We start from the raw sequence: 72,089 nt of genomic DNA on the forward strand, positions 1-72,089 counted from the left end.
CTTGTTTATTAGTAAATGAAGCAGATTGAGGCTGAATCCTGACAAGACAGAAGTACTGTTTTTGAGGGACAGGAGACGGGCGGGTGTGGAGGACTCCCTGGTCCTGAACGGGGTAACTGTGCTCCTGAAGCACCAGGTGCGCAGCCTGGGAGTCATTTTGGACTCACAGCTGTCCATGGAGGCGCAGGTCAAATCTGTGCCCAGGGCAGCCGGTTACCAGCTCCATCTGGTACGCAGGCTGAGACCCTGTCTGCCTGTGGACTGCCTCGCCAGAGTGGTGCATGCTCTAGTTATCTCCCACTTGGACTACTGCAATGCGCTCTATGTGGGGCTACCTTTGAAGGTGACCCAGAAACTACAACTAATCCAGAATGCGGCAGCTAGACTCTTGACTGGGAGCGGCCGCCGAGACCATATAACACTGGTCTTGAAAGACCTACACTGGCTCCCAGTACGTTTCCGAGCACAATTCAAAGTGTTGGTGCTGACCTTTAAAGCCCTAGATGGCCTCGGTCCAGTATACCTGAAGGAGTATCTCCACCTCCATCGTTCTTCCCGGACACTGAGGGCCGGCGCCGAGGGCCTTCTGGTGGTTCCCTCGCTACGAGAAGCCAAGTTACAGGGAACCAGGCAGAGGGCCTTCTCGGTAGTGGCACCCGCCCTGTGGAACACCCTCCCACCAGATGTCAAAGAGAAAAATAACTACCAAACTTTTAGAAGACATCTGAAGGCAGCCCTGTTTAGGGAAGCTTTTAATGTTTAATAGGTTATTGTATTTTAGTGTTTTGTTGGAAGCCGCCCAGAGTGGCTGGGGAAACCCACCCAGATGGGAGGGGTATTATTATTAATAATAATAATAATAATAATAATAATAATAATAATAATAATAATTTATATTTATTTCAGTGACACAGGAGCCTCCAGTGCTCTGTTGGCCAAAGGAAACAAACCCCCTCTTCCTCCCCCAAGAACTTCTTTTTGCTCAGAGAAGTGGAGAACATGTAGCAACCTGAGAATGGGCAATATTAGTTCCCCCCCCCCCCGGGAAGAAATGATGTCTAAACCCTCCATGCATCATCATCCCATTGCAGTGCAGAATCATCCATCCTAGGCATTTATACCCTTTAAATGTTTTTACTCTGTTATCACATCCCATTTGCTTGTGATCAGACTTTAAGCCTAGGATTTGAGTATTTATATTGATGACAGCTGAAATGAGCTTTTCATCTTTTTTAATAGATCGTATCCCTGAAGCCTCTTAGTCATTTTTGGTTGCTTTTCTGCCAATGGGCATGATGTATCTTCACCGTTCCATGTAATGAGGTGGCCAGAAATGATGGTTGTGGCAGCAATACAGGTTTTTTCTTCTGACTTTGATCAACTAAAATCAGGTCCAGATGATGTGGACTACAGTTTGAAAACATCTCAACCTGCCCTTCTGAGAATGCAGTCCTTGTTGGTGGCTAATTTCCTCCGATTTCTGAACCTGCCATAATTAAGGCCTTTTAACAATCTGTCCCCACGGGTTTGAACTGGTTTTCAATTAGCCTCGTATAAGGAATTTCTAATGTGAGTGTTGCCACATCTAATTGTGCTTTGGATAGAATTACTGCGATAGCAAAATGCTTATATTGAAGGTTAATGTACATAGGGGGTCCTTTTAGACCAGTGTTTCCCAAACTTGGGTCTCCAGCTGTTTTTGGACTACAATTCTCTTCATCTCTGACCACTGGTCCTACTAGCTGTGGTTGGATGGCCAGCTGTCATGTAGTACCTAGTTGACATTCCTGCATCGCAGGGGGCTGGACTAGATGACCCTCAGGGTCTCTTCCAACTCTACAATGATATGGTTCTTTTGATGTTGTTTTTATTCTTATATCTCACCATACAGCTTTCACACAGGAGGGTGTGGAGCAAGAAAGCTCCCCTTTTCTCACTTATTAGGTTTTCTGTCATACGGAACAAAGTAGTTCAAAGTGATTAGCCTGGAAAAAAATCTGAAACAACTGCAAATGGAGGATGATGTCGTTTGGAAGCCCTGAAGAATTTGAATGAAAAGGACATGGCAATTATTCAGTAAGGGATGGGTCTGGAAGCTCCCATTTGCATTGCCTTCCATGAACACATGTGCTTGATTCTATACATTAATGTTGCATTTGAAATAAACAGCAATGGATGGTGTTATGTACTGAAGTTCTCACCCTGGGCCAGCAGGGGGATACTGTAGATAGTTTTCACTCAGGTCCACATATGCAAATAAGGGATTGAAAGTGACGTTCAGTGATTGGATAGTTACAGAAAATGGTTACTGTTGTGTTCTAGTGGAGCTCTATATAAGCAGGCTGGCTGAACCCTTCAGCCCAGTTCTGTTCTGGCCTGTGAATAAACAAGAGCTGTTTGAAGAATCGCTGTGTCGTCTGATATGTTCACCCACAACTTAACAGATATAAAGTCTTTCTGCTGGGTAATATTAAAGGGAAGCAAGAATGCCTGTTGGGTTTATTTATAGGAACCTTACAAATCCCAGAGATGTTGGTGCTTCTATGCTTTCCCTTCTATTCCTTAAATGAGAGATGTGAGCCTTAATGCATTTGACGCATTTCCCTGCAGAAGGTTAACATTTTAAATACATTATTGCAATACGATGTAGAGAGTTCTGTTTCGTAATGAATGGGATTATTCTCATGGTTTCACTAATTCTCTGTCTTCTTAAAAAATAATAATTCCATAGCCTTCTGTGCTGCTGTAAGCTGACAGTTGTTGCTTGGCAGAGCTCTCAAGGGAGACTGGTAGGCCTTGAACCCTCACTGTTAAAAAGGGTTTGCTTATGTATGACTTGAATTAACATTAGTCTTAGTTGACAAGAAGGAATGTGATTTTTTTTTTTTTACTATGGTATCGGCATGTTTTCTGAGAATCCTCTTAATATTAGAGACGTAGGTTGTGAGGATTTTTGGGAATCTTACTATTCTGTACAGCTCTTACACACAACTACGCATTTCATTGCACTTAATATAATTCCACGGGAAACCTCTTTGCAAAATGACATAATATTCCAGGCTGCCTTTATCACCCTGCTTTGTCCCACAAGTCTATCTGCATCTGATCGAACATCCTGCATAAAAGGAAGAGGGGCATATTGTGTTGCCGTTTTTCATTTGCTTGTCATCTGTTTCCTTGCAATGTTTTCCTGTATTGTCTTGAGACAAGGTACACCAGATGCATAGTTTAAACCAGGTAAAGCAGTTGCTTTGGCCAGTACCCAAATCTGCTTGGAGACATAGTATTCTGATGTCATGCCCCTCACGAGTTGATCCTAATTGGCTGGGATTCCTATGTGAGTGATTCAGGCAGCAATACCCAAAAGTACAGCAACACCAAAATACAGCAGCGCATATCTAATCTGGTTATCAGCCATTGTGATCCCTGAGTGGGAAAAGAAAGAAACACAAAAATGGCATCACAGCAGGTAGCGGAAACACATTTAGCAAACAGGATTGAAAAAAGGTGAAGATTCTCACAATTAATTTATTTCTGCAGCCCCCCCCATTTTATTTAGAAATTGTTGATTTCTAAGAATGAGTCATCACAATGATTTTGTTTGATTCCCACATTTTGGAAAGAGAGAGAAGGGAATAAGCAACAAAAGAACCAAACAAGACAGTCCTGAGATGGACTTAAATAAAAAGATTTAAATACTTTTTTTTTAAAATACAACTCTTTGGAGAGCCTATAGATGTGGGATTCCAGCCCACTCTACAACTCTGCCCAGACATGACTGGAAAACCAAGCCCTATTGTGTGATGCTTCTGTTGTGACACTAGAGTCAGCTTTGGACATTTCAAAGGAGTGATCACAGAACTGACCGTAGGTAGCTTTGCATAGGAACCAGAACGTGGAACTTACAAGCCAGTGAAACAAGGGTCAGAGACACTGAAGACTGCTATTGCCGAGACAGAACAGGAAGTTTTATATAGTACGTCAATGGCTGCCTTGGTGGGTGGAGTTAATCCAAGCAAGAGACTACATGGAGAAATTGGCCAAGAGGCTGGTGGCCAGAAATTGGCCAGAGCACCAGACCAAAAAATGGGACATTCCAGGATTGAAGCTGGGATTGGCTTCTGTGATCTGGGATGTCCCGCTTAAACCGGGACAGTTGGCAGGTCTGTAGTTAGCTTCGTCCCCAAATTTTCCAGATCAGAACTTCCCAGGGTTCTTCCCACCCCAGTCACTTACTTATTTCTGCCCATCACAAAGTTAGGACGGCAATGCAATTTTGGGCTGAGGGTAGTTTGTATTGTGTAGCACAGGACTGAGGGAGCTCTGGCCTTTCAGGAGTTGCTGGACTATAATTCCCATCATCACTGATCATTGGCCATGCTGACTGGGACTCAGAAACCCCAGGTGGGATACATGATCCCCATTCCTTGTGTAAGAGTACCTAAGTTATTATTTTTCTTCAAAGGATCTTAATAATCCACATTTGAAAGTGCACTGAATCTGAGCTAAATGTAGAACATAGAACAAAGCACTGGATATAAACTGCAATATAGTCTGGTGGAGTGAGTTGAAATAAATACAATTAGTATAGATCCTCTTTATTCATCTTGTGTTGAACATTATGAAGTGCTCTTAAATGCCCGTGTAAGCCGCAAGTGACCAATAAAGTAGAATTAATTTATCCCTCTGCAAACCACAGATAGATGCTATGCTTATGAGTGAGAAGAGCATTAATAAATCAATGAAGACAAAACAAGGATTATAAGCACAAGGTGCAGAAGGTTATAAAGGGATTGCGGGCTTCCCAAGAGCAACTGCTTCAAGCCAGAAACTCAAAGATATCCATATTCCTTGCAGTTTCTGCTAAGTATAACTAATTTAAACAAGTGTCATTTCAGAAAAGATAAATGACAGATGACAATTGCCAACCCAAGAGAGTTAAAAATGAACTTCTTAATATAATGGTGCACTGGGTTAAAAAAAAGGCTAAAACTAAAAGTACTTTTTTATTTCGGAGTCTTTAATTGCACTTGGCATTCACATGCAGATGCATATTTCACAACCATGTTGACGGTTGATCCTCAGAGAGCTCGATGGAATCAGCTCCTGGCGCCAACCTTTTAAATGTTTGTGTGTGTGCTTAAAATCAAGCTTCTTAATATTTTGATCATATCCTCAATTGGGGCTTTTCATAAGATTTGTGGCAAACATTTGTAATATTTGGCAACTATGAAACTGTGAACTGCCCTGAGACCTGTGGATATAGGGCAGTATACAATATTATTATTATTATTATTATTATTATTATTATTATTATTATTGCTATAAATTATTCCCTTGCAATTGTTACTCAGAGAAACTGAATGATTTTTCTTCAATGTGGAAGATGAAGGCTAGATCTCTGTGGAAAAAAAACTTCCCCAGGAAGGGTACCTTAGAGACTGAAGCAAATCATGGCAACAAGAGATGAATTTGTTTGTACTTATAGCTTGCGTTTCAAACGATGTGAGAATGGGTCACAATTAAAACAAGTACAGTGTACATTAAAATAATAAAATAAAACCAGAAAAACAACCACTATAAAAATAACTACACAGCACAGCAGTACAGGAGGAGGACATATATACACCCAACCAAAGGCCTGGGTAAAGAAGCGTGTTATAGGAGGAGATCATTCCACAATCTGGGGCCACCACAATAAAGGCCCTCTTACACACAGCTGCCCCTTAAGACAGAGAGAGTGGTGACACTATCAGCAGGGCCTCCCATGCTGATCTTAACACCTAGAAATGTCAACATGGGAGAATGTACTTTTTGATATTTTGGGCCTAAGCCATTTAGGTTTGATATGTCACTGTTAACATCATGAATTGGAATTGGTAGCAAACTGGGATCAAATGCAGATCTTCAAGAACAGTATAATATGTGTCCAGCCAGTCACACATTTATTGTCATATCTGTCATTATTTTGGGGTCAGGAACAGATTTTGAGGGTTTGTGGGTGGGGGCTGCAAGGGAGAGGACAGGAGGAGGAAGGTCTGTTCCGCAAGCAGAAGTTTCTTGCACCGGTGGAATGGCAAGATGTAACATCTATTGAGCTGTAGGCCATACATGGCAAAGGTGTAGGCTGATAGGCATGGCTGGTGACCCACATGAACCATGTGCCTTATAGCATGTCTCAGAATCCTCTGCATCTCACATGGAAGGCACAGTGTTGCTAGGCAGAGGAGTCAATTTTGAGAGTATTCTCTGAGGGCAGAAAACTTGAAAACCGCTGAAGAAGCCACCCGTATATTAGCCGATAAAGTCTGCATTATTTCTCCCTTTAACCTGTTCAATGAAGGTCAGTTACTCAGCGATCTAAAGGAAGTGAATTATCTATGTTGCCGAATGAAGTGTGGCTAATTGAAAATTCACGTTTACGGCGCGCTAAGTGAAGGCAATATGCTTTCAGCAAGTGATCACTGGGCATTTGGTGCTCTGAAACTAATAGAAAGTGGCACCTTGAGGAAAAGGTTGGCTTGCAGATAATATGACTCGATGGGTCAAATATGCAGGACCCCCCCTTTGGGTAGTAAGTCGTTCTTCACGGTCCTATTGATCTCATAAGGTGTATAAATCTACTGAACAGGAGTGGGCACCTTGCAAAGCCCTAGCAAATCTTCGGATGCTGTATGCTGACGAGTTAGATTTATTTTCCTGATGTGTTCAGTTCGGTGTAGCATATCTATTATCTAGTTAGCACATCTTCACAGCTGGAGGATTTCAGGCCGATCAGAAATAAGACCTTTTAAATCTACAGTGACACCTGAGTAGTTCTGAGGCACGTCTTTAGGATAATTGATATTATTGAATGCTTTCCCAAGTGTAATTAAATAGCTTGAATTTCTGCATTATTTTAAACAGTTAGAGACTGAGTGGGGAAAAAAAATAAGGAGATGGCTTTGGAAGCAGCTCTCTTAACAGGGTCATTTGGCTTTTGATTTTGCTTGATGAAACATATGGCAAATGGGAAGCCTCCCCCTAATTCCACAGCACCACACATAGCAAAATTCAACACAATGCAGATCGTAATATATTTAGAATAAATCCCGTTTCATTTTCAGCCCACTGGCTCCTCACTGGAGGAGTATACATGAAACAAACTAAGTAGTAAGATCAATCACATCAAATATATAGCAAAGCATCACACACACTCTTGTTACTGACCCTCCCCCCAAAACCAAGGTTGGCTTTAGAAAATACAGTATTTATAACTACCACTAGCATTTATAACAACAACAACCTAACCCAACTTTTTCCTCAACACAACACCTGTCTTAAACATAACATTCCCCAAATGAGACCTTTTTTCTATTATTAATTTCGTTTGTAATCCCACAGAGCCCAGGGCCTTGTACATGCCCCCTTTACCTTAACACCAGTTCTGTATCATAGGCTAGGCAGAGAGAACAATAGGGAGCCTATTCAAAGTCAGCCTGAATTGAAGGGCATAGCAATGCCTTCCTCAAATACCCAGTTTTCAGGGAGGAAGAGAGGGAGGAAGAGAAAGAAGTGCCTCTCTGTCCCAGGGGTAGCCAAATAAGCAGTTCCAGACTGGCACATGTTTTGGATGGGATTCAATCATATTGGCAAATTCAGATTATACTGCAGTTATAATTGATAGGGCGATCTTGCGCAACACATCCTCTTCCTTAAAAGACTGGACTATTTGCTGAAAGGAAAGTGATGGGAAAATGCATTGGACAATATGGGAGAACTCTTCCTTTGATGCAACACCATCCAGCTTCCCCGCCAACAAATCATAATGAATGCCCATGAAATGGCCAATGCCTCCCTGAAAACAGATCAGGATGAATGCTCAACAAAGAGGTTGAATGGAAGCACCTGGCTGGGTGCCCTCCACAAGTTGTTGGGCTCCAGTTCCCATCAGCCCTAGCTTGCTGCAATCCAATGGTCAGGTGTGACGGAGGTTGTCATCCAAGAACATCCATAGGGTGTCATGTTGACTAATTCTGTTCTAGGTTATCTACTTATCCACAGCCAATATTTATACTTTGTAACAAGGAGGCTGCTCCATTCCTGTATTCTGGCAGTCAGTGCTAATGCACTCATTGAATTGCATAAGGCACTGCGATGATTGGGAGGTCGGTACATACTAATTATCATGCATTTGCATTTTTCCTTACAGTGATATTAATAAAGCTATTTTAGCCTATATCAACCTATGTGCTCTTTTGTGTTGATTTACAGTGGCTCCTTCATTTTTACCCTTGCCACCACTACCTCAGTCCGTTCAGTTGCAAACTTTCTGGTTGGAGCAGACGGTTTTCTTTTTCATGCAAAAGAAAGAACAGCAGCAGCCCTATTTCCATCAATCAAACGAGTGCAGTCCTGCGATCAAAACAATTATACTCAAGGATAATGGCAAAGAAAAGGCAAAGAAAACATTACCATCGAAAACACTGCCACTCTGCAGCACAATGATTGTTCTGGTGAACGATTATTTGATTTTGCTTGAGTACTGAAATAATTAAAGCCCAAAAGACGCAGACAAAATATTTGATGCCACTAATGAAATCCACAAATGCATTCCTAATAAAAGAGGGGTGGGGATCAGGGCTGCTACCAGTACTTTATTACCTTTTCTTTTTCTTTTTAATACGTAAAAAAAATATCCTTAAAATACATATAGCTCACGTACAGCTTTCATTGGTATTCAGGAAAGAATCTCTAGCCCCGCGCTTTTGACAGCCTATTTAAAATGTGTGAGAGAAGGAGTCTTCCATAATAAGGTTATGCTGTATTGATTTGCCTTTCAAGTATTTATGTATTATATGTGCTATTCCCAGAAAGAGGAGGTGGGAAAGTGCCATCGTGGAGAGCCCCATTACTTCAGGGCTAAAAGGGAATCTCATAAGTGAAATAAAGGAAACATGTAGAGATTTCATTTATTCAGGATCACACTTTTGGCAAACCTCCATTAAATTATAGGGATGTTGCACATTACACATCAGCGGTGGGGAGCCTCTACAACCCTCCCATTGTCATAACATCTAACTACTCCCATCCAGTAGATGCGAATTGGCAGCCCATCAACATCTGGAAGATGGCAGGTTTCTCACTCCTGCAATACTCAGTTCCTTTGGAGGAAACCTCATTTCAGTGGGATCTGCTTTTGAGTCCACATACATAGCATAGGGTGGGATTTGTGTTTCCTTAAATTGGTATGTCAATTGTTTTTACAGTGCACTCCTGTGCATGTCTACTCAGAAGTAAATCTTATCAAGTCAGTGGGACTTACTCCCAGGGAAATGTGGATAAGATTGCCGTGTTTGTTTGTTTGTTTTCTTAGGAAAATTAAAGAACTGCTACAGAGCAAACAATAAAAGGTGATTCACAACACCAAGAAAAATACATGAAGATGAACACTGTCTCGGAACTTATTATTCCAAAACATTACAAAGTGTATTCATTTCTCTATCCAGTTGTTCTTCAGCATGGTTCCTCATACAGTGAGTCAGCTTTGACATTTTAACAATATCCCTTTTTCTTAAAAATCAGCCTGAAACCCAAAGTGCCACTGCTTCCCACCTGATCTGTCTCCTCTACATTTCTTTGTGTTCATTCATTAATTCATCATCAGCTTTAAGTCCATTTCGTTAACGCAGGGATTCAAATGACACAAGAGAACTCATTTGAGAGTCTCAAGGTAAGAAATACTATTTTCATCAAAATGTGGTAATACGGTGTGTGTGTGTGTGTGTGTGTGTGTGAGAGAGAGAGAGAGAGAGAGAGAGAGAGAGAGTCTGGCAATACAGGCAATCTGTATGTATTGCAATTCATATACACTGCTTATTTACGTTACAGTGCTGTTTCATACTGTTCTCATGTAATTTTGTTATTGCGAGTTGCTCTAGGCTCCCTTTGGAGAGGAAGGGGTAGGTTATAAATGGGAAATAATAAATAATGATCACCATAATACAACCACCTATTAAGAAATCATCAATTGAAGTATGGCATGATCAGGTTTGCCAGATCAGAGTGGCAATCTGAAAAGAGGCCAAGACGTGACCCTGAATCCTTCCTTCTGCTTTTCTTTGTGCTTCTTCCTTTTCTCCCACCCCCAGTGTATACCAAGGGATACAACTGACATAAGGAGATGATAGCATCCTTTTGGTTCTATTGATCATTCTCATTATTAGCCCTTCCAGAAAGCACAGCTACTGCATTTTGCTGCTTGGTCAAAAACCGAGTCCTAAAATAACTTGAATCAGATCAAATTATGCTTAAATCACCTTAATCTCCACTGATTTTTGGTGACACTAAACCAACAATAGAATTATGTTGTTTTATTGTTGTTTGTGGAACACATTGCTCATACAACAAAGTATGTATTTTAAATAAAGGACTTTTTACAAAGGATATGTTCTGTTTTGTTTCTTTGTTTTAAAGTTTAACATGTACATTAAATATACAGGCAAGTTCTAGTGTCGGCTTCACTTATTATATGCAAACATATGAAACGTTTGCAGTTTTGGTTGATGCAAATTGCTCAGTCCCAGCTCCTGCCAACCTAGCAGTTTGAAAGCACGTCAAAGTGCAAGTAGATAAATGGGTACCACTCCAGTGAGAAGGTAAACAGTGTTCCCGTGCGCTGCTCTGGTTCGCCAGAAGCGGCTTAGTCATGCTGGCCACATGACCCAGAAGCTGTACGCCGGCTCCCTCGGCCAATAAAGCAAGATGAGCGCCGCAACCCCAGAGTCGGCCATGACTGGACCTAACGGTCAGGGGTCCCTTTACCTTTACCTAATATACATTCACATCATCATTATCCACTTTACTACCCTGGCTCTTTAGAGTCTATCGATTTCCTTCCCTTCCGCCTCGTAGTTTTTAAAATTTATATCATTGCATTTTGTACATTTTCCAATTCTAATTACACTCATTACAAAATGACTCAAAATTGAAATAAATATAGAAAGGTAGAAAATTTCTCATTACAAGTCTTCAAACAACCCTGCTAGTGATGTTAATTGCTTACAATAATCTTTCAGATATTGTATAAATTTACTCCAGTCCTATTGGAATACTTGATCATGCTGGTTTCAGTTTTTTCCTGTCAGCTTCACCAGTTCTGCAAAGTCCATCATCTTCATCTGTCATTCTTCTTTTGTTGGTACTTCTTGTTGTTTCCATTTTTGGGCTAAAAGAATTCTTGCCGCAGTTGTTGCATACAGAAACAGTCTTTTATCTTCCCTTGGTATCTCTTCACATACTATACCCAGTAAAAAGGCTTCTGGTTTTTCAACAAAAGTGTTTTTAAACATTTTCTTTAACTCATTATACACCATTTCCCAGAAAGCCGTTACCTCTTTACAGGTCCACCACATGTGGTAGAGGACACCTTCCCTTTCTTTACATTTCCAATACTCATTAGTTCTTGTCTTCTACATTTTAGCCAGTTTAGCTGGTGTTAAATAACATCTATACATCATTTTCATAACATTTTCTTTAAGTGCCCTGCATGTAGTAAAACTAATACCTTCCTTCCACAACCTTTCCCAAGATTCTAACTGAATATTATATCCAAAATCTTTAGCCCATTGTGCCATCAGGCAACAGCTGTCTTTGATATTAGCTTTAACATAGGCCTGTCACAGTTGTGCAAAATATGCCTCAGTAAATTACTGTTTTGTAAATTATTTAAATTATTCGGATACTGTTACTATGGAACTGCAAGTTTTGTTTGCTCACATTGCACTCACACAAAAAGAGTCCCTGGTGTCCGCTGAACTGTGCAAGAGCTCATTAAAGGAAAATACTTTACTAGGTTTACAAGACACACATGAGAACAGCTGAATACTTTCACCACTATTTTTATTTCATGCTTTCTGGTTTTGGCAGAACATGCTTTAAATATAAAAATTAGTCCCCTTCTAGATGTCCTTTTGAATGTACATTAATGATGATTTGTGCTCATGATGCTATCAGTGCATTCATACATGATCCTACTTTCAATACACTTTGGGTATTTGAGTTTTTTTGGAAACCCTTTATTTCCCGCCAGTGCACATCCTGCAACTTCCTGCTGAACTAAAGGCTATGTAATAAGAAAAAGAAAAGAATATAGTCCCAATATGTGATCACTGTGGAGAGACTTTAAAATGGAAAGGGGCAGAATAATTTATTATCATTCAATATGGAGTAATGTTGGTGGGAATTAATGGAGATAAAGTTATTGACATCTATCAATAATAATAACAATTAGAGAACCCATCTTGGAGTTTTTGTGGGTAAAAAGAAATGATTGATTCTGAGACACCTCGACTTAAAAGAAATACTGTTTAATAGAAGGTGGAGAAGATGAATGTTAGCATGGACTGAATGTCTTAAATAATACCTTTTTTCTTTTTTTAAGAAGTTTTCTCTATGTATCTTTTTCTTTTGTTTTTGCTTATATCTTTTCTCTCTTTCCCCTCTTTTTCTTTTTATTGTCCCTTTCTTTTTTCCATTTTCCTCCTCTTTCTTTTTCTTCTGCTTCTTCTTCCTTCTTTGGGGTTTTATTAAGGTCCAGAGATTGTATACTTATGGGGATGGTAGATGGTTGATGGAGGAACCTGGCTGAGAGTCAGGGTGAGAGGCTGGGAGGAGAAAGGAAAGATTCCAGGTGGGTTGTAAGCGCTAAGAATTACTTTAAAGAGAGGACTCTGTATTCTACTTATTCAATTTGTATTTTTTGTAGTTATAATTTTACTGTATTAAGGGTTTTTTTAAAAAAAGAAAATAATAAAAAACATGAATATTAAGGGATTGTAAATTATACTAGAACAATGGTGGCTTCTGATGTCTCTATCTTGGGTATGCAAATGCTTTCATAGTAATACAAAGGTCCTGTCTAGTATGCAAGTCAGATTCATGCCAACATTTTACTTAATCTACTAAGTGCCCTTAATTTTCACTACCATTAGCAGCAAAGGAAAGTGGCTCTGCATATCCTATGTAACTCCACTTTCCAGGTATGAAAATGTTATACAGTACTTTTTACCATTCAAAACCTTGTGTGGAAGTCTCACATTCTGAGCTCACGAATCCTGCTATTATATATTCCTGTTTGAGAGACTTCACCTATATGTGAATTGACAATGCAAACAAAAAAATGTGCAGCTGAGAGGTAAATTATTATAATATGAATATAAATCTAGAATAGAATAGATGAAGCATTTCCTCCACAACTCGTTTTAATAAACTGCTCAATTATTTCTGTTATGCATGCAAATCCTCTTACAGATGAAAACAAAGGCACTATAATTAGTTTGTTATAAGCATCCCCCCAGAACAATTCCCTAACTTATAAAGACACTGTATTTTTTAAAGTAATGTTTATTTCTGAATTAGGTTACACTGAATGAACTTTCCAGTTTAATTATGAATATTATAACCTTTATACATAAAAGAAAGGAACGAAACAAAGGTGAATGTTTGCCTGATTAGTGACACAAGCAAACAGCCAATAATAATAAATAACCCCAGGAACTATACCAGAATGGTTCTAGAAAGGCCTTTGAGATGATTTATTAACATTGGCATTCTGTTCCAGCTTCTCTTTCAATCTGCTTGCAAAAACTGAGTTCATTTTTTTCCAGATGCAAACTGTATGGATCAGGGAATCTATGAAGGAAAATGTGTTTGGATGCTTTCTATTAAGGAATGCAACCTTCTTGCAGCCAACTAAGAAAGTATTGTATATAATAAAAGAGGACAAAAAATCAGGTGCAATAAAGTCCCTGCATTAGAGGATCTGCATGGTATTCCACATGGTTGCAATTGGCAGAGCAGCAAAAACGAACTCACATTTCAACCTGTTTCCTTAACATAGCACATGGAACGTGAGAATGTACCACTGTATTATGGAAGAGGAGTTTTCAGCACAGCTTCTGAAGTGTTTGGTAATTCAGTTAAGAAACAATGTTAACCGTTGATGGCTAAAGGGGATTATGGTAGCTTTCTGTTGACTTCTGCTTGTGGACAGGAGCAGCACTCATTGGTCTGCGGTGTGTTCTGAGCACCATGACAAATGTGAGATGAGGAATGTGCTGAACCACTTCCCCTCTTTTTGAGTAAACAGTTACAAATGCCCAGCTATTTTGTAAGCTGCTTTGAGACTCTTTTCTAAGAGGCATGGGATAAATTTAATAAATAAATGAAATAGCTAGCCTTTCCAGATTGTGTCCCATATTGAAATCTGATACAGTGGTACCTCGCAAGACGAATGCCTCACAAGACGAAAGAGTTTTTTGTTTTTTGAGTTGCTTCGCAAGATGAATTTCCCTATGGGCTTGCTTTGCAAGACGAAAACGTCTTTCGCCTTTTTCTTAAAACCGTCAATGCATTCCTATGGGAAACCGTCAATGCATTTCCTATGGGAAACCGTGCTTCGCAAGATGAAAAATTCGCAAGACGAAAAAACGCGCAGAATGAATTAATTTCGTCTTGCGAGGCACCACTGTATCTTTAATGGCAGTCTGGTAAGCAGAACTACCTTATGCCCAACTCTCAGTCCCTCTCAGTGCTGCCTTATGCGGACTTGCATATCACACAATAAAAGAGATATATTCCAAATGCATGAAATCACCCATCACGTGCGCAAAGGAAATATTTCTGGCAGCATGTGTAGGAAGCCCAAGATGAATAGAAAGACATTTCTGCCACTCAAAGGAGCAAGATCTTTAATATAATGGTTTAATAGTATTTCTAGTTTTCATTTATTTAAATTTGCCTTCAAAACACATCAGGCTCCTAACAGGAAGGCAGAAGCAACTCTGTAGCATTCGGTACCTTAAAGGAGCACAATTTAATTTTCAGCCCCCAAATGTGAAGAAGATTACAAGTCAAAGCAAATTTGCTGCTTGAACATCTGACTTGCTTGAAATGCACCCGAAGGTATGAAGGAATATAACTGCCTTTACTGGTAAGCCCCCTTGACGCTTGGCCTTTTCTGACACTTAGGAAGATAACCATCCATAATGTCATGGCTACAAAAGAAATTCTTCAAGACATAGCAAAGAGATTATTTTGCAGCTATGGAGATCATTGGCCTGAGAAAATGACATTTGGAAGAAAAGTCTCTATGTGCCCCAATAGGGGGCATTTGTCAGTTCTGGAGTAAGCAATGCCAGCGGGGTGAACTATTTGGAGTTAATTTCCAACGCTGTTCTTTATTGTACATTGTAGGAAATTGAAATTATATCCCACTACAGTAAGTTAGCAAAAGGAAGTTGATTAAGCTTTCCCTCTCTGGAGTACCCTATGCCAACTAAGACAAAGTTTTTCACATCTCATTGAAGCAAGTCTTTCCGAATCAAGGGGGGTGGAATTATTTGACACATCTCCTCCAGCCATTGAAAAGCAGTTGACTCATGTAGCTACAGCATAATGACTTGCCATCCTGTTGTTCTGAGTTTGTTTCTGAATCCAGGCACTTCTAAGGGGAAAGAGATCAATTGGAACAACTGGCCAAAAGGTCTACAAGAAATGACTCTAATGGAAGCAAACAGTTGGTGGGCAAGGGGAGAAATGGGTGGTAATACTGACTCCATGTAAACCAACCAGTGCAGGGCATGAACATCAGTGGTACATTTCCAGAGCGCAAAAAAATGCATGTTTAAAGCAAATCACATGTTTTGCCTCCCCTTCCTCAAAAGAGCTCAGAGTGGCGTACCTGAATATGATGACCTTGGGGATGAGTGATACTGGGACAGTTTCTTTCCCTCAGCCTTAACCTACCTCACAGGGTTGTTATGAGGATAAACTGTGGCAGAGAAAAGCCATATATGCCACCTTGAGCTCCTCTGAGGAAAGGTGGGATATAAATATATATTAAAAATGGGATAACCTGCTTTATTCTCACACCAACCATGTGAAATAGGTTAGGTTGAGAGACAGGGATTGGCTGGAGGCCACACAGTGAACCTCAGGGCAGAGGAGATTTGAACTCTCGTCTACCTTGTCTTAGTTCATCATACCAACCACTATATCACAAAGTATTAATGTTTCTGAAGTACATTTTAGTCACAGTCTAATAAAGAGGAAGGGAGGCTTGTGGTTGCAGTCCTAAACACACTTACTGAGTAAACCCCACTGGCTACACTGGGACTTGCTTCTGAGTAAACAAGCATAGCAAGGCGAACGAAGTGAATGAGCTGAATGAGTGAAAACTGTGCTGAATTATGCCCACAGTATACTTTATGGTAATAAATTCTCTTCATGTTAACACTGCATATGAAGAAAAACACATTGCACATCTGCCCTGATTAAAGATATAGCAACATTGTTTGTTTAAAATATCTATTAATGTGCCCTTAATGTGAAAACCACAGCACAGGAAACAATAATTATAATTAAAAATGGTATCAAATAATATAAATATGATGAAATGAGAAAAATACATAAGACTTTAATATATTGTATAATATTCTTTTGCTTCCTGGCTGTAACATCAAACCTCTAACTTTATCCTGTCAGGTTTGCAACTTCTACCTATCATTGTGCTGTTGCGGTTAGCCAAGACTGTTGTCAAGATAGTCTATATGAGCAACCAGAAAGATACTTGAGTGAGGACCCCCCCCCGCCTACAAATAGAAAGGGATGGGAGTGTCAGTATTTTTTCATTTCATCCCTTCATGAAGGAAGGCTGGGGTGGGGTCCCTCAACTTTGAGGTGAGACACACAGGGAACAAAGCATAAATATTTGTTAACAGTGGAGAGGAAAAAGAGGAGGGTGGGGCAACATAAACCCCAAAATGAGGGAGGAGTTTCAGTTTCAAAGCAACTCAGTAGCGATTAATAAACATGCAAAAGAAAAGAAAAGATATGTAAAAGACATTTTCTAGCTCCCCCCTCTCTGTCAAATAGTACATTCTGCCTGAACCAGGCAGTGATGCTGCTGTAGCTTTGTGTTACCTAGCAACAACTTGTGCTTACTTATTTAGTAAGTTTTCAGGAAAGTAATCATTATGCAGTCACTTGAATAGCAATAAGGAAAAAACAAACACACCTCAGCAGCTTTAGTGCACTAAGGATGTATCTAGTCAGTCTCTTACTAGCTTGCTCCTTCAAATATGGGCTTGTTGAAATGGTCAGCAAATCTGATCAATTTAACTGCAGTGATGACTCTGCCCTTGTTTTGTTTGCCAAATCAAGGTAGCTGATGATGGTTTTCTAGTCAAAGTCGATGTACTTGCTTATAGAGCTGGTATACTGGGGGGCAGATACAGGGGTAGGTGATTTGCGACTCTGGACTTCATGGTTTTCTGGGGAATTTAAATTTATAATGCGTACTTCTTCACTTACATCGCAATGTGGTAAGCCAGCCTTGCTGCATTTGGGGGTCTTTCTGATTATTCTGCTTAGTGCCCAATCCTGCCCTGATAGCATATATATTTCTAATGAAGGATGTAAGAAGGCAGTAATTTCTGTTCTGATCAGTATTCATCACAATCAGTGCTGCTTCCATTCTGCTGCAGCTTGGTCTCTGTCAAATTATTTGTTTTGCTATCCATGGTAAGTTTTTATATGAGACCTTTCTGTGAAAGCTAGGTGAACGCAGGTGGTGCTGTGGTCTAAACCGCTGAGCATCGGGAGGTCAGAGGTTCGAATCCCCACGACGGGGTGAACTCCTGTTGTTCGGTTCTAGCTCCTGCCAACCTAGCAGTTCAAAAGCACGTCAAAGTGCAAGTAGATAAATAGGTACTGCTCCGGCAGGAAGGTAAACGGTGTTTCCGTACGCTGCTCTGGTTTCGTCAGAACCATGTTAGTCATGCTGGCCTTATGACCCGGAAAAACTGTCTGTGGACAAATGTTGGCTCCCTCAACCAGTAAAGCGAGATGAGCACCGCAATCCCAGAGTCGTTCGTGACTGGACTTAACTGTCAGGGGTCCTTTACCTTTAGGTAAGAAAAGTTGTTGCTGTTATTATCATTAGTTTTAAATTTCAAAATTAACATGAAACAACATATACCGTATTTTTCGCCCCATAAGGCGCACCGGCCCATAGGACGCACCTAGTTTTTTTGGGGGGGAAATAAAGAAAAAAAAAATTATTGCCCCCCAGGCGGAGGGCTGGGGCGGGAAGCTGTCCCCCGAGCTTGTGGAGCTGGCGGCAGGGAGAAGCAGGCTTCTCCCGCCGCCAGCCTTCAAACCAGGTCAGGGGACAGCAGGAAAGGCCTCCCCGCTGTCCCCCGAGCTTGTGGGGCTGGCGGTGGGGCTCTCCTGAAGCCTGGAAGGCGAGAGGGGTCGGTGCGCACCGACCCGTCTTGCTCTCCAGGCTTCAGCGAAAGCCTGCATTCGCCCCATAGGACGCACACACATTTCCCCTTCATTTTTGGAGGGGAAAAATTGCGTCCTATAGGGCGAAAAATACGGTACTTGTAAAGTATTTGCTTCATTAGAGTATGCAATACATATATTGAAATGTGGTGCTATGGAAGGGCAAGAGAAGCTGTGTTTTCCTCCTATGAAAGTTAGATGTCTGAATAATACACAAGTTTTGGAAAATTGTGAGGTGTTTGCAGACGATAGGCAAACGTCAAGCCAGAGGTGCATACAGCCATACCTCGGGTTGAATGTGCTTCAGGTTGAGGGCTTTCGGGTTGCGCTCCGCAGCAACCTGGAAGTAATGGAGTGCATTACTTCCGGGTTTCACCGCTCGCGCATGTGCAGATGCTCAAAATGATATCACACGCATGCGCGGAAGCAGCAAAATGCGACCTGCGCATGCGCAGATGCACCGTCACGTCTTATGTTCTGTTCAGGATGCGAACGGGGCTCCAGAACGGATCCCGTTTGCATCCTGTATGTGGTTCAACCAGCTCCAATTCCAAACAGAATTCCAGTTCACTGGCATTTGACATCCCATCATGTTGAGCTTGGGACTATGCAGGTTGCATAAAGGCATACTTTAAAACTGCAGTGAAGCTACAAAACAAAAAGTGCACGGCTCATACCACGCTTCAGCTGTGAATTTCATGCTATAGCTCCCCCCCCAAAAACCCCTGATTTAGTTATTCAAAATGAAATAGTGGAGGCAGTTAATCCTGAACCCACCAGGGATCCTGAACAAAATGGCAGCACAAGGGAGATGCAACAATGTGGGAATATCTGTTGCCATGCCAACCTTTGAATTTAAAGCTACAGCAGAACAGATACTATTGTTATGTTATATATTATACAGGGTTTCTCCAACGGTAACGTAATAAAGGCAATGCCTTCCCCCGCATGTTAATCTTTAGAATAGCACACACTTGCCATAAACAAGAAAGACGTCTCTTAATACCAGAATCCTGCAGGAATATAATGGTTTGTACATTTGGAAACTGATTGCATTTAGCTTACTGGGGCATGTTACCATCTGTCAGGAGAACCTTACTCACAGGGCTGTTGTAAGGAGAAATGGGAAGAACCATAGAACATTTTTTTGGGAGGGACCAGAGTGCAGGGCTTCAGATAATGTCCTTCTGGATCAGACCAGTGGCCCATCTAATCCAGCATTCTGTGGTCACAGCAGCCAACCAGATGCCCATGGGAAGCTCAAAAGCAGGACCCGAGCACAACAGCGCTCCCTTGACTCAGGGCTGTCTGAAGCATATGTGGTGCCGGGGCAAAGATCTGCCTGGTGCTCCCCCCCAGGTTGCCCAGTCCCAGGCATGCAGGAGGGCGGAGCTGGCTGGCCACCTCAGTGTCTCGCTGGCTGAACTCCTGAACTCACGGCACAGAGCCGCCCACAGCAGAAGAGGCCGCCGTGGTGCTCTGACCGACGGGTGGGCTCTTCCCCACACTCAACTCTTGGGCCCCGGACTCTCAGCCTGGTGCCCCTGAGAGCCCGGCGCCCGGGTGCCCTGCACCCCTAGCGCCTATAAGTAAGATGGCCCTGCCTTATGATTCCCTAGCAACTTGAATCCTGCCATTGATACAGGAGGTAATATAGTCACTGTAACTAGTAGCCGTTGATAGGATAATGCTGGATTTACACACGAAAGACCCAGATTCATATTTCTGCTCACCTGATAGCCTTGGACAAGCGGATGCCTCTCAGTCAAAGCTGGCTTAAAAGGCTGTTGTGAAGATGAATGAAAATATATATGTAAAGCATTTTGCTCGCTGGAAGTGCTATAGACATGATAAATCACAAACAAGCACCTTAGAGTTAAGCTTTAGAATACAGTTCTGCATGCCGGCAAATACCTTTCCACAGTGTATTCTGAGCCATGCACTTTCAGCAAGCTACCTATCAAACTGCAACCCTCAGCTCCTTCAAAATAGAAGTCTCATTTTTTATTTTGATTGAGGGATTTAATCACAATGCTGGGTAATGAGGGTAGATATGATGCTTCCTGGTGACAGCCATGAATAGGAAAACTGACTGCATGAATGCTAAGAGTGCAGAAAAATGTGCTCATAAATGTTGCTGGCAGGTATTCAGCTGCAGCTTCAACCATGTACCAGGGAACTTGGGGCATTTGTCACTGGCGAGTTTTACTGATGATTTTCCAGATACTTGCTTTCAGATCTGCTTGCAAATGAATGATGGGCCAAGCCACACATCATAAAACACGCATCCTAAACACAGACACAAACATGCACTGCATGCATGTCTTGACTTGAGAAACACTACACACAAACACACACAAACACACACAAACACACACACACACACACACACTACCTAGGAGTCATACAATAGCAAAGTGCATTAATTAAGAGTGTGGATTCTGACAACACATCTGGGTAAGAGTAAGCTCTACCTTACTCAGCAAAAATGTATGCACATTTTGCATCGGGCAGTTGGTTGGAGGGGGAGAATTTTAGTGATATTCTTTCAATTATCAATAAAGTTTGCTTGACATGTACTGACATGGCACTCAGCAGAAGGCAGTGCAACAGGTGTGGAAGGCATCACGCCTAGGGGCAGAATGTGACTCTCCTTCAGGCCTCTCTATCTGGTCATTTGGAGCTTCCCAAGCCACACCCAGTCCTTCTGCTGGCCACACATCTCATTGGCTGTGCTTCACGCCTACATTGAGTGCTCATGCCTGGCTGGAATGTGTCCTTGAACTCTACCCATGGCTTGTCTAGATGGAAGACAGAGAGGGATGTGTCTGAGTGCATGTAGAGCCCAGCCTGCTGTCGCGGGAGACAATAGAGGCATGTGCCTTAGCGGGTGAGGTCAAACTGTTGGAAGGTCACAGCACCTGCTAATTGTCATGTAACCTCTGAGTAAACAAATCTGAATGAATGCTCAATAAAAACCGGATATAGTCTGAGTGCCATGTAAGCTTTGTGCGAGCAAATCAGGATGAACGCTAAATAAACAAGTTGTCTGGGGGAGCCCAAAGAATGTTGGGTATAGTGTTCAGAGCATGCTTGCTATTTGTAATCCTTGAGTGTAGTTCATACGAATCTGTGTATCCAACATTTATTCAGTAGGAAATAGTAGAATGTCACATGGCTGGTAAATTATGAGAAACGATACACTAACTGGGAGCATCAAAGGCTGAAACTAGCTGTGACAGCTGTGAAAGTTTAACTCGCACTGTTGCTTTTAGTTCAAAGCCGTGAGAATATCTACAGTAGACCTCCTTTCCCCCCAGGAATACACAAGGAATGTTACAGCCAGGGATGTATAGCTCATGTGGATGTGAGTAATCCACTAATCAGCACTGTCCTCATAGTGCAATGCTATATAAACAGAAGTCAGGGAGCATTTGTGTCCAGTATCCAGAGCATTCCTGCAAAATTCCAAATGTGCCCTGGGCAACTGATGGCCTCTTACAGCCTGACTTGCAAGCTGGTTAAGCTTGAGTCATTGACTCCAATCAGGAACCATTCAGTTGCCTTCCACACACTCTTTTAGCAATGAAACAACATTGTTTTCGAGTATAGCTGGAGACCTCCTGAGTCAAGTGGCCCTGAAACCAATCCATAATAATTTCAGTTACATTTCATGATGGATTACTATGAATGATGAAGGAAGGTCTCACTCACTCATTAATTTTCAACTTGTTTTGGTCTGCTGGGAAACAGATGTGTCAATGGTAAAGGACACACTTGAATCATTTTCTATTTCAGTGGCAATGTTATAAGAAAATAACAACAGCTTCTGAAATTATAATATGTGTCATGTCAGATATTATCCAAATTTTGCTACTTGGACTCCTGCAGCTTCAGTCCAGTGCCTGCAGTATTTGGGGATGGCTAATTTTTAATCTTTCAGTAAAATTAACTGTGTGCCATGGCTGAATAAGTTAGATTCCCAGCTGTGACACTTCTACTCTCCAAATTCATTTAGGATGTCTGCAGTTATGTTCTGGTTGAAATACATGAAGCAAATAACTTCACCGTTTTAGTTGCAAACTGGTGGTTTGTTTTTTTTAATTGCATACTCCTTAGAGAACAGTACTGGATACAATTTTCTGGTGTTTTATATAGAGCATGCTATATTTTCTTATATCCTGATTTTCAGGTTGGTTAAGCTGGATTGGAGGCCATTTAATACAGCTTTATTATCATGCGCCTAGATAAATGTGTTGTGGTGTTGATTATGATAAACATATATTAAAGTCAGAGTACATTAAGTTTGTATTAATCCACGACACAGTATGAAGGACTAAGTGGGAAGGAACAGAAAAAAAAAGAGACTGCTGCCCATTCCCCCATAATAGAGATACTTCTGAATTGCCACAGATTCATATAGAAATTCTCTGGCATATTATTGTACCAACACATGACAAGTGAAGATAAAAATAAGTCATAAGAATATAAGGAGGGCCCTTCTGGAACAGATAAAAAATCCATCAAGTTGAGCCTTCTGTCTACAACACTGATGAATCAGATGCTTCTGAGACTGTATGATGAATAGGGACGTACATTCAGGAGAAATGCATCCTTTTTAAAATGTAGTCACTGTTGCCCACCTTGAAATCTTGCTAGCTTTGAAGGTGGAGGTACCTTAGATTCTTCATGAGTAGGGAAGTAACCTCCAACCCAATGGTCTCTGGATTTAACCTCCCCTTACAAAAGTATAACACAGAGTGAAACTGGTTATAAATATCAATAGGACAAATCTGAAGCAATGCACCAAGTCAGTCAACTTCAGGCGTCTGATTTTCAGTATTATTGTGTAAAAGCTTCAGATAACAAAATAGGGAAATTAATGAGTTTCCCTGGAAATAAAAGATCCAAGGCTTGTATAACTTTAAGTGAGCTTTCAGCACTAATTTAATGGACAGCATCCTTCTCACATGCAGTATGATGCGGAGCCACAGGAAGGAATCTCAAAACGGTCGAAGACAAAGCATGTCCCAAATATGCCGAACTTATGTTGATTCCTAGAAAGGGTGGGCAGTGGATGCACAAAGAACTCAGCATTCAATCAGAGAGGATCTTGGAAAATTGCTCAATCTAGTTCATAAGCAGTAAGCACTACTTAGCACTGTTCAGGAATGGAGTGAGCCAGCAATGCCCTTTTGTAGGACCCTTTTGTGATTGGGTGGACTGGAGATGTTACCTGTCTGGATGTTAATATGTGGTATCCCGAGCGAGGTGGCACTATTAAATCTCACTTGTGATCCACTAGATCAGCAGCTATGCATATCCATTAGAACAAATTTACTGGTTGCTCAACGAGGCTTACCTATCCATAGCGCATAATAGGGACCCCATGTGCACATAGTCTTTGGTTACACAGCCATCTATTTTTCCTCCCATTGGACACAGGAGGTCTTTAGATTCTGGATAACCATACAAATCAGAAGTCACACTCTCTGTCACCAGAGCTCATACATAAATACAGGCACAAACACATATATTCTAGAGGGGCATGATCTTTTCTTCCCACCTCATAGCCAGGATTTGTGATTTATAATTGTAGGGAGAAAACTGAAGTGGAGACTGTGATGTGTGGGATTTTAATTATACAGAACCCAGAAGTTTATAAGAGATACGCATGGCATATATAGAACGTTGAGAACACTTAACTTTGTAGTGGAGAAATCTAGCTCAAGTGGTGACATTTTAGGCTTTTGTGTTATTATCAACAAAGAAATAGGTGACCTTCACTGCTTCTTTTGTTCTCTCCATATTACTTTGCACATGCTGCTATTTTAATAGGTCTCTTTACATCATCCTCAGCACCGTGAGTCAGAGAGCCCTCTCACTCCCACACGATGCATTGCACGGAGTATTGTTGAACTTCTGGAAAGCTAGTGATATTTACAAAATGGACCATTCCTCACCAATTCCCTAGATATCTTCTGGGAAATCAAATCTCTTCCTAATAACAGCCTGCTTATTATTATTTTCTTTGGTGTATTGTGATACACACACTGCTGAAATGATAAATGTGCTTCGCATATAGTGAAGACTGACTTCTACTTTGGCTGTTCACAGACTCTATCCATTCAAAATACCCAAAATTAAAGTTCATATTTTATATTGGTTGAAAATAGATGTTTCCCACCTTCCATTAAATATTCCCATAATGTTAATGGAGGCTGCTGTAAAATAAAAAACAAAACAAAGCAACACAAAACCCTATGCCATTGTTCTCGATACTTCTTTGACTTATTTAGGTTTTCTTTTCTCAGTCATTTATTTTTCCACAGGCTCCTCTGGCATACTGTGCTTTCTTTTATTGGCTTGTGACCTGCTCTTATCTGAATAATGTGGGCTAACACTTTAGGGTGCATATGAGTTTGTCTATGGAAGATGCTACCTTAGGGTGAGGATTGGGACCCCTTGTATCTTCACAGTTAACTAATTCTGTAATGCCACTTGGTTGTCATAAGTAAGCTGAATCTCTAGAAATGCAAGGAGTGGGACAACCACTGGTGATTTATGAATGCTGCTCTAATTGCAAGACAGAAACTTGAAATTCAACATTTTTCTTTAAATCCTATCTTACTGGAGCAGGCCCAGTATCAGCACAGGCACTCAGGGGCAGCTGCTAAGGGTCCCATGCCTGAATAGGGCCTGCTATATTGACACCTGCCTACACTTTGCCTTGTGGCTGCCATTTTGTTTTCTCCACAGTGCCCCTGATGTTGCATTGGCCCAGTGTGTATTGTAAGGAAAACGAAGTGATTCCTCTAGGTTACTTCTGAGGAACATTCCTGCTCCTTATAGTATAAAATCACCCCTCACATATCTGCCACACAAGAATATAAATCCTTCACTGGGAATCTTAAGGTGTGCAGCCATATGGAAGGAGGCCCACACATAACACTTTGCTGGACTGAAATGAAACTGTTTTAACTGGAGGAAGAAGTGACTGAGTAGGGCTTTAGGGCCTAGTCTTCTTCTTCTTCTTCTTCTTCTTCTTCTTCTTCTTCTTCTTCTCCTTCTCCTTCTTCCTCTTCTGATACTTCCCATTACAGCTAGGTTCCATATGAGCTATGGAGGATGTCTGGTCCATCATGTTTTTGGACTGCTGTTCTGATCTTCCCTGAGCATTGGCCATGCTGCCTAGGGCTGATGGAAGTTGAGAATACATTAATATCTGGAGGGCCACAGGGTCTCCACCCGTCTTCTATATAATCTCAAGCCGTAAGTCAGCTCTTCTACTTATACAGTGTGCTGTAGTTATACCTGCAATTCTAAACCTAGCTGTTCAGGGAACCTTCAGAAGGCAGCTTCTAGCTTTGGTTTGGGTGCTTGCATGACGCCAACTTAGCAGGCACTTTCAAACTATGGGCATCTTGTTTACTCGACACTTTATGACTTTTTCAGCTACGTAGACTGCCCAGCCCCATGCTGGCAGTGGCCCGTGGTATGGAAAAGCCGAGGCAGATGGGAGAGCAACAGGGAACAGAGGCCTGGGACAAGTAAACAGCAGGAGCTGGATGTGTACTTTCAAAATAGCTGTCTGGCTGTACCCTGAGTCTCTATAGAGAGAAAGTGTGTGTGTGTGGGGATACTTTAATAGAAGCAAATAACGCAGCAGGCATGAAGATAAATGGTGTGAATTAGCATACTCTGCTCAGAGAAGTCCACCACATTAACATATCCCCGTTTCACTTGCAAATGAAAAATGACATCAAATTACATTCATTTTCTCCCTGCACTTTGTGCTAAGAAGATACTGCTTGCTGGGATGGAATGGGCAGAATCAGTAGTGGGATTTCAAAGTTAGCCCCAATTCTCTTCAAAGCTATGGAGAACTTCAAGCTTCTGAATGCTTAGGCACCACGTTGTAGTAAAAATAAATACCATCCCACTGACTCTTTCAACAGTTGTCTCCCCTATTGTTCATTACCATAAGCTGATGTTGGGGCAGAAACAATTGCTATCATTTTAAATCCCCCTTTCTACGTTGTGCTTGCATATAAACTGAAATAAAAGAAAATAATGTTTGTTACACCAGGGAACTTTTTTTTTATCCCCACCCCCCAACATTTATGTTTGAAACCTATTATTATTTGTGTTGTATGAGGTGAGTGGGAAGCAGATAATTAAAAAGAAGTCGACCTCCGTTAGAAAAACATCTTAATAGCTGTCTCTCATGATTAATTCATTGAAACTGGACTCAGGATGAGTAATAGACAATGTCACTTCTTTATCTCTTTCCTCTCACAAGCTGCTGTCTTCTAAGTGAAGGCAGAAAGAAGTCGCTCTCTCTCTCTCTCTCTTTATTCTGACAGATGTGGATTCATGTTTTTTTGTGGGGGGTGCCCAGAATGGATAAGAAGCCACCTGTTTGCTTAAGCAAATGGTTGTTTTCCTATAGTACATTTAAATTCAGAAAAATGTAGGCAGGGAAAAGGGTAAGTTACTAAGTTATTATGGAATCTCTGAGAAGAGCAGGGCTTTTTTCAGCCGGAACTCACTGGAACTCAGTTCCGGCACCTCTCAGGTGGGCGCCATTGTTGTTATAAGAAAACAAGGGGGGAGTTCATTGTCAGTTCCAGCTCCTCTTTTTCTAGAAAAATAGCAGTGGAGAAGGGCACCATGAGAGGAAAACTAACTTTTGTTCCTTCTAGCACAAGCCCTTAAATTATCAGTTTCTGACTTCTCTTTCTGACAGCAATACATTGCTAGCGCTTAGAGAGCCAGGAAGAACCTTGGCATAGTGAGAGCTGATGTATCTCTGGCCATTATTCTTTAGGGAGTACAGTGTTGTTAAGACAAGGCCATGTGTATTTTACCTTGGCTATGTTCAGAGAATACATAATTCTGTATTTGAATAACACAATATTCAGGACACCAAAAAGATTGCCATGTTAATGGTTAAATGCATGTTTACCAGTTAACATTTTATTTATACATCATGAGTGGTTATTGTGTAACTAAGCCTTAGCTATTCCTCAGAAGTGTAACCGGCACTGCAAATATAATATATGGTACTGTAATTGGCATAAAAAGGGCATGCACTTTGAGTTTTAGCATGGTTCCATTAGATGTGGACACTTCCTTAACTGCTAAGCCATCTCATCCACGTTTGCAAGTGGCTAGAAGGGTGTTTAAATATTACACCAGCTTTCACATCTAAGTACCTGCTTCTTTAAAGACTTTTCATTTATAACCAGCCCATTTACATGACCAGTCCCAATAAAAGTAGTGAGGAATGTACTCACATGAGTAAAGATTACTCATCTGAATAAGAACATATTGCTAAAGAACTAAATTTATAATTCTGGGGTAGCCAATGTAGTGCCCTCCAAATGTTGTTGACTACAACTCTCATCAGCACCAGCAAGCATAGCTGGTGGTCAAGGATGATGGGAGTTGGTGGGTCCTACATTGGCTACCCTTGGCAAAGGGTATCTGCTTCTGGGGCTCCTGCAAGGAGATAGAGGCTGCCATCGAACACACACTTACAGTACTTGGAAGTAACTCCCATGGAGCTCAGTTGGACCTACTGCAGAGCAGAGTTGCAGAGGATCAAGCTGTAATGTGAATTTATCTAATCCCCCTTTAAAGTGGTCTACACTGGACAACCATTGCCACTTATTGTAGAAGAAAAATGCGTTGATCAGCTAGGCACTATGTGCAAAGAAATGCTTCCTCTTGTTGGTCCTGAATTTTCCACCCTTCAGCTTCCTTGGATGATGTTCTAGTATGATGAAAGATGAATAAAAACTCATCTCTGTTTCTTTTCACACTATGCATCATTCTATGCATACCTCTATCATGCCTCACTCTTTTTCTGAACTAAATAGCCCCAAATGTCGTAACCTTTACTCACAGTGGAGTTGTTCCAGCACCCTGATCATTTTGATTGTCTTCTTCTGCACCTCTGCAATATCCTCTCTCAAGGAGGAACTGAATTTCAATCCAGTTTAACATGGGTCAGGGCTTTCCCCGCTCTGCCAGACATGCTTTTATGTATTTGTAGCTAGATGTAGGTTGCCGCCTAGCTCAGCCCTAGACTTCCCTAACCTGGTGCTCTCCAGATGTTTTGGCCTACAATTTCCAACACCCCTAATTATTGGCCGTGTTGGCTCGTGCAGATGACAGCTGGAGATCAACAACATTTGGAGGTCCCTAGGTTGTGGACCAGCAGCTGAACTCCAGAGTTTCCTACCGAAGTCATTTCCAGCTCTATTTGAAGTTTCCAGGGCTTGCATCTTGGACCTCTGCATGCAAAACATGTTCTCTGCCACTGAGCTCTTCCCATGTGTGAACTGCATTATTAGCCAAGCATACTTCTGCAAATAATTTAATGAGCTTGAAGACATCCATCCCTCCTACTGTGAACTAGTGAGGTTAGCAACCTTTCAGGTTAGAGTCTTTACTTGCTGGTGCTGGGTTAGTGATCCCTCGAGGAAAGAATCAGCTCAGTGAGATAATATGAGCAGGCCAAGGAGGCCTCTGCCTCCTAGCAGAATTGCCGGATCACAGTAATTACTGTGGCAGAATTTACCCTTCTATGCAAACTTTAAAGGCCCTGGAGCCAATCCAGAGCACTATAAAATAATAATGGTGCAGTTTTCTCCCTCCATAGGGTCAACCTCCATGGATGCTTTGTAATGCAGCATCACTTTTAACTCAACCACCTAGGCCTTAGGCTACCTAGTAAAATCAAATGCAAACAACCTTTTATTGCTGTTTCCAAATTACTGTAGACGTTTAACTTGATGCTGCTGAGTGAATTCCAGTCACAGTAAGTAGTTTTAGCATTCCACATAACAACTGGTGGGCTTCTTAGCATTCTACTAAGGAAAGGAAACAAGTGCAGTATTCCACGTTGGGAAAACGGTCTAACCGGGATTGCAAGCTGTGGGCTACTGTTCTGATAACACTCCACAGTATCTATATGCGGGCCCCCATATTCACATGCAGAATTGCTCCTGGGGATAAGGACAGCAGCATTTTTAGTTTGCCATGTCCGAGACAATTTGTGACCTACAGGGGAATGGAGCTGTGCCTGGTAGGGTGAGGGAAGGGGAGAGAAACTGGGCAAGATTGAAAACTGCAATTGTCTGCTGGACTTGGAGAGTCTTGTCCCTCTTGCCAGTGGTAGATATTGGGCTTTACAGTTTCGGCGGTGCCCTGTGCAATGCCAAAATCTAGTGCCCCCTGCCTCTTGCCTTCCATTGTTTGCCATTGCTGCAGCGCCCCCTGTGGTGCCCTTTTGGCTCAGCGCCCAGTGCAGGCGAACCGGTTGCACTCCCATAAATCCGCCTCTGCTCTGGCTGGCTTTATGCAGTAAGATAGACTTAGAAGGGGGGCGGGGGCAGACCTAGAGGAAGACTACTTCCCTCTTCGTCCTTTTTATCCAGCTCATTGTTGTCAGAGCACAATGGGCAGGTGTAGTAGCAGCAAACGTGGTGCAGTAGTGAGGGTGTCAGACTAGGACCTGGGAGACCAGGGTTCAAATCCCCCTCAGCCATGTCCCAGGAACTGGTGGGCTCACCTTCTCTGGAAGCATTTAAGCAGATGCTGGATAGCCTTCTCTCAGGTATGTTGCTGCCTCCTGCATTGCAGAACCTGCATTCAGCAGATCGCAGTAGATCAGGGGTAGGCGACATGGGGCCCTTCAGATATTGTTAAACTACATCTCCCATGAGGCTCACCAAAGGTGAGGTGTGATGGGAGTTGTAGTCCAGCAACATTGGAGGGGGCACTACATTGGCTACCATAGACTAGGTGCTCTCCAAGGTCTCTTCCAGCTCTCTGATTTAATGAAACTTGACTATTCGATAGCTAGGCTGTGAGGATAAAAGAGTGCAAACCATCCAGCCATTTTTGAGAGTATATGAGTGGAACTATGTACTATGTTCCAGGTGAAGAAACGGCATATATTTACATAATGGCATTTCAGTCGTTTGACTCTATTTTCCACCCCATTGCATCATAGACTTTTGTTTGTTGCTTTTATCCACTGTAGCTCAAATTCTTTACAAAGCTGTCCCCCGTGATGTCCAGCCATGTGCACTAAGCCCCGGCTTAGCCTTCCGTCTTGTGAACACATTCTTGCATTATTTATACACTTTGCAATGCAAATGGGAGAGCTGCCTAAGCACATGAAAACCCGTCCGCTCCAAATCTGCCTTTCGTCACCTTTCTTTGCTCATTCCTATTGGGAGGCAGTAAACCTGGCCGCTTAAATAACTGCAGAGAGTTGTTCTTCTCTTCTCTTTTCCACATTATGTATTTCCTCATTGGACAGATGCTGATGGCAGGAACACAGTTCTGCCAGCACAGTATGATGGGTCACAAGGCAGTAGTTGGCCGTTGATTTATGGAGTCCTTTCTCAGATGGCAGAAAGAATAAGTACGGTGGGTAAAGTCACAAAGCTTTTAAGTCTTTGCTGCTGGTAGCATTTGTTGCAAGAAGTGTGTGTGTGTGTGTGTGTGTGTGTGTGTGTGTGTGTGTAGAGACATGTGTACCTGGCAACTGAAGGAATTACATGTCTCAGAAAAAATATCTGCATGAGGTCATTTCCCTTCAGAATGACAATTATCTAGGACAGGGATAGAGAATCTGTAGCTCACCTGATGTTGCTGGACTAAAACACCAAGGGTCACTGACCATTGGATTTGCAGGCTGGGGCTGATGGGAGTTGGAGTCCAACAACGTCTGGATGGCCACCCCTTGCTTGGGATGTTTGAAAAGAGCTTTTCATAAGCTTTTAGGAGGAGAAGTATCCACTCATTTATGTGGGGCATGTGGTCCATGGCTTAGGAAAGGAAACAGAACCAGGACATGGTCAAGAAGTAGTAGCTGATAAGCTCCTCTTGCTAGGTGGTCTGGGAATAGACTGTACCTGGAAGGGAGCCAGCATGGTATAGTGGCTAGAGTGTTGGACTAGGACATTAGAGAGCAGGGTTCGAATCCCACTCAGTCATGAAGCTCATCAGGGAACCTTGGACCAGTCACCAACTTGCAGCCCAACCTACTTCCTGCCCAGAAACCTATGTCCCCACTGTGAAAGGACGTGTGGATCCAGAATTGGCTTCCACAGTCACCAATGGACACACCATTAAGACCGTGCTCATGTAAGACAATCTGACTCGGCTATCGCCAAAGAATAAGAAGAAGAATGTGGAGAGAGGGAGAACCTTGTATTCCACCCTGAGTTCTTGGAGGAAAAGTGGGATATTTTGTTAATCTCTTTGGGATTCTTTGTGGGAAGTGATTGATAAAGGACATTATTAATAATAATTTCATATCAATGTCATAATAAAATAAAATATGGCAATGTTGCCTTTGGTCGCCACTGGGGAAAGGAGCCCAATCCATTATTCTGGAGGCTAATGTAGGCAGCAGGTTTCTTGAACACAATAAGAAGGTAATGTATAAATGAGCCTCAAACAGCCAAACAGAATAATTTGCATTTTAACATTGAGTCTTGAGGGAGGAAAGGCCTTGGCCAAGGTTGGGATGAAATCCCCTCCTCTCATGAAGCTGTCGTCCCATTGCAAAAACAGGGTCCCATTTTCTGCTGCTTTCCTGAGTGAAATAACGTTTTGGAAGGGGGTTGCTGCTTATATTGAGCCTTGCCAGGAAGTATGGCCCACAGGAAACTGTGGAGACAGCTGTGAACTGCCCCTTGGTTCCCATACTTCCCATAATGCCTTGGGAGTGTCGCGGTAATGTGGCATCACTCCCAAGGCATTCCTGCAAGTGTGGCAGGTGAGAAAGACTTACATTGCTGTGAGTGGTGTGTTGTTGTTGTTTTTTAAAGTTTAAACAGCAAGAAAAAATGTTAAACCTTTGTCCCTGACCATTGCCATATTCCAAGGCTATTCAGAATTAAGCTGGTTCAGTTCAGCATTTCAGAGTTTTGAATTCAAATAAATTTGACCTTCAACCAAACTGGGCATTTAATTACTTAATTAATTACCCTGTCCTTCCTCCCAAAGGAGCCTAGGACTACAAGCACACTCATAATAAAACTATTTTTAAAAGAAGTGTCCCCCCCAAAAAAAAGCATTCTAAAAACAGTATTACTTAAAAACGTCCCCTCATCTAGTGATCTCTAGGTTACCAGGAACAGTGTATTTCAGCTATGAAATGCTTGGGCGAACAGGAATATTTTCAAATTCCTCCAGAAAGTCATTAATGAGCAAAACAGATGCATGTTAGCAGGGAGAGCACTTTCCTAAGAATTATAAAAGCAGAGGCATACATAAAAGTATTGTCAGCAGACTTTATTCTTGAGTATTATGAGAAAATCACATACCTTCAGAATGCAGTGTGAGCAAAAGGTTACATGGCTGCATTCCTGTTAGGTCCATTTGTTCATCCGAGTAAGCCCCCCCCCCCCATTCTTTTACACCAATGAAAAATACATTATGCCCCCACCCCACCCCATAGAGATCTCCAGTCTAGCTGCTAATGTTTAGCAATTCCAATGCTAATGCTCCAATGCTTAGAGAACTCCAGTTTGCCTAATAAATAGTATGTGACTAAGGGCACTTGTTGATTGAGCATTCTTCTTGATATGTTTGCACAAAGTTTGCAGGGAGGCTAGATGATGTTGGCTGTTCTTTGAGCATTTGTCCTGATTTGTTTGCGGATAGGTTCTATGACATAGCTTCAAGCAATTGTAATTTCCCAATCACTTCCCTAACTGAAAACCGTCCAATTTGGAGGTAGTGGGGATGGCTCTGTTGCACAAGAGTGCCGAATCTGCTTTATTTGTGCAACCTAAATTTGCTGGTATGTGATTGAATCTCACCTGAAGTCCCACCACTCTGGAAGTGTCCCGTGACTTTGTAAGAATAATAATCCTCCTTGTCTAAGGTTACCAGATGTCCCCGTTTCCCGGGGACAGTCCCCGGATTTACAAATCAGTCCCCTGACAAAATCCTATCATTCCTACTGAAGTTGAAAAGTGTCCCTGGATTCACTGAAAAAAATCTGGTAACTGTATCCTTGTCAGAAATGTCTGGAAGTGCTAAGTATGGATCATATCTCAGTAACAAACAAATTCATAGAGGACAGGCCTTTCTGGTCAAATGATGCTAGGTGATGAAGACGAACAACAGGGGAGGCTCTACTTCTGAGTTTTGCAAAGGCTCTTGGCTGGCAAGGAAAGAGAATACTGAACTAACTGCCCAATACATTAGGATTCTGCTTAGGTTATTAATCCAGGACTGGGGAACCTGTGGTCCTCCAGATGTTGTTTGACTCCATCTCCCACCATCCCTGATCACTGGACATTCTGGCTGAGGCTGATCGGAGTTGGAGTCTGACCACACCTCGAAGGCTTTAGGGCTCCCCATCCATGTTACAATGAAACCTTATGAAAAATGTTTTGGAGTAAACTCTGGAGTAAATCTGAGTACCTGCAGTTCAGCTTACAGTGTTAAACTGCAACCTGTCGTATACCCCATGCTGCTGATTACACCCCAAAAAGCAGAAATGTGAATGGTACGTTAGTTTTTCAAAAGACTCGACTTTCACAACCATCTCAGGATAATATTAATCTGCACAGAGAAAAGGGATGAAAATGAAACCCGCCTGGAGGGAACAACACATCTTCAGCCATTATTGCCAAATCAATTCCTACTGTTGCTTAATCATGAGTAATCAGAAACCAAATACTTCAGCAATCTCTTCACAAGCGTGGAAAAATCTGAGAGCTTGAAATGAAAAAAAGCTGATGACAAACACTCACTGAAGGAAGCTGCTGTTAATAAATGGGAAGAGGCGGGAGGACGTCAACAACGGGGAGAAGGAATGTGATTCAATAGCACACCCAAGGGGCAGAACCAAATTGACTCACAAAGTATTATGAAGATCCAGCAAGGGGCAAAAATTTTCATCAGAAGCAATTGTAGACGGTGCTGCATGAATGGGGGAATTAGACTTGGAGATATACAGAGTAGAAGAATCAAAGCTGCATCTTTGATTCCTTGCACATCTTTCTGCAGAAAAGGCAAGGCAGCTAAGCTCCAGCGCATGCAGTTGGATGAGTATGCAGATGAGAACTGTTTCACACCAATTAGTCATATCTCCCAGCCCACAATAAGGTCTGAGGCAGGAGGGAGGAGGAAGCGCTCAGACAGTTTATGGAGGGGTGACACTTGCTGCTGTGATGTGAGCACAGCAGAGACGGTGACAGCAATGGCTTGTGCTGCACCCTGATAGGCCTGCACAGCTATCAACCACAGCAAACTTCAAGCATACAGTACAACTAACCAAGATGGACCAAGGTGAAAGGTTAAAGTTATTGTTACTTTTTTTTGGTATTGGATCAGATTGTTATTACATGTGTGATTTTTGCTGTCGTATTTTGTTGTTTGTAAAGCTTGTAAACTGCCTTGTGTATAGTAATACAGAAAGGCAGTATACAAATGAAAAGTAAAATGAAAAATGAAAGGAATGAAAAGTTCGAGTCTGTGGCTCTGTGCATAGGCTTCGTCGAGATTTCACTGGCTGCTACATGAGACCCTGGCGTCTTGGATGATTAGATTAGAAGAAAACATGAGGCTATCAGAATAATGAAATGTTAAGGAATGCAGAGAAGACAATAGTCACTGCCCCTAAAAAATAAAAAGTGGAATCACTTTTATTGAACAGTTTTGGAAAACAAGCACTGGGATGTGTCAGGCTGTACATCAGGACTCTGCACAGTTCCTCCTAATCTGGACCTCTGATCTAGGGCCTTGGATCAGTTTGGGGGACACCCGACTGGAATCCAGCCCCCAAATGAAGGAAGGCACTTGTAAAGAAGCACCCTGCACCTGTCAGGATTAAATTCTCTGCACACCAGCTGGTGAGGAGAGGATGTTTCAGTCCTGCTGAGATGTGCTTCCACAGCAGACTCCCTGCAGGGTAAGGGGCTGGGGCTGCCTGTCTCCTCCTCTTCCTACCCCATGTATGACAGCTCTAGATTGTGCTGAGCAGCCAGACCTAGGGCAAAACAAGGATCTTTTCAACTGATTTGGGCAAAGCATAGAGGTCCTGAAATCAGCCCTGTTTGGGCTTTGGCGATAACTTAGGTGAATAATTTCTGAAGAAGCAAGAATTCTTGCTATACTTCTTCCCCAGATATATTAATCCAAAGCCAGCATCTTACATAGGTTCACCTATGTAAGTAATGGGATTGATATAAAAGATGGGAAAGTCCATCCTGCTGATGAATAGAAGAGGTTTAAAAGCATCCTTTCTCCTGCTCTCTCTGCTTGCTGTTCCTCCAGCTCTGCTTCACATGCTTCCACGCAGCTGAAGGCCACAGGATGCTGGCCCACAGCCCTGGATGGGTAACTTTGAACTTTATTCCAAAATGCTAATAAGCTGGGGAACTTAGAAATTCTGTTTCACCAACTCGATCGGCTGGAGGAAGTTAGAAGGAGGCCAAATCATCAATTAGCATAGGAAGTAACAAACGCTGAGTGCTTTGTCAAGGCAACTGCGATGCTATTCTTATGCCAGCTTCAAACTATATTTTCTATTGATGTATTACATTGCTTTGCATTTTTCATATTCACAGCCAAGTGGCTATTTAAAGCTCTGTGCCAGACCAAGAAATAAACAAGTAACCAAGAACCGAACCCCATGCAACGTTAGTTACATGCAAGCCATGAATATTTTGAAGTTGTGAGAACTCAATCCAGAATATGCTCTTTTTAGCATGCATTGCGGGCCATGCTAAATATCATCGCCTCTTTACTGCTTTTTGCCCCTAAAAGTGTTGTTTGCTCCAAACAGCACACAGGGAGGTAAACCACCGGCCCATCTAGGTCTGTACTGTCTACTCTCCAGGGTTTCAGAGTGGAATCCCCAGTAATTCTGCACATTCTCCAATCATTATGCAGTGTTGACATAACATTTCCATCAAACGGGTGTAAGCCTCTCATTCCATAGGCCCAGCATGATTTTCTTTATTGAGGAAACTTCATGGGTGCCATCGATTGTCTTGATTTTGCATGCCAGTCAATTGCAATACCTTAACACCGAAATGCACATTCTCCCTAGTGGTACGAATTCCTCAAAATACAAAGTTCTTCTGGAATATACACTGACTGGGGTCGATAGGACCTGGGGTCTTCTCAATATCTGGAGGACAGCAATTTGCGGAAAGCTGGTACTTATAAAGTAAAATAAAGCAAACACCTCTTTTCACCTAGGTTGCAGTAGCCTGGGCTGGTAATAGTAAATATTCTGAATCTTGGAAATGCATTTTGAATTTCTAAGGGCAAAGTGGTAATTGGCATGCTGAAGGGAGATGTAGAAATAATTGCTTGATAATGCCTGAAAAGACATTCTTTGTATAGAGCAGTTGCAGAGTGACAGTGGAAGGTCTCCAAGCAACACTGCTGAGTGCATTCCAAGAACAATCGGCCATTATTTTAAAAAAGCATGCTCTCAGGGCTGGCTCAGCTCTCAAATCAAGCATTTAAAATGTTTTCCAGCTTCTCCACAGCCTTGCTCCGTGGCACTGCTACCAGATACATCCCCCAAGCATGGCACAGCTAAGAAGAGCCCCGCTGAATCAGGCCAGCCCACCCAGGAACCAGTTTCACACAGCGGCTTGCAAGGGAGCCTTAAGGTGAGCTCTGTGTCATGGAGAAATTTCCAGAAGTGTTCAGCATCCCTCACCATCCCCTGTTTTGTATTCCAACAGCCTCATTTCTCCCTGACACTTTATTTATTTAGGGTTTGGTTTATATATATATATATTAAAAAAGAGGATTAAGTTGATAGGTCATTTGCTCCTTCACACACACACACACACACACACACACACTATATGTTTCATATATGTTCTGGCTACTGGTCAACCCCATTGGTCCTCAGGTCATCTACAGCAGAGTCCAGTGAATGAGAGGAGGAGGAAGATGAAGAGGAAGACTAAGAGCCTTATTCAATTTTGCTTATACACGTAATGGCCAGTAACATAATGCCCGCCTGTGTTGTGAGTTAACCTGTATGTGCTGCCAACCTCTGGCCCGGCATTTACTCTCAGTTTTTCTCTCTTTTTCCCCAGTCTTAAATTTAGCCCTCCACATTTCGACACCAGTTTGTGATTTAAAAACAACAACAACAAAACAGCCACAAGCATTCATGAAAATTCAGCAACGTTTTAATCAAATGTCTCTTAATACACATGTTCTTGTTTTTAATTTTGCCTAATATACCCATTTTTGGAAGCAAAAATTATATGATCCATTTTTATATGCTGTTTTCTCTAGCAAATGCATTGTTATAAGTACCCCATCCTGTCTTTCAAATGCACACTTTGCATAACTCAGGGCAGAAAAGTAATTACCTGATGCCAATCAGTCATGAAACCATGTTATATTTTTGGAGTTTTTTCTTGTTTTAAAAAAGTTTATGTGCTTTAAAAAAATGTAATATGGACCATTAAGCATCTCCCAAGAAGATCTTTTCCGGGCGTATATATCATTTGTTTCAGTCAAAACTATTTTTCATTTCGCCATTTCTGAATACATTTCGTATAATATACTGCACAAAGATATGAGTGGGAAAGATCCATAGCCTATGTGTACCAATGATGCATGGAAACTATTAAGCCCTCTCAGGAGTGAACAGAAATATCATCAGTATCCTTCAGTGTGAGAAATTGGATTTACTTTACTCCCTAGGTAGCACTGGGCGCGACGTCTATGAGGCAGCTGCATCCTGATACCGTGCATGGGAATAGGCGTAGTAATTCATTCAACATCATGTTCGTAAGATGGAATCTGCTACTTGAAAACACCACGCTCTAGACTGTCAAACTAAAGGCAGGTGGCAGGGATGAGAAATCATATCACACCTAGCACTTAATTTTTATTTTTTTAAAGTTTGGGATCAGGTCTTCCGGGAACCTTTAGCATTGTCTCCAACTAAGTTTCCAACTCAGAGTCGACCCATCGAAATAAATGTCCCTAACTTGGTCCTGTTTATAATTTCAGTAGGTCTACTCTGAGTAGGACTAGCATTGGATAAAACCCACTGCTTTTGGCATCTTGGGAGTCATCCACCCTTCCGACTTCTAGGCACGGGTCTGAGATGTTCTTCTTTCGTCCCGCTGCTTCTCCTGGGAAAACCTGCTGTTGACTGCTGAACTGGAACAAATGTCCACCAGGTTTTCTGCAGATGGACATTTGTTTCAGTTCAGCAGTAAACCTCGGGCAAAGTGGCAGGACAAAAGAAAAACCTCCAGGACCTGGAAAGCCATGGAACGAATGGAAGAAATTGTGGGACAAAGGGAAATGTCCCCAATTTAATCTCCAGCCAATCTTGATCTCCTCCTTTGACCTCCATCTGACCTCCCCCCCCCCACCAAATGGACATGGCATCCTTTTGGGCTGCTTGTTATGTGCACGCTAGTCAGTTGTGCCGAATGCAGTTTTGGGTACCTGGGTTACAAAACCAGTCTCCTCTTCGCGTTACCAGCACTAGTTCCGTTACTGTTAGTCTGTTGATCTAAATGCAGATTAAAACGAAAATCGGTTTAAATTATGAGAGTTAAAGAAAGAGGCAGAGAGGGAAGGTGTTTTAACCACCACCACCACCATCTTTTCATTAAAAAAAACCCATAGGTTTCAGCCCAAAGGTGTTCTTACATGAGTCCCCTGATTTCACTAAGGATTTTGCTCCAAGTTTAGGCTACCAAAACATGTGCCACACCACTCCAAACAGTTCCCAACTCTCAGAAGCATCACTGAGGGACATGTATGTGACAGAGACCTGCAGGAGGAAGGTAGGTCTGTTACCATAGGGTAGTTTTGTGTAATTTTTGGTTGCAATTCCTTGCATTGTATATTATTTGTGGTTTTTTGTGTGCAATGCTTTAGGCATGGCACACCATGAAAAAGCAACAAGCTAAGTTCTTTGGACACATGAAAGTGCTATACAAATGCTTCTTTCCCCCATTTTCATCTTCACCATTATTATATAATAATGTGGCCAATTTTGCACAGGTGAAAAGCATTTGGCTCTTTCCCTGCCAGCCTGTTTGTATGCCCTTTCAAATCAGGCAAAGTTGTGCAGGGAGAATAAAACTGAAGCAGATACAAAGACCATTAGAATCACCGAAGAGCACCTGTGCCCCCGTTTTCCCTATCCAATCTATTTTTTAAAATTCTATGTGCAAGGATAGTTGAGCTTTCCCCCCTTTAAGAGCTGCATCTCCTTGCTGCAAAATTGCCCCTTTAAGGAGGATTTCATTGACAGCTCTCTAATTTGTATTTTTATGGTTTTATTGCACATGGTAGTTGTGCAGTTTCAGTGAATCGCTGCCGAACCTGGATCAATGGAAGCTGCAGTGCTAATCGATGTCTCAAAGCAAATACCTTTTTGAAGCAGAACAATTCCACGCAAGCCTTGTTTACTACTCCCAAGAAGGTTAATCATTCTGCAGGGATTCAGCTCATCAATCCCCCCGCCGAAGCAAACTGACCCCTGCAGACATCAGCAAAGCACTCATTGAAATAAATCTCTGCAATCCCTGAGCCTGACTCTGTCCTCCTCACTTACCCAGTGATCCTAAATACATCTGATGGAAGGCCGTCTCATTGATTCCAATGGATTTTTACCTCCAAGTAAGTGTGCTAAGGAGCACATCTTTAGTCTGTGTTTTCAAAGACATAACTCTATTGTCTTCATCACAAAACACTTGACCTTCACATAATGCAGACCACATGTCAAAAGTAATTTGATTCAATAAAAGATCCCAGTGACGGATGAGTTATTTACTGGCTTTATTCTCTTGAATGTATTTTCTGGTGACTTCAGGGTAACTTGCTTTTTTCGGCAATGCTTGCTCTGCTTTTGACTTGCCCTGAGAAAAGAGACACATGAAGGTTTATGAAAGTTTGATGCCGGAAATTTACTCTTCCCTTCCCATGAAATATTATGAATTTAATCAAATGTTGCCTGTAGGTTGTTTATTGTACTTTTGTTACCGTGCCCTGCATCTGGCAAGTTGAACTTTATAGGAATATTGCCAAGGGTAAAGACTGATGGCTTTATAATATGTTTTTAAGTTATCATGCCCGCGTTGGATTTTGTGCTGCATCTTCTGCATATTTACTGCAGGAGTTAAGACTGCATCCTAAAACTCTCTCTAGAATAAGAAGGGACCACACATCTCTAGCCAGCAAGTAGATGGTGACTTGGAAAAGCAAGTAAAGGATGGCATGCCAAGGCTCCATCATCAACCCCCTCCCCAAAGTGAAATGCCACTAAGTCCCATGGATGTGCAATGCCAACAAGGATAGGACATAGGGCATTCCACAAAGGCTGGATATGGTCAGAGGTCTATAAACTGCCAATTCTTGTCTTTCATGCTGCCACAATCCACATATATCATTCTGCTGTGCCATAAGGGAAACAAACAAACAAATGGCACTAGAATTCTTCTACTGCTTTCCTGTGGAAGTGCCAGGTTTGCAAGTGCCATATAACATTTATTACACACATGCAAGAAATTGAGGGTTTAGTACAGCAGCACCTTTTCTGTGTTGTTCATTGAATCCCATTTTATGCCTGCTGGAAACTCTTTTATTTAGGCAAGTCTACTCAGACATGTAATTTTATTATGTGCATTTGTTGTTTAAAACTAATGTTTTGATCATTTCATTATGTCTACTTGTTTTCAAAGTCTCTTGATTTTATCGGCATTTTCTCACGAGTATTTTATATTTTTTTATGCAAACTGCTGACAAGGGTTTTGTTATTTATTAAGTAGGCTATAAATGCTGTCCATAAATAAAAATCGTGACAGTTCTAGTGCTATTGCTGCATCCCCGCAGGCCTGAACTGTGCTGCTCTTGGTAGACTTCTTGTTGAGTGAGAGATTTGGAGAGATGTTGGGAAATTATCAGATCCTGCTCTCTCCTTCCCTCCCCCCTCTCTTAAACAATTTTTATTGGTTTTTAAACTAAAATAACCATTAAACATGTATGCAGTTGTACAGCTAATGGTGTTTGCTTTATCCATTGTCTCTAGACGTAAGCTTACACATTCAACATTTCTTTCTCTCTCTTGAGTGGTAGATGATTTCGTCTACATGGGTCCACCATAACCAGCAACCTCTCCATCAACAGTGAACTGGACAAGAGTACAGTGGTACCTCGGGTTAAGTACTTAATTTGTTCTGGAGGTCTGTTCTTAACCTGAAATTGTTCTTAACCTGAAGCACCACTTTCTCTAATGGGGTCTCCTGCTGCTGCTGCCTTGCCGGAACACAATTTCTGTTCTCATCCTGAAGCAAAGTTCTTAACCCAAGGTAATATTTCTGGGTTAGTGGAGTCTGTAACCTGAAGCGTATGTAACCTGAAGCGTATGTAACCTGAAGCGTATGTAACCCGAGGTACCACTGTATTGGCATGGCAGCTACAGCAATGGCTCGTCTCTCCAGAAGTGTATGGGAGAATGTGATGCTAATGACCAAGACAAACATGAAAGTCTACCAGGCCGGTGTGTTGAGAACATTACATTATGGTAGTGAGATATGGACAACATACACTCGCCAAGAGTGGCGCCCCTGGTTGCCTTCCACATGCTCTGCATCAGGAAGATTTTGGGCACCACATGGCAGGACAGAGTCTCAAATAAAGAGGTGGTTTCTCAAGCCAACATTCCCAGTGTGTTTGCACTTCTGTCTCAACGACATCTACGCTGGCTTGGTCTCTACAGCCAAAACAGGCGCTGTAACTCTTCAGCGGTTTGACTTTGTCCCCTAAGGTGCCCTCTTCCATTGTTTCCTGAGACAGACGGGTGCCAACCATCATGCTTGTGATATAAAAAGCGTTTTATGCCTATTTCAGTTAATAGATTGGAGAGGCCTAGACAGAGCTCTGTTCAAGAACTCTAGCATTTATATAAGAGTGAGAACTCTTTAAATCCACCATCATGAAACTTAAGTTCTGAACTTCAGCTCCATCACTACTTGTAGGTGAAAGAATGAGAAGAACAAAAAGTTCCTGCTTGAGAGAGGGCATGCAGAAGAATCACCAGAAGCTACAGTGGAGCTTTCAGAAGGATATCAGAATGCTTACTTATTTATTTAATCTCACCTATTTATTTCAATCTCACCTATATTCCCAAAGTAGATCATGCCAGCAATGCTAGAATCAGGATCCAGAATTGATGAATGTGCAAGGTTGTATCCACATTTTATTTTATTTTATTTTTAAATCTTGTGGGGGATCAGAGTTCACCTTTGCATAAATGTGGTGGTGAAATAGCCAAGTAATAGACACGAACATGTGACTAACAACCACCCATGTCTTTGCAAAGGAATAACTAGGTCACCAGTAGGGAACCTCGGCACTTTCCCTTATCTGGGAAGTATGACTGAAAGAACAGCCTCAGACGGATTCCTTTTCTGCCACAGACTGATGTGAGGTTTGATCCAAGCAGCTCAGCCACCCTCAGGCTAGTCACCCAGATTGTCGTCCTCATGAATTACCCTAATTAGTCTGACCAAATGAAGATGGACTTTCCTGTGTCCCCCAGTAGGTTTTGGTGACTGCTGATAAGTTTTGTTTATACGTGAAATTACATTCTTATTTACATTGCCTGCATTTTGAGCTAGCAGCACTTTCCCTCACACTGTGGCAAAAAAAGAAGAGTGGGGGAAGCACTTCTGGGACAGAAGCAGAGGCCTATGAGCAAGCTGCTGGGGTTCGCATGTCTGGCTGGGCTCCATCATTTTCCTTGCTGTGAATCACAGCCCTAAATTATTCTGCTACACTCAATGCACATCTTTAAAGGTGACTGGCAAATAGTGAATAAAGACCTTTCTTCGCAGTAAAGCAGCCTTCCAAAATTCTGCAAATGGCTATGTGCTTACATTAAATTTATAGTAAAGAGCTCTATTTAATATGTTCAGACATATTAAACTCTAAACTCCACTCCCTTATAATAGGTATGTTTATCCTGGAAGGAGTGTTTGCACATAGTAAACATTATTTTGGAAATCCACTAAATCAGCACATTGGCTTCAATTATCACCCCATTATCTGGTCTGTATAGGCTGCTCAAGCCTGACCTGCTCATGGACTAATGTGGCTATCTCTTCCAATGATGGAGATCGCCTATTCTTGCAGGGGGTGGCAGAAGCATGGTTGCGGAAATCAGAACAATCCACCACCTTTACAAAAGCACCAAAAACTTCTCTGGACAAGGGTTATACTGACATGTCCATTTTTCTCATGTTGCCAGAAAATATCCCCTGCCGCCTGGGGAGCACACAGTTGCTAGTCCTGAGCATGAGACATTCTTGAGAGATTCTGTGGGCTGGGTGGTATGGCTCTCAGTTGTCTCCCTGGTCACTGGTTCCCCACAAAAGGTTGCTTTCAATGATGAAGAGGATGACTTCTTTCCCAAAGATAACCTGTAAGTGACAAGTTGGGGCTTCAAGGATGAACAAAGGAGTATCTGCTCATTACTCCAGATCCTATGTAAGGGGAATTGGGCTCTGAGGACATTTGTCTTCAGAGCACAAAATCACCTCCACTCACTCATCTCCCCCGCCTATGAATTCTTTGAAGATTCTAATTTGTGCACTAATCCGTTGAACACTGGTTCACCCATGGACTAAGTTATATACAGAGTGGGTCACAAGAGTGCACTTTGAACATGTTTGCTGTCCCTCAGCATACATAGGGACTTCAATGTAAACCCAGGCCTATGCAAAGAGGGTCTACTGGCTCTGTATCCTTGTCTCTTTTTCATTGTGGGTGGATTGTACATATCCACTTAAGCATTGCACAGATATTACCCTGAACCGTAACAATTTCCACTGCCAAAAAGAGGCAATGTCTGGGCTAGCTTCATGCTAGACTAAGGTCAGGGATTTGGATAACCAAAAGGACTGGCTCAGAGTTCAGAAGCACAAGTTTCAGGACCAGCAATCTGGCAGCTGAGAGCAGATTGGGTTGTATATCCATTATTGCTTAAAGGAGACGTATTGAAATCAATAAACATGACTACAATTTAGCTGGATACAGCTCATTGTCTCAGCACCAGATTCATAGTCTGACCTGGAGGATTAAGACTGAAGCCCCCGCCCCCACTTCTGACTGCTGCAACAGGCCAGTGTCCTTTGGTGCAGGTGTTGGTAACTTCTAGGTAGCAGGGTTTGGGGCTGTGGGGACATTGCGGATGAAGCTCTGCAGGACTCCCAGAGGAATTGATAGCTCATTCTTCTGTGTCCCTAGGAAATGGTACACCCCCAGGACCTGAGAGCTTGAATGTGAAATCTTGCGCTGTTGGTATTGGGTCCATCTCCTCCCCGGAGATACAACAGATCAGCTAGATTCAACTAAACAGTGGAACAAGCAGGAGCCAGCATGGACCTCACAAGTGCAACAGGGCGCCCACAACTTCTCCCTCCCACACCTACCCAAATAGGCTCTATGTGGTTGGAAGAACCTTCAGAATTGCTTGCAGGAGGAGACTGTTCTGTCTGGGAAGCAGAAATGCTTGTGTTGATGGAACAATCATAGTGGTGCAATGTTGAATGCTTTCCTTAGAGACTGAAAGCTCGTGACACATAGATCCCTTTTCACACAAGCATTAGTGCAGGTAGATGCCTGAGCTTTCTCTGAAATCTTGTCATGTATATATGCCAGTCCACACACCACGGCCAAGTGCAATTGAGCTCTCATGTGCATATACATAGTTGGTTCAATCTGCCTAGTTGGATAATCAGCGGATTGTACCTTGGCTTCTGCCAATAGACTAAATAAAGTCTAAGAGTTCAATATGAAATTCAAATGCTTGCTTTTAGGCTACCTTCCTGCCTCAAATTAAAACCTTTCCACGTCATGTTGCATAATGTAGCCTGTGTTTTTCAGAATATTAAGTATCGCAGTTGCCTAATCATACCAGATTAATGAAGTTACCAAGATTCATTTAGAAAGCAATGGAGAATGTCTAATTTTAATTAGGAGTTTTGATTACTGAGGTTAATGGAACCTCCCCCCACCCCTGCAAAAAAATCATTTGTTTTCAGAAGTATATATTTACTATAATGAAATCACAGTATCTAGATATTATCCCAGTTTGTGCTTAACAAGAGCACAGCAAAATGAAGATGAAAACAGGCATCACGATCCTATAAGGGGATGGAGATAATCCACAGCAGAGCAACCACCACATCTATTGCCCTTCCAGCTTGACATAACAGAAAGTGGAGTGGTGGCCTCTATCCCCCAACCCTTTTCTCTCTCTCCCATTGACTATAGTGAGACAGAATTTACTATTCAAGCTCCAGGGCTGGAATAGCTCTGAGTCCATGGGGTGGGCGTGTTAAGGAAAGCAATGTGACCTGGGCAGGCTCACTATCATGCCATGGACAAGTTAGGAAAAATTATGGAGAAAATAGTGAACGCTAAGCAGTAATTGGGCATGATTGTATATCATGCATATGGATTGCTAATGAGGGATCGGTTGGCTCCCTAGAGTTTCTGTGATCATATTGGGCTTTAGATGCTGGATTTACCTATTGATTTTCTATTTTGTTTGTATGTTTTGTATTTGTTCTCTGTGTTATTAAACCTAATAAAATACTGTACATATCTGAAAAGGAAAGGAAAGGAAAGGAAAGGAAAGGAAGGAAAGGCTTTTCAATAGATCTTCTCTCTACACTTCATTTAATGCAGGGATCATTAGGAGACCCTCTACTGCTAATCTTAATGTACAGGCAGGTTGATATTAGAGGGAATGGGTTTTTTTCCTTAATAGGAGGCTAAACAACCTGATCAAAAGGAAGAAGACTGAAATATGGCACAAAAGGGAAATTATGCTTAAAAGAGGTCTTTTCAGTTATTTCAGAGCGAATGCTAGGCAATCAGTCATCTTAATAGGGGTTAAAATGACCTGAAAATTCAAAGGCATGGCTGTAATGGATAAAGTTTTGCCAGGAATTCAGCAAGTTACTTTGAGCAGTGGATCTGTCCCTAAGTTACCCTCAAGATATTCTTTGGAAGTGAAATAGTCTTAGGAGAAAACCGGTGAGGGATTTCTTTTCACCATCCTAGAAAACACATAACTAAGGAAGGCAGAGAAACATTTCCTGAAGTGTTGGAGGTTGTTCAACCCAACTTGTAAGAGAGCCCTTTTCATCCCAGTGCGTTCTTTATGTTGTTCGATGACTATCCCCATCACCCTTGGCTTGGGATGGCCTTGCCTGGCGGGTTCCAACAACATCTGACAGACACCAAGCTGGGGATGGCTGCTGTAGGGATTACACATTTTCCTCACAAACTCACAGTTCATATTCAATAACTGCTTATTTGTAGGCCTCCCCTGGCATTCTGGCCCATACAAACTGATGTAGGGCACATAATCTATTCAGAGGCAGTTAAGAAGTTAACAAGAATGGGGAGAGTGCATCAGGGTTGTAGAATGTGGAAGTTAATGTCTTTATTGCTTCAGGATAAAGAGTTTGCAGTAAAGCACGGGGAAGATTCGGAAGAATTTACCCCATAAATAGGTTATAAGTCAAGAGCAAATAGTATAACAGAGCCGAAAGCAGGAGAAAGCAGCAATATTTTTTTCTCTACTAAAGGGATAATCCTCAATAAATAAACATGTTGGAAAAGGAGCACAAACAAAATCTGAGGAACTCAAAATACTTCTTAAAATGTTGGTGGGGAATTAAATTCCCTAGACTATCTTTCCCAACCAGGTTCCCTTCAGCACAACTATGCTAGCTGGGCCTGATGGGAACTGCAGTCCAAATCAGCCAGAGGGCACCATGTTGGGGGAGGCTGCAGTAGACTTGGGCCGGATAAGCTTTGGGCAAATGGATTGGCCAGTAGAATGCAATATAACACACACACACACACCAGTTAAAAATATGGAAGATAATAGGGCTAGAGTGAGGATGTAATTATAGGAGAATTTTCTAACTAGCAGTGATTCACCAGGAAACACCATAGAGTCATATTGGAAAGCTAAGTGGAAACATAAACTCAGCAGTGTCTGAGCTAGGCATTATTAGGAAAAAGATTTAAACAAAAATGGCAAGTATCAAAACACCTTTATATAAATGAGTGTGACCAAATTTAGCATAGTACTGCTTACAGTTGTGGTCACCTCCTCTGAACAAGAATATCATAGAAATGCTGGAAGGGGGGGGGGGCTGCAGTATTTTAGATGAGATTAAGTTTTACAAAATTGGAAGGGTCCGAATCTCAAATGTGCAGGGTCAAGCTTTTCATTCATTCATTTTTTCTCTAAAATGCTTCTAGACAATTCAACGAAGAAAGAAAATGCAAAAGAAAATGAAAACCAACAATCCAGTTCAATACAATTAAATAGAAGACACCAATGTAAGTAAAAAACACACTAGATACAGTTGAAAACAGGCAGATAACAATACTTTAAAACACCGGGGCAAATAAATGAGTTTTGATGACGATTCTTGTAGTGGTGAAGGAGGTGTATTTTGTAGATGTTCAGAGACCTTCTTTTCTAGAACATCCAGCACTGAGCCTTGGGAACAAATAAAAGGTTCTGAAGCTCAGTCCTGAGTTATTCAGGCCTCACCTCCTCTATCAACAAACTCTGAAGCAAAGATATCTTTTGCAGGCTCCAGCAGAAACACCAGCACCGAAAAGATACAAAGCAGAAATGAAGCCAGAAGGGGCAGCAGAAGGAGAGGCATCTCCTAAGATCCATATCTCACCACATCAGAGAATTGTGCTGCTCATCTTTAAGCAGCCCATGGGTCTGCCCTGATATGAACAGCTTTGTACACCTGCCAGCGGGATGGTTTTAATATTTGAAGTATGAAGATTTTTTCTTTTTTGGAAGATGTCCACTGTTAATTTTTAAAACAGGTGTCTTGGCCCTTGCAAAAGCTTGGTTCAGTAAAATTATGTGAAGGCCTGAAATCTCATCTCCCTACACAGCGCAAGGACAGGAAGTTTCAGAGAAATGGCAGCTGCAGTGGTGCAAGGAATCCTCCCCACCTCTGACCCACTCACATTATCACACTTCATAAAAGAGACTCGGTCATATTGAATGTACATTGGGGAGTTACATATATATTTAAGCCGCAGCTACACAATTGTGTGGTAGATTTATTCTCCTCGTGGCGCATTTCTGCTTCCCCCCGTCATTATTAGCTGTGCAGTGAAGTGGCTGAAAGTGAAGCACAGATGTAAAAACAGAATATTGGTATGTTTGCCAATGGATCCTGAAGACCCAGTCCAAAAATTCATCATCATCATCATCTTGGGGCACCTCCAGGTGATCTGTTTATTCAGCATCCATCTTGATTTGCTTGAACAAAGCTTATACAGAGGCTAGATGACTTCCAGTTTTAGCATTTTGTTGTGATTGGTTGCAGGGCAATTGTATGGCAATGAACATTCAGCCCGATTTGCTTGTTAATATGTCTAATTATTTGCTTATCCAATCATCTCATTGGATAACCCCCATCTTGTTCCTATGTGCAAAATATCCAGGTTTCTTTTTAAGTGGATTTGTTTGCTAGAGTGACAGAGCACTTTAATCCACTTGAGTTGCGCAAACCTTAATAGCTGGTTATGCATTGGAATCTCTTGCCCAGCATAGTGACAGTCTGGAGGCACCCTTGGATAGAAGCCCCATTGAGTTCAATAACACTTCCCCCCCAAAAAAGTATGTATCTTTTATGAGTGTAGCCTAGATGCTCAAGATGTTGCCCTATAAATTAAGACAAGCTGTTAATACTATCACATGTCCATTCTAATTAAATCCAGTTAACCCCCCCCAAGTAATTATAAATGTGTCTAGAATATAAGCAACGACCCATTGTCTATGGATAGCTCAGTCGGTAAAGCATGAGACTCAAACTCAGGGTCATGGGTTTGAGCTCCACGATAGGCGAAAGATTCTTGCATTGAAGAGGGTTGGACCAGATGTTCCTCATGGTCCCTTCCAACTCTACAATTCTATGATTCCACGAGACATGATGGCTAGCACTCCAGCATAGAGGAAAGGCACTTCAAATTCACATGTAGAATATTAATTAGGTTTTTTTTTAATATTCCCAAGGTGTGCTTCCAGATGACCTGTTTATTAAACATTTGTCCTGATTTGTTTGCACAAACCTTGCACACAGGTTATGTGTTGTCTACTGTTTATTCATTCTGATTTGATTGTGTGGGTTTTATAGGACATCCCATCAATTTGTTGTTATCCCATCATTTTCCTTAGCACAAAATTCCAGTTGTTGTTTTTTAAATGTTCTTGTTACATAAGTAAGGGTAAAGGGACCCCTGACCATTAGGTCCAGTCGTGTCCGACTCTGGGGTTGCGGCGCTCATCTCACTTTATTGGCCGGGTACAGCTTCCGGGTCATGTGGCCAGCATGACTAAGCTGCTTCTGGCGAACCAGAGCAGCGCACAGAAACGCCGTTTACCTTCCCGCTGGAGCAGTAGCTATTTATCTACTTGCACTTTGACATGCCTTCGAACTGCTAGGTTGGCAGGAGCAGGGACTGAGCAATGGGAGCTCACCCCGTTGCGGGGATTCGAACCGCCGACCTTCTGATTAGCAAGTCCTAGGCTCTGTGGTTTAACCCACAGTGCCACCCGCGTCCCTCTCTTGTTACATACAAACACTTTAATCCACTTCAGTTGCTCACACCAAAATTTGCTGGTTAACTTCCTGCAAAATATGTAGTGCCATTTTGGAGGGAGCCAAGCAGCTCTTGATCTATCAGTCATCCAGATGGTCATGATTAATCTCTGTAGTGTACAAACAGGAGTATGGGAAGCGCTTGGGGAAAGGGCAGGTTCAATCCCTCCTTCTGGGTCAGTCTGAAAAATCAGTCATGAATAGGCTCTGGGTCCTCTTTGCTTGCAGTGTGGATCGGCTAGAAACTCTTTCAATCCTTTTCGTTCATGAAGTGCAACACAGAAAATGTTTAGCGCTCTTAAACATCCCTGGAACATGTCTCTGAAAGATGGGATTCTTTATTGAATATAGCAATTGTATCCTTTCATTAACTGTTTATATCAGCTGGCTTTATTTTCATTGATAGTTGCATGAAATGTCAATGACTTTCTGAAGGCGCTCAGATCATCGTATGGCTGAATCAGGTGAAAATGATTTGATAGGGAAAGTTTGCCTCTTTTTTTTGGCAAATGTGTCCATCTTTTGCTTTAAACGCTTAGGGATATTTTCAGCTCCTTGCCAGCTCAAAGGATGCTGCCCTAGATAAACTCAAACAAGCAGATGTAGCATGCTGACATGATTATCTGTACTCTGCTGCTACATTCTTGAAGCCAACTTTGGCTCTCTTATACAATTTTCTGTGAGGAAGTTCATGGCATTGTCAAAAGACAAGCTGAACGTAAAGTTTAGGTGTTGTTCGAAAAACGCTTGCTACAATGAAGGCACATTTGTTAAGAGCAATCGCACTCCACTGTCCACTGCCTCCCTCTCCACTGCTGCTGGTGTGTATAGGTGGCACTTTGCTATAGCGGACTTATGCCTCTTATTATTATTTTGTCCATTTTTCCTTTTCTTCTGAAATATGTGTGCTTCTGCATAGCTTCTGCTACAGACCGCTGGTTTGCCAAGGAGGTGGTGACAATGTCTCCTACATATTACAACCCCTTTTCAATTGTTCGCCACTGCTGACTCACAGACGAGTCCGGGGAACTTGCAATTTTCATCTCGGAAGCACTTGTTAGCACATTTTTTTTTTTAAAAAAGGTATTCAGTTGCAGAGCTCATTTAAATGTATTTCTTTTTATCAGTTTGAGGGATAAGATCCACAGCCAGGTCGAGAAACTAGCACTCCCTTTGTTACCTGTCTTTTTGCAGATGTTGCTGAACTACAACTCCCATCATTAATGGCCATTGGCTATGATAGCTAAGGTTGATGGGAGTTGTAGTTCAGTAACATCTGGAGGGCCCAAGGGTTCCTCACACATTATGAGAACATCCTCAATGAACTACCATATTTTTCGCCCCATAGGGCGCACCGGCCCATAGGGCACACCTAGTTTTTTTTTGGGGGGGGAATAAAGAAAAAAATTTATTTCTCCCCCAGGGGCGGGGCTGGGGTGGGGGAAGCCCGAGCTTCCCCCGACCCCAGCCCCCAGAACAGGCTGCTATCCGCAAGCCTAGGGAGCCCGTCGGGAAGTCGTGCTGGTCTCCCCCGGCTTGCGGATATCTGCCCAAAGCCCGGGGCGCGCTACTCGGCGGGAACTCCCGCGGGCTCCCAAGGCTTGTGGATAGCTTCCTGAAGCCTGGAGAGTGAGAGGGGTCGGTGCGCACCGACCCCTCTCGCTCTCCAGGCTTCAGCGAAAGCCTGCATTCGCTCCATAGGATGCACACACATTTCCCCCTTCCCCTTTGGAGGGGAAAAAGTGTGTCCTATAGGGCGAAAAATACGGGATATTCCATACTAACTAGTGAACTTTGTAGATAATCTGAGATATTTCAGCCCCAGTATTGGGGCTACACACACACACACACACACACACACACACAGATGTGAGTTTAATACTGTTGCCTTTTCCTTTCCTGCTCTGCCCCCAAGTATTTGATAACAAAGCTTCGTGGCACAGCTCTTGTAGTCTGACATTCTGCAGGGTGGCGTCAGAGCTTGAATTCTCACTGGGGTCCAGATTTATCTTCAGCAGCCTCAGTATAAACATTTATGTATGTTAACTCACCCACTCTGCAAAAGCCATTTTTAATTCTTGCCCATGCTTTTAATTATTATTATTATTACTAATTCTTTAGTAATTCCTGTCTGATTTAATTCCTGCCTTTTCTGCAATGTGTGAACAGATTCCAGGACTCATGAGGCTCTGAAGTGTGTGGTTTGTTGCGTAGCTTAAAAAAAATTCGGTATGGACAATACAGTGTCAGCGTTTTGTCAGCTTTCCCATTCTCTCCCTTCACCCCAAGTTCAAGCTTTCTGCTGTGCTTTCAGATTTCAGCATCTAATATCTCATGATCAGTAACCTTTTTCATTTACTAAGCTTTTGCCGCCTCTCAGATGTTTTCTGTTTATGTGTGTTGTACTCTGAAGCAACAAACGACGAAGGCTCAGGTTAAGAGTGTGCCAGTTCAAAATGAAAGCCTTGCTCTGGCAAAAAGTGATAAACAGACCATTTTGCCGAATAGGATTGTGGACTGAAGCAAAAGGTAATTGCTGTCTATTGACTTTGAGACAGGCACCCTTGCTATATAGTTTTGGATACTTTTTTTTGTTTCAGTAAGCCTACTAGGCATATCTTTTACTTACCTACATTTGTTTAACTGACCTTATCTGTGCTGTGATGATAATGATGGCTTGTTCCTTAGTTGTTTTGAGGATTTTAGCTGTGTTTCATTTGCCCATTTCTCAGAGAGCTCTTTGATCAAATCTTCTAAATAAAGTAAATTAATAATGCAAAATAAAATGTTTACATTTCTCTCTCTCTCTCTCTCTCTCTTAGCTGTAATTAGAAATAAATGGTCTTGTCTTGCTTCCCTGCCTCTCTATCACTGCCTTACAGGGAAGGAATGAATCTTGTTTTCAGACTCCACTAGTCTGAACATGAGCAAAGGGATGTTGCGTTTCTTAAAGAGTATTTTCAGACTTGTCTCATCCTCCCTCCTGCCCCTGCTCCATTGCCTCATTCAGAACATTGATGCAGATGCTGTATCAAAAGCTTTGCCTTCTTATTCACCATCACAATAGTGTGGTGATTATTTTGGGTTTCTTTTCTTGCTGGGAAAAGAAATGAGCTGCGTTCCTCTCTGCAGTGGAAATCATATCAGCCTCAGTGTGAAGACAGGTTAGCTATTGGCCTGGATAGATCAGTCGGTTAGAACATGGTGCCAATAACACCAAGGTTGTAGGTTCAATCACCATGCGGGACAGCTGTGTATTCCTGCTTTGGAGGGGAGTTGGACTAGAGGATCCTTCCAGCTCTACGATTCTTTGATCTCATCTCTGTGTTCTCTACGATCGAGCTGGCCTTGTGTTTCCTTCCTCTTCTAACTTCTAGGAAGAAGACGCTAGCTTCCAATGAAGTTGAATGTTGGAAGATTCAGCACAAGCGAAAGGACATACTTCTTTACAAAGCACATAACAAAACTATGGAATTTGCTTTCACAGGAGGCTGCAGGAGAGCAGAGTGGTTGGTGCTCAGGTCCTCCTTGTGGACTTCCCATAGGTATTTGGCTGGAAGAACAATATGGTGGACTAGATGGGCCAGTGGCCTGATCCAGCAGATTCTTCTTATGTTCTTATGGTCGAACCTGGGACTTTCCGCATGCAAAGCATTCTGTCAGGGACTGTGCTGAGGAGGGCTTCACTGAGGAATGGTGGGAGCCCCCCCCTTCTCCTGAATCTTCTCAGGAGCAGGAGGACAGTATAGATTTGGAACAGTGGTTTGCAGAGGGGCATAGTTCAGAAGGCAGAAGCTGGGAAATACTGGATGGGAAACAGTTAGGTGAAGAAACACTGGAAGAGAGAGGGTTAACAGATTCACAGTCACTGGACAGCATTCCTCCATTCTCCCCAGAAAGTTTCAGAACAGAAAGCACAGAGGGTACAAGCTCAGATTACAAGACGTAAGAGTGACATAAATAGGGACAGAGGGGGTGTATGCTTAATTTGGAGCACCGCCATTCTGGGTGGACACTTTCTTTTGTCCTTTGCTCTGTTTATTAAAGAAACTAATTGGTAAGAATTCCTTTCATTTGATCTGCTCATTTACGGCCACGGGGGAGGAAGCCGATTCCCCAAAGCCTGACACATTCATTCAACCACTATACCTATGAATGTACAGACAGAACTGTTAAGTTGTTGTTGTTGTTTAGTCATTCAGTCGTGTCCGACTCTTCGTGACCCCATGGACCAGAGCACGCCAGGCACTCCTGTCTTCCACTGCCACCCGCAGTTTGGTCAGATTCATGTTTGTAGCTTCGAGAACACTGTCTAACCATCTCGTCCTCTGTCGTCCCCTTCTCCTTGTGCCCTCCATCTTTCCCAACATCAGGGTCTTTTCCAGGGAGTCTTCTCTTCTCATGAGATGGCCAAAGTATTGAAGCCTCAGCTTCACGATCTGTCCTTCCAGTGAGCACTCAGGGCTGATTTCCTTAAGAATGGATGCGTTTGATCTTCTTGCAGTCCATGGGACTCTCAAGAGTCTCCTCCAGCACCATAATTCAAAAGCGTCAATTCTTCGGCGATCAGCCTTCTTTATGGTCCAGCTCTCACTTCCATACATCACTACTGGGAAAACCATAGCTTTTACTATACGGACCTTTGTTGGCAAGGTGATGTCTCTACTTTTTAAAATGCTGTCTAGGTTTGTCATTGCTTTCCTCCCAAGAAGCAGGCGTCTCTTAATTTCGTGGCTGCTGTCACCATCTGCAGTGATCATGGAGCCCAAGAAAGTAAAATATCTCACTGCCTCCATTTCCTCCCCTTCTATTTGCCAGGAGGTGATGGGACCAGTGGCCATGATCTTCATTTTTTTGATGTTGAGCTTCAGACCATATTTTGCGCTCTCCTCTTTCACCCTCAATAAAAGGTTTTTTTAATTCCTCCTCACTTTCTGCCATCAAGGTTGTGTCATCTGCATATCTGAGGTTGTTGATATTTCTTCCAGCAATCTTAATTCCGGCTAGGGATTCATCCAGCCCAGCCTTTCGCATGATGAATTCTGCATATAAGTTAAATAAGCAGGGAGACAAAATACAGCCTTGTCGTACTCCTTTCCCAATTTTGAACCAATCAGTTGTTCCATATCCAGTTCTAACTGTAGCTTCTTGTCCCACATAGAGATTTCTCAGGAGACAGATGAGGTGATCAGGCACTCCCATTTCTTTAAGAACTTGCCATAGTTTGCTGTGGTTGACACAGTCAAAGGCTTTTGCATAGTCAATGAAGCAGAAGTAGATGTCTTTCTGGAACTCTCTAGCTTTCTCCATAATCCAGCGCATGTTTGCAATTTGGTCTCTGGTTCCTCTGCCTCTTCTAAATCCAGCTTGCACTTCTGGGAGTTCTCGGTCCACATACTGCTTGAGCCTTCCTTGAAAAATTTTAAGCATAACCTTGCTAGCGTGTGAAATGAGTGCAATTGTGCGGTAGTTGGAGCATTCTTTAGCACTGCCCTTCTTTGGGATTGGGATGTAGACTGACCTTCTCCAATCCTCTGGCCACTGCTGAGTTTTCCAAACTTGCTGGCATATTGAGTGTAGCACCTTAACAGCATCATCTTTTAAAATTTTAAATAGTTCAGCTGGAATACCATCACTTCCACTGGCCATATCTTTCTGGTATAATTCCTCTGTGTATTCTTGCCACCTCTTCTTGATGTCTTCTGCTTCTGTTAGGTCCTTACCACTTTTGTCCTTTATTATGGTAATCTTTGTACGAAATGTTCCTTTCATATCTCCAATTTTCTTGAACAGATCTCTGGTTTTTCCCATTCTATTGTTTTCCTCTATTTCTTTGCATTGCTCATTTAAGAAGGCCTTCTTGTCTCTCCTTGCTATTCTTTGGAAATCTGCATTCAATTTCCTGTATCTTTCACTATCTCCCTCGCACTTTGCTTGCCTTCTCTCCCCCGCTATTTGTAAGGCCTCATTGGACAGCCACTTTGCTTTCTTGCATTTCCTTTTCATTGGGATGGTTTTCGTTGCTGCCTCCTGTATAATGTTTCGAGCCTCCATCCATAGTTCTTCAGGCACTCTGTCCACCAAATCTAAATCCTTAAACCTGTTCCTCACTTCCACTGTGTATTCATAAGGGATTTGGTTTAGATTGTATCTTACTGGCCCAGGGGTTTTTCCTACTTTCTTCAGTTTAAGCTTGAATTTTGCTATAAGAAACTGATGATCTGAGCCACAGTCAGCTCCAGGTCTTGTTTTTGCTGCCTGTATAGCGCTTCTCCATCTTTGGCTGCAGAGAATATAATCAATCTGATTTCGATGCAGCCCATCTGGTGATGTCCATGTGTAGAGTCGTCTCTTGTGTTGTTGGAAAAGAGTGTTTGTGATGACCAGCTTGTTCTCTTGACAGAACTCTATTAGCCTTTGCCCTGCTTCATTTTGAATTCCAAGACCAAATTTGCCAGTTGTTCCTTTTATCTCTTGATTCCCTACTTTAGCATTCCAATCCCCTATAATGAGAAGAACATCCTTCTTTGGTGTCACTTCTATAAGGTGTTGTAAGTCTTCATAGAATTGGTCAATTTCAGTTTCTTCAGCACCAGTAGTTGGTGCATAAACTTGGATTATTGTTATGTTAAAAGGTCTGCTTTGGATTCGTATCGAGATCATTCTATCATTTTTGAGATTGCATCCCAGTACAGCTTTTGCTACTCTTTTGTTGACTATGAGGGCCACTCCATTTCTTTTGCGGGTTTCTTGCCCACAGTAGTAGATATGATGGTCATCCGAACTGAATTCGCCCATTCCCGTCCATTTTAGTTCACTGATGCCCAGGATGTCAATATTTATTCTTGCCATCTCATTTTTGACCACATCCAACTTACCCAGGTTCATGGTTCTTACATTCCAGGTTCCTATGCAATATTTTTCTTTACAGCATTGGACTTTCCTTTCGCTTCCATGCATATCCACAACTGAGCGTCCTTTCGCCTTTGGCCCAGCCGCTTCATCAGCTCTGGATCTACTTGTACTTGTCCTCCGCTCTTCCCCAGTAGCATGTTGGACGCCTTCCGACCTGAGAGGCTCATCTTCCAGCGTCATAACTTTTATATGCCTGTTGTCTTTGTCCATGGAGTTTTCTTGGCAGGGATACTGGAGTGGCTTGCCGGTTCCTGCTCCAGGTGGATCACGTTTGGTCAAAACTCTCCACTATGACCTGTTCATCTTGGGTGCCCTGCTCGGCATAGTTCATAGCTTCTCTGAGTTCTTCAAGCCCCTTCGCCACGGCAAGGCAGTGATCCATGAAGGGGGAACTGTTAAGTATAATGGTTTAATTCACACAGAAATGAAAAATTGTATATGTATTAATGAAGGTTTTAAATGGGAAACGGCTGGATGTGTGTTGCTGACACTGGGTTTTTTCCACAGGAGTTTTATAAAGCACCCTGAGCTTCTTGATGAGTTGATGATTAACTAACTAACTGTTGTTCTCTGGTGGGCTAACAGGTGTGGGTTGTAAACTTTTGTGATTTTGTGAGAAGTATTGCGTTGCAATCTCCATTTTGAAAGGAGTTGCTTTTGAGTCTTTATCTTCTAAACTCAATGGAGTGAAGGTGCAAAGGGAGTGTCTCATCTGAATGCTACAGAGAGAACAATGCATGTAATGGCTTCCCTGAAGGGAAAGCAAATAGCCTGGAGGCTGGAAAGCAGGCTGGATAGAGAGAGACCTTTGCTTATAAGTCTGTTTGGATTATTTCATAAGATGCTGGGCCTGTGCTGGACAGCACAAGATATTGTATAGATATTTTTGATGTTTTACTTCTGTTTTGAAGAAAGTTTTGCCAGTAAAGTTTAAATAATATTTTCATGGGTCTGGACAATGCTTCCTTTCCAAAAGGAGTCAGTTCTTATCCTTCTGGTAGCTTCAAACCACACAATATTTAATATCTGCAACAAGAACTGTTTCACGGAAGTGGGGATCCTGGGCCAATCTGATTCCTAATTTATTCTTGCCTAAACGAATGAAACACAGCAGAGGCAGCGCTAGGCATTAAACTTGGTTCGCTTTCCCCAGCTAAGATTTCAAAGTGTTGTGTGCTAGAAAATTATAAGTGCTGTCACAGATTCCCCAGGTTCCTTCGTCTTCATAGAAACCTAATGAAGACACTGTCAACGCTCTTGAAAAGTAAGGATTTTGATGCAATGCTATTAACTTTGACAAAGACCTTACAAAGCGTGATGTGGAAAAATGAAGTGGGCACATTTCAGGAATTATTATTTTTTTCCAGATTTTGCCTGTAGAAAAAAATATTAATGAGACACTTTAGCCATAATCATACATTCATTATCTTCGCTGAGTGAATGTCTGCTAATGAGACCTAAGTCATTAAAATGAAATAGAGAGTTTGTTGCATTTTCTTGATTCCTTTTCTTTGATTAACCCCTACCTAGTTGTAAGTGAAACATGGAAGGTAACTCAAAAGGCCATCTAGTTCAGTCCCAAGCTGATGCAGGAAAGCCTTTGCTACAGCCGGGGGTGACAACTTGAATAAAATGGGGGGAGGGAGAGCAGGTAAGCCCCACCCCACATAATCCACCACATGATGCAGTGTGCACCCACCATTTGAATGACAATGCCTATTAACTTCGGGAGGGTCTGCCCCTTCAAATATTTTATTTGAGGGGACTGAAGCTCACTGGATAACCTTGGGCCAGTCCCTGTCTCTTAGCCTCGCCTGCCTCGCAGGACTATTCTGAGGGTAAAATAAGGAGAGGGGGAATCCTGTATAAAACCACGAGGTCCTTGGAGGAAAGGGGGGATAGAAATGTAACATATAAAGAAATGAAACATACACAGGATAAAAAGGAATGGATTTGCGTGTCGAGGACCCTCAGGACACCCCCAAATAAAGACACAGTCCACACAACAATTTTGTTTTGGTTTTTGGCATAATTTTGGCCACAACTTTATTGAATTGCTTAGGCATTGGTTAGCGACTATCTGTTCCCACACAGAGGTAGGAACAGAACTGACAATGGCAAGCCTGCAAAAGTCAGTAAGGGTGAACATTTTGGGGGAGAGAATAGAGCTGGGCACCAGGCTCTCACCTCTCCCCAAATGCTCCCAGGGGCTCTTGCGTGGCCCTAGCCCCTTGCCAGGGGTTCGGACAAGAGCATGGCGAGCCCCTGGATTCCTTTAACGGAATACCCTTGCAGCAGCAGCATTGGAGGGGCTGGCACAGCCAACCATACCCCCCCACCAACCAAAATTAACCAATGCCTAACTGCAACCTTACAAGTTGTGACGATTTGCTACTCAGTAGGCAAAAAACCAAATGGCACCAGCCGATCAGCCAAATGGACAAAATTCCTACCAGGCCCCTGCCCCAAAGCAGACGACCCCATGACAGCCATAGCAAGGTCAGCACAAACAAAGCCTAAATATAGGGAGGGTGGGCGGGTGATTCAATGTGCGCAGCAGAAAGAGGAAGCTCAACGCTGCGCGCAGGGAATAAATAGCACCCCCATCAATCAAACAATTTTGCAACATTAAATTTTCCCCAGCAACAATTGGAGGTACCCTATCAAATTTGTGGCCATTCATACTAACCCACCCAGCAACAGGGGATGTCATGGTTGCCCCCACCGCATCACATGCTCTCCATGAAGGAGAACCCGCTTTGCTTGACAAATGGAGCAGATGGGTCTGTAAAAGCTTGCTTTTCTGGGTAAAAACTTGAATAAGCTTATCAAATCTTCTCCAAATGCCCACGTCATATTATTGCTTTTTTTTTTTAAGGCATGATAAACTAGGGTTGCTTTAAATAATTAAGATGAGCTGCAAATTGCAAAACATTAATCTTCCTTGGCAACGATTATTGAACAAACCAGCAATTAACTTTTCATGTCACGATGTGTTCAGCTGGCATAGCGATAATAACACATTGTGTCTGTCCACTGACTGTTTGCCCACCCACTGCAGCAAAACCTCTTGTCAAATCTGACAGGCCGCAAATGCGTCACGCGGGGTGACGTTTATAAAATGGTGCAACATGGAGCCACAACTCAATCGCCTGCAATGGAAACGTGGTAAGTGTGTCCACACATCATTCATTCTGTGTTTGGGGGTCAGGAAGGCAGGACATGCTCTTGTGACATGCTCTTGTGTGAAGGAACACAGGGATGGTCTGGAATAAACACGCATTATGCAATTGTAATAGAAATCAACACGGGCTTCATATTTTCGCAAGCTGCACATTGGGTATTTGATCTTAGCTGGATGCTTGTAACAACAAACTGTCGGTCCCTGTACACAACTGAACTGTGCAAGTGTTGAATTTAAAGGAAATATTCTTTGCCCTGTTCCGGATTAGTGGTGATTTTCAGGAATTTGCAGGGGTGGAAGAGAGCTGGTTATTTCTTAAGGCCAACAAAAAAGAGGATACAGGTGAGCCTACTGTACCGGGCTCAGAGTCAACAAGGGGCCTTTGTTGGTTCTGAGCACACACTCTCTTTTAAAAGCAAATCTCTAGCTGTTATAGGGCAAGAGATGCAGGCAAACACGCAGGCACTATTTTAACCCGTCACTTTGTGAGAAATGAGTCTGCCCCCACCTTTTAGTCAATAGGTGAAGAAAATCTAGAGTCACACCTGCACTCATCCCCTGGGAACAGGCTTCCACTCAGTGTAGACCTGGGGGGGGGGGGACTGGATCTGACCGATGAGCAATGAAATGGTGTGGGTGAAGGAAGTGAGTGTTGCCTTTGACTGGGAGGTATGCCTTTACCTGCCCCATGCCTGACATCAAATGTTAGGACAGCGGTGTGGGGCTTGAAGAAAAGGCATCGCTGGCAAAATTGGGACCTAGGCTCACGGACTGGAGGTTTCCCCACCATAGACAAAACTGGTGTAGACAATACAAGGTTAGATGGATCCCTGATTTGTATTGGTACATGGCAGCCAGAGCCGGCCCACTGACGAGACAGAGTGAAGCACCCACTTTAGGCAGCAGAAGTGCAAGAGGCAGTGTTCTGCTTGCCCCACCGCCTCTGCCACTGCTGGAACGCCCCTCTCACAGGCAAGAGGGAGGTGTTCTAGAGCGTGGCATTGCTGCTCATCTTCCCTGCCCCTGGGGTGGAGAAGACAAGCGGCAGTGCCTTGAGGAGCACCCTGGCTCTTGCCGAGTTTGGCAAAGGGGGGACGGCATTCTGTTGCCAGCGGAAGTGGTGGTGGTAGAGCATGGTAGGTTGTGTGTCAGGGTGTGGCACATTCCCATTTTGCTAGGTGGCAAAATGGGACCGGCTGCCTTTGGTAGCTGCTTCCTATCTTTTTAACCATGGAGACAATGAGCTCACGAGCAGTAGGGGCCAGACTGAACGCTTGTGCACTTCCCTCAATGTGCCTAGGGCTGTGTCAGGGACTGGCAGGACTCCGATGAGTGTGCAATAAGGGAAGGGGGGCTGGGGTCTGACTCGGGAGAGGGAGCAGTGTTTTGTGGGGACCTATCCCAGCCAGGGACGTGGGTGGCGCTGTGGGTAAAACCTCAGTGCCTAGGGCTTGCCGATCGTATGGTCAGCAGTTCGAATCCCCACGGCGGGCGGGGTGAGCTCCCGTCTTTCGGTCCCAGCGCCTGCCCACCTAGCAGTTCGAAAGCACTCTTAAGTGCAAGTAGATAAATAGGTACTGCTTACTAGCGGGAAGGTAAACGGCGTTTCCGTGCACTGCACTGGTGCTGGCTCGCCAGAGCAGCTCCGTCACGCTGGCCACGTGACCCGGAAGCGTCTCCGGACAGCGCTGGCCCCTGGCCTCTTAAGCGAGATGAGCACACAACCCTAGAGTTGGACACGACTGGCCCGTACGGGCAGGGGTACCTTTACCTTTTATCCCAGCCAGCAGGCAAGAATCAGAGGAGAGGGAAGCTTCAGAGCTGGAGGCTGGAGCACAAGATGGGTTGGAAGAAGGGGAGGAAGAGGCAGGTCAGGCAAGGAAAGGGCCAGGAGCTTCCCCACCCTCTCCCTCTCCACTGGCTCCCAGAACCAGCAGAGAACTGAAATAGGATGAACAGAGAAAGTTTCCACACCGGAGAAGCCTCCTTCAACATGCATGCAGCCCATCAAAGGACGACACCTAAACTGGTGGAGGGAGATTGGTCCCCAGTTGCTGCAACTGCGCCATAGAGCACAGAGCTGCCTAGCAGTTAGATTAGTGTGTGTAGATATCCAGAGCGGCAGAAGTGAGTCAGAGCCATCTTTGACAAGAAATACTTATTTGTCACATGCATTCCTTGGGCCCTTGACAGGCTGGAGTGAAACTCCTGGGTTGAATCCTGAGGAGTCCAAGCTTAATTTCAGCCCGGGCCTTGTTACTGGAAGAAAGCCTCTGCCCATTTTGTTGAGCTGCCAGCTAAGCAGATCCCATACTTAGATGCCGGGGCCTCTGCTGAAACAATATGTAATATTTAAAAGAAGCAATAGAATAATGTTTCCCGCATGCCAACATTCTAATTAATGGAGCAAACAGAGAGACGAGCAGTTCTGAGCGTTTCTATGTGAGTGAAATGTTTTTTCTTTAAATGAAATAAAATAGAAATCCTATCTCCATTCTACAAAACGTTACAGTTACTTACCTGCGAAAACGTATTGCGCTACATGAAAGTGTGGGAAATTGATTCGAACAAAGAGATACCTACTGAGATGTGGGGAAACCATATGGTTAGCGCAATCCTGAGAACTGCATGCATTAACGTTAACAAATTCTAATTTAAGTTAATGAGCAGATGGTATCGAACACCATGACGCTTTATGCAGATTTTTTTTAAAAAAATGAATCTGGGTGATGCTCGACATGCAGCAAAGAGGAAGGGCGCGTGTCTACATCTTTGGCGGTTCTACCCAGAAGAAGCTACAAAAGGATGTGCAGAGACAAGATGGGTTGCATTCATGCAGCCTAAACAAGCAAACACCTGAAACCCCGCTTATCAGGGGAATGGGAGAGATGACATTCAGGGCACAGTCAACCTCTTCAAAGGCTGACTGACTACATTTTGGCATTTTGAACAGGGCACACATCAAGCTAGAATGGTGAATCAGATTCTGTAAAACGATTGCTCATTCATCAAGTGACGCCTTGATGCTTGTAAAAGCCCAATTGGTTTGAGGTGAGAGATTTTACTATTTATTTATTTACAAATTAACATGTGAAATCTTCTTGGTGGTGCACAGAGCATTATAAAACAACACAGCCCCTACCTAGAAGCTTGCAATCTAATAGACAAGATTGTGAATGCATAGAGGATTGTCACCAGCATGAGTTCTTCATAGTACTGTAATATACTTATCTTTCCAGCAGAGGAAGTAGTATAGTTGGCTATGTAATGGTTACAAGATCAGTGCTATAGACATTTTGGAGCAGAGAGGTTGGCTTGACGGTGACCATCATTCACCATAGATTACTAATCCGATCGTCCCCTCTTCTGTCCATTTAGCCCCATATTTGTGTTCTTATAATTATGAATCGATTTAATTTCTTCTCTTTGGATGAACATAACTGTAGATCATTAAAGAAGGTTTCAGCATTGGATCAGGAATGTGTGTAAATGGGAACATAAGAGAAATCATTCCTCACAGTCACATAGGCTGCATACATACCATTTACTTATATGGGCATCCTGTGCCCTTTTACAATGTGGGGTTTTGGGGGTGGGGGGTTTATTGGGTTGCTGTTTTTATTTTGTTTATGTTTTTGTGGTTTTATATTTTGATTTTATTTTGTGAACCGCTCTGAGACCTCCGGGTATAGGACGATATATAAATTCTAATTGTAATCATCATCACAATCATCATAATAATCACAATATATTTATATGTTATTTTCAGTAATATGTGCATTTTTATGCACCCTTTACCTAGTATGTGCATTTTTGTGCACATTAATTGGCTGGAGAAGTATATTGCAAAATTCAGAGGAGCACAAATTTCAAAGGATGGCTCTGCTTCGACTTATGTACTCTTTTGGAAAGTCTGAATCAGGCAGGTTCATATTTAAAGGATACTATAATAATACTTATAGCACATTAAATCTGGGTTTCCATATTCTGAAGAGCGAAAAAGAGGACACATTTGCCGACTTCTACTTTTGAATATGGATTGATATGACGTCTCTCATTTTATATACCCATGAAAAAGAGGGTGTGTCCTGGAAAAAAGAAGACATATGGCAACCCTACATTGAATACTCAATGGATCATGAAAACTGTAGTTTAGTCCTCACAATTCTCGGCAGCCTTAACAAACTACACTTCCCAGGATTCTTTAGGGGGGTGTCATATGCTTAAAATGTATGGTGTGTGCACAGTCATAAACATGTCATGACCACGTTGAGTGGCCAAAGTGACAGACAATTCAGGGAGCCAAATGGCTGTCCATCCCAGCTGAGCCAACAAAATTGGCTGGTCTGTTTCACCTTTCCGTCTAACTGTAACCATGCCCAATGGCTGTGAATGGAACAAACGATGGATCATTGCCTCCCAAGCAATTCCCATTTCTCTCGCCGTTCTTTTAAATGGGACAATACAATAACTGAAGAATGTAGATGACTTAACTGTGTGTTTACTGCTGCCAGCTAACTAAATGGGGATGAAACAGAATTCCACTTCGCCCCCAGGCGCAATGCTTTCGCAATATCTGAGCCACGATGATAACAGGAGAGATGTCACTCAGTTGACAGCAGGGCAGATCCAATCAGGACGAAGTGAATTCCTCAGCACCTGGCTGACTTTTATCTTATTTGTAGATGACAGCAATCCCCTCTCCACCCTTCTGCTGAAATATGAAACGGTACACTAGCTGGATTTGAGAGCTTGGATGCTTTCACCCGCGGAATACAGAAGGAGCCCACAGTCAAAAGAAGGAAATATATTTCAAAACCCTATTCGATTTCTTATTTCCTGACCCTTGTGGATTCCCTTTTCCTCCCCTCTCCCGTGGCTTGATAGTTGTATTTTGCATTGCTAAGCAACTCTAGTGCTTCTTTGTCACTATGCCTATCCTTCCATGTGAATAAACTGTAGTACCGTATGCTGACTGCTTAGAGGTCTTGAGAGAAACAGCAGGGCCGCCCCAAGGCATTTTGCTGCCTCGGGTGAAGGACAAGACGGTGCGTCTCATTTCTTGTACAGAATCTGACTGGACTGCAAGTTGAATCCTTCACCACACTTGAAGGTAGCAGGCTAGCTTAGAGGATTTAAGGGCAATGGAGAGATTTTGCTACTCCCTGGAATCTGCCACCTGAGGCAGCTGTCTCACTCTGCCTAACTGTAGGATCGGCCCATAGATAGTGTGAAATGTTGTTGCTTTACCTGTCCCCAAAACAAGGAAACAAATTAGTTTGTAAAATCCTAAAATCTTCCTCCTATCCACTCTTGCAAGCCCTTTTTTGTAGCAGTTGTATCAATGGGTATAAAATTGGCCAGACTACATGGGAACCCACATACCTCCCCACAAGAAACAGTGTCTATGAAGTTCCAGTTTCAAGCTGCTACTTTGCCACTAGTTTAACATGTAGCTTGGTCTGGGAGCGAGGAAAGGTGCCAAACCCAGGAGTGGTAAATCCCAGATTCCCCCCCCCCGCCAGCTTTCCCCCAGGTTTCTCTGTAGAGTTTTTGTGTATACCTCCTGAATGTTGATGACTACAAGCTAGCAACCCCAAGGAAAGCTGACTCTAGAATTTTGTAGATTTAGGGCTATGATGTTTCTCACAACAGCTGCCAGCCCTGATGCTGGAATTCAGTCTATGCAACAGGCACCGTGGGAGGGAAGCCTCAAAGAAGAGGCGCCAGTTGTAGCCTTCGATCCTGTACACTGCAGAATAGTCTGTGAATCCTAGGCTGTGCAATCAGTGGAAATGCCTCTCCGTGGAGTTGCTTTTGGGCTGGGTCCTGGCTGCACCTGTAAGCTGGGTGTGTGAGTGCTTTATTTGTTACACTTCCATCCTGGTTTTCATCCAAGGAGCTCAAGGTTTCATGCATGTCTCTCTGCCCATCCATCTTCCTGACATTTTATCCTCACAACAAACCCATAAGGTAGGCTAGGTTGAGAGGGAGTGTTTGGCCCAAGGTCACCCTGATCCTAGTCTATGCAGAAATCTCTTCAGCAAAACAGTATCTCTGTTTTCTTTAGTGCTTGACCCGCTCTGTCAGCTTTCCACCTAACTGTCAGCCAATCTTCCGTCTAGCCCCAAAATAATTGAAAATGTGTTTGTGCAACTGCAAAATCTCGCAAGCTTGACAGGCCAACTGTTTTCTTATCGTGGCATTTTATTAGCATCCTTTCTCCTGCATGTGGAGGGTCAGGATTGTTTTTTCTGCCACGGGAGAGTCTGTGAATTCTGAAAATCTGCTTACTTGCTGGATTTATCTGGAGAGCTTCTTTTTAAAAAAAAGCCATAAGGAAAGGAAGCTCCATGTGAAAGAAGGAGGCCAGAGCAAATAGCAAAGCTGGGAGTTCCACCATAAATCTTCACATTGCAGACTCCCTTGTTCTGCTTTCATAGCTGTTTCTTGAGAGAAGTATATGGCAACTGGTGCAAAACCAAAAAAGTGTGTCTTTTCATCCTGCACTCTGGCACAGCCAGAGCACAGGAGCCAAAACAGGACATCCCAGATTGGGATCAGAAGCCAGGGCAGCTTCTGCCAATCTAGGATGTCCTGCTAAAAATGGGACATTTGGAGGGTATGGGAATGTATTTAGGCTTAATCCAACTACTAGAGGAAAATGTTTGATGGAAGAATACCTCAGGGCCAAGCAGGAACTAATTAGGTTGATATTTATGTTGTGGTCCATGCAAAAGCTTCTGGTTTGGGAGGAGTTTTGGTTTAAACCACTTTAGCTTCCCTGGATTTCTTTGCAAGAGCACCTGTTTCTCAGAGGATCCTCCCCCGGCCCCAGCAAGATACAGAGTTCCATGTCAGCTGCAGAGTTCCAGCTGAACATTGCTTCTCGGTGACTGTAGACATAGTAAAATATTCCTTCAGCTTGTCTCTCCAGTGAGAAAATCAACTGAATTTGTCAAAGAGTTCTCCCCTTATGTATTTCAACTGTCCTCTCCATGACTTAGGCAACCCGCTGTTTCATTAACCTGAGGAGCAGAACAACTGCATAGCCTTTTTGTTTCTTTTTCCGTTGGTTAGGAACAGGATCACATCCACACCACACATTTTAAGTGCATTGTTTATGGCAAGTAAGTTTGGGAACTGCAGTTTACCCCTCTCTGAGCTTCAGTTCCCAACACTCTTAATAAAGGACCCAGGGTTCCCAGGGTTTTTTGGGAGAAGCCATATGCTTTAAATGTCTGGGATGGTTATGACCTAGGTTACAAAGCCTGTCTTGGCTCCCACTGATTAATGTTGTGGGCCCTTCAGTCCTTGATCATGGCAAAATATGTCTTTCTCAGAAATTAGCTGGCAGCCAGAATCAGGGAGGTAGCAATTCATGGTTGTCAAAATAGTTCACTGTGAACCAGGGGCTGTTGGCATGCAAGGCAGATCCTCTAGCACTGAACCACAGCCCTAGTGCTAGTTTAATTGCAATATATGAATAAGTTATCTTCTCTCTCTCTCCTTCTCTCTCCTTGTTTGTAATGCACAATATTATATTTTGATTAATGGTAACCAATGTTATGAATCCGGGGTTGATTAATATGCAAAATAGCAATAGTGTCAAGGAAGCCCATCTGCCAATTAAACAAACATTTGCTCGTCAATTTTTGTGCTTACTATTAACGTCAGTGTTTTATGCAATGCTAAATGAAATGAATATTGGAGTTATTTGCTCTAAAAATAACCATAATATTGGAACAGTGCTCCTAAAAGAACTTTCGTACAGACAGTGAATAAATGGTCCTATTTAACATCAGAGCGCTGGTTGCATAAGGTGATTTAGATTCTTGCAACATATTTTGCTCTGACCTTCTTTAACAATACTGATTATTTTTTCCTCTAAATTTAGTCCTAGAAGATCAGTCAAGTATGTAATTTCTAATTATGCCAACTGCTGGGAAAATGGAATCCTGTGTGGGGAAAGATGCAGAAACCGCTCCGACTTTTAAAAAAATATTTTGATCATGCTGAAAGTCTCAAGAGGCAGATTTGATCTAATTTTTATTCTGGTCAGTTTAGCACCAATGAGCCTTGACTAGCAAAAGGGTGTGGAAAGAGCACGGCCTGGTGCAGAATGCCTTCAGAATGGGCTGGAACGATTACAATCTCAGAGAACGCCTTCTCCCCAGTGTCACACTGTGCCCTCAAGAAAACCCTCCCAGCTATATCACATCTGTGCTCAGAGTCTGTTTTATGAGGTCACGCAGAAAGACGGCTCTAGTTGCTGCTCGAGGGCCAAGTTCCACATGATATTAAAATGCATCTTTGAATCTAATGTGCGGTGAGTTTCTTTTTTTTTAAAAAAAAAAATCCAACTTGCAACAGCGGAGAGGGAGATGGGGAGGCTGGTTGTTATCAGTATCAGAGCAGAGGTGGAGAGGGAATTTAACCCTCCCCTTCTGTTCCCGGTTGCAATCTTGACAGAAAAACCCCCCTTCTGCATGCAGAAGGCAGATGGAACCTTTGGCATTCGCAGGTAGGGCAAACGGAGGCCCAAGTCTGAAAGCCTGGTGAGTTGCTTTCAGGCAGCATAGACAATACGGACCCAGATGGACCAGTGGTCTTTAGTTAAGGCACTTTCTTATGTTCCTATGCAGTTGGTATCTTCATTGAAAAGAAGTCCACCACTGGTGCTTCCCATGTCACATGCATTCTGAAAACATCTGAAGAGTGTCCTGGTTAAATTTTATTTATTTTTTCATACTATAAGTTCCCTACACTGGCCTTTGCCTTTGCCTTCTCCTCCTCCCATTTCTGCCCCCTCTTCCCCCCACCATAGAACCCAAGGCACTGTATTTGTGTTTCCTGGTCAATCTCCCATAAAGAAGCAGACAAGTCCTCCTGTTCTGCCCTCTCTGCCCAGAAAAGAGGGAGCAGCTGTAGCCAAAGCTAATACTTAGAGATTCATGAGTGTGGAATGGCTTGTTTCTTTTCAGCTATTGAATCAAGCATATGTTCCAGAGTACTGGCCTTCATGAGCCCATTCTGCTTCTACAGCTAGTTTTAATTTCTGATTAAGAAGAGCCAAAAACATCAAACTCACACAAACATGCTCCCAGTGTCTCAGATTGTAATCTGGCAGTGTTTCCATAACAACTGCTAGGCGCTTCCGTTTTCAGTAGCACATGAATGTGGCAGAGAGTTGCTTCACAAGAGCTCTAGAAAGGATGCTTACTAAATATATAGAGATGCAGCATGAGTCACACCACAGGCTAGTATAGGCCATGGTCTAGACTAGCTGTTCTCACTGGGCCTGATGTGAGTTGTCATCCAAAACATCTGGAAAGCACCAGTTTGAAAAATGTTGGGCTGGAGTGTTGGGCTGCAACATGGCAGAACCAGGCTTAAACCATTACACAGCTACAAAGCCCACAGAGTTATCTAGGGCAAGACAACCTTTCTCATTTACCTCAGGGGGTTGCTGTTGGCAGGCTAAACTCCTGCCCTGAAGCCCTTGAAGGAAGAGCAAGAGACACGAAAGTATTTTAATAAAAGCCCTCTTCAGGTGCTGAAGAACATGTGAAGGACCCTGGGGGAACAAGCGAGGCTAGCTCCGCCCCTTGGGTGATGTCACACCTGTGACACTGATATATGATCAGGTGAGTCTCAACAGCAGCACATCATCACATGACGAGTTTCCTTAGGTTCAAGGCTCTTTGTACAACAAACCTTCTTCCCCTGGGGGATCCCTGGGGTGTGGTATGAGTGTGTCCCACCACTCCTTTGCATCCAGCCAGTCCATGACACCATTTGGGGGCTGCTCTCACTGTTGGCCTTTTTTTGGGGGGGGGCTTCTCTTATCTCCTGCTAACTTCTACTAAACACTTGGCATAGTAATATGCTCATTTAACACCATCCCTTTGTAAGAGGCGAAAAAAGTACTCATACCCATTCACACCCACCCTATGCATACTCTGTTTATTTTATGCTATAATTGTTTTTTCCATGTGTGATCGTCACCTGAGCAAGTCCCCACCTACCGATTTGCACCTATTGAAAAGACAGTGGATGCTTGGGTTGCGAACGTGATCCATGCAGGAGGCACGTTCACAACCCACAGCGCCATGTCTGCACATGCGCAAAGCGCAATTTAGCACTTTTGCGCATGCACGAGCACCGAAACCCGGACGTAACCCGTTCCGGTACTTCCTGGTTTTGGCGCGTCTGTAACCCAAAAACCCGCAACCTGAAGCATCTGTAACCCGAGGTATGACTGTATAGCCTGTGCCCATCGCAGTAATCAGTGACCTCTTTAGAATGTCACGAGATATCTCTTGCCAATCTGACGAGGATGCATTTATCATTAACCTTTTGACTTTGGTTATTTAACCAAAAGCAAATCCATCTTCTGATGACCTATTGAGTTAACATTTCTTAGGAAGCTGCCATGTGGAATAGGCCTTTTCTAAAGTTACAGTCACTCTGCTACAAAACTCACATGGAAAGAATCCGATAAGAGATGTCACCTTACCTTTCAAAGGTGTAGAAGGAAGGGGGGGGGGCAAAGAAAGATTTGTCAAGAAGAATGGGCTTACCAAGGCCCTTTATTTTTTAAAAGCAGGAACTAATGAATTGCAAGAAATATGAAACAGGTTTGCACACTGATAGGGGAGGTTTTCATTTTCCAGCTGAAAGCTTCAAAAGAAGAGCGTTCTTCTTTTGGAGAAGCAGGAAATTCAGTTTGCAGATAACAGGCTACTGATTGAAAAACTCACAGGACTTCCTGCATGTTAGAATCTGATTCTTTAAAAAAGAGGGAAGAGAAAAATGCCGTCTTAGAGACTGAACAGCCTGACCTGATGTCAACTAACTGCAAACGTTGACTTCTGAACGTGCCTTGAGGAAGCCTGAGCAGATACATATTTGAAGGTGTGTCAAACATTTATGTACAGCTTTATCACCTTTGGATTAATAGATGATTGTTAGGCTAGCCCAGGGTTAGGATAGCCCAGGGTGTAGCGCAATGGCAAAAATGTCAGACGAGGACTAGGACGAATCAGTTTCAAATCCCCATGTAGCCACAAATATCACTGGGTGACCTTGAATCAGCCAAAGCCTCTCACTCCAACCTATTCCACAGGGTTATTGTGATCCAGGAAGAAAACATGACCCAGGAAGAAAACAGTCCTGAATAAATTTGTCTTGGGTCTTCAAGTCAACAGCATGGGCTATTATTCACTGGTTTGACAAGTCCTTGAGTGCAGGTATACCTATATATCTTAAATGAAAGAGAGAGTGTGTGTGTGCAGGGCCAGCCTACCCATCAGGCAAGGTGAGGTGATTACCTCAGGCTGTAGGTTCCACAGGAGCAGCAGACCCAGATATAGATCTTGATTCCCCCTTTGTTGCTGATATAGATCTTCACTCACCCTCTCTTCCCTGGTGGGGCAGTGGGCACCATTTTATGGTTTGCCTCAGGTGCCAAAATGTCTTGGGCCAGCCGTGTGTGTGTGTGTGTGTGTGTGTGTGTGTAGCCTAGACTCCCGGTGGGAGTCATACAAATACCATCACACAAAGAATCCCTCCTACACATATCTATAAATGATCACAGCAGCTTTAGATATCATAGTCATGCAGGCAGAAAGGAATTTTATTACACTCTCTGGAACATCTCAGTAGTGTGGGCGTATCAGAAAATCTGCATGCATGATAATTTAACTATTCTGCTGCAAATTCTTCTTAGCATGGTTTCAACCTTCGTGCTGGCTGGGAGATGTGGGGCATCGCTGTAGACTTTTTTTTGTTTTTTGATTTTTGCCATAGAGGATCTACAGCTGTCAGTTCATCTAGACAAATGCACATATTTCCTACAAAGTTAATTTGTGCAATGCTGTGACTGTTTCAAACACGGTTGCACATTTATTAAAGACAAAGAACATGCACTTGGGATGTCAGTTATT

General features: G+C 42.7%; 1 long non-coding RNA gene across 1 annotated transcript; it reads left to right on the forward strand.

Moving 5' to 3' along the window:
- The first annotated feature begins 9,586 nt into the window (after positions 1 to 9,586).
- On the forward strand, positions 9,587 to 40,944 carry LOC310681022. The gene is made up of 4 exons (XR_014513066.1): positions 9,587 to 9,712; positions 36,862 to 36,998; positions 39,064 to 39,158; positions 39,673 to 40,944. It is a non-coding gene; the product is annotated as an uncharacterized lncRNA (long non-coding RNA).
- The last annotated feature ends 31,145 nt before the right edge of the window (positions 40,945 to 72,089 follow it).

The sequence above is a fragment of the Podarcis tiliguerta genome, assembly GCF_965153285.1.
Source record: "Podarcis tiliguerta genome assembly, chromosome: 6".
Taxonomy (NCBI): domain Eukaryota; kingdom Metazoa; phylum Chordata; class Lepidosauria; order Squamata; family Lacertidae; genus Podarcis; species Podarcis tiliguerta.